Source organism: Acartia tonsa, chromosome 4, assembly GCF_053477335.1.
Source record: "Acartia tonsa isolate MP-2025a chromosome 4, ASM5347733v1, whole genome shotgun sequence".
Taxonomy (NCBI): domain Eukaryota; kingdom Metazoa; phylum Arthropoda; class Copepoda; order Calanoida; family Acartiidae; genus Acartia; species Acartia tonsa.
Window position 1 is genome coordinate 25,173,373 of NC_137263.1, and position 55,224 is coordinate 25,228,596.

The 55,224-nt window shown below is 31.1% G+C and overlaps 1 protein-coding gene across 1 annotated transcript; it reads left to right on the forward strand.

The window, feature by feature from the left end:
- Positions 1-1,823: 1,823 nt before the first annotated feature.
- LOC145316543 (uncharacterized) lies at positions 1,824-28,768 on the forward strand. The gene is made up of 5 exons (XM_080157116.1): positions 1,824-1,962; positions 19,232-20,724; positions 22,875-23,158; positions 24,321-25,496; positions 26,051-28,768. The coding sequence occupies exons 2-5, from the start codon at positions 20,154-20,156 to the stop codon at positions 28,106-28,108; spliced, it is 4,089 nt and encodes a 1,362-aa protein (XP_080013242.1). The 5' UTR covers positions 1,824-1,962; positions 19,232-20,153; the 3' UTR covers positions 28,109-28,768.
- Positions 28,769-55,224: the final 26,456 nt, after the last annotated feature.

The window sequence follows — 55,224 nt, forward strand, 5'->3', positions numbered from 1 at the left end:
CTCTACTTCAAGAGGCAACGTTTAGTCGTAGATGATAACCCTCCCATCAACATCTAGTTTTGTATGAAGAAAAACAAGGTAAGATAATCGGATGATAAGTATTGAAAGTCTAGATGATCAATTACTTAGTGGACCAATAGTAACATAGTGTAGGAACAATCCAACCATTTTTTTAGTTAGTAAGTACACAAATTATGGCTATAAACACTATAGACCGTTGAATTTTATTTTTTAGGTTATAGCTTTGCCTGAAAGAAAAACATTCGGCTGGAATGAATTTGTGTTTAAGTTGGACGGATTGTTGTATCTCATAGGCCATCTACCTTACTTCAAAACACCCATGTACCTAACTAAAAACAAAGGTTTATCTCCCAGTTGAAATTTGAATCGGTCTCCTGTCCTAGGGAAAAAATATTTTATAGAGTTTTGTCTTTTAAAGGCCATTGTATTTGAGTGTCATTAGAAAATTATGGAATCATAAAAAAGCATTGAATATGCCCAGGATTAACAAGAAGCTTTTTAAAAAATCTGCCAAGATGTAGAATAAAAATATGTACTAATGTTTAAAAACTGTTGATTAACTGCGGTCTGTCTGAAATTATTTTTATTCTTTTATTTGTTTTCAAGGTCGTATCCACAATGTCACAACTTAGGTTTACATTTTTAATCAATTTTATTCTTTTGGCATAAAACTCATACTTTACCAGTATTGCACTTTGTTCCTAGGAGTACACAGAAGCAGAAAGATTATAGATTCAAATTAAATCCAGAAATAACAGCATAAATGTTCGAAAATGTTAAATTGTAATTAGAAATATACTTTCAACTATGTATGTATTTTGAACAAATGTGTAAAGAAAATTGTTTCAATGTTTCTAAAATGCGTTGATTAACAAAAAGTAAAGTGCTGAAAACCACAACCAAAGACTACTTGGATAGTCAAGAGAAAAAATATCCCTTCTGCTTTAATTTAAAAAGAAAGTAATTCAAAATAGGCATAAAATATTAATGAAAGATTAGAAGGAGTGTAATTTTTTCTTTGCTTTATCTATCCCTGCATCCGTGAAAGTACATAAAATATTCAACTTAATTAGTTTACAATATTTGCCTTTCTTACGTTAGAAAACTTTGCCTTTAATCAGGAATTAGGGGATAGAAAAATTAATGATAAGTAAATCTTCTCTCCAATTCTTATGTGTGTACTATTCTGCCTCTGAAAGATTTAAAATATATTAGGAGATATTTGATGTACCTTAATTTATATGCCAAAGTTTTCTGCCTTCACAAAAATAAAAAAATACCTTTTATTAGAAAAGTAAAAAGGAATGAATATGGTAATTATGAGTTTATTACAACAACACCCTCCCCTCCCCCTTTCTATTATATTTACCCTTGATGGTTTGAATCCATTTCTTCCCTTTATGTATATTGTCCCCTTTCCTCTTTTTTTTTGAACAAGCTCCCTCAGTTTTCCTGTAATATATATATTTCGGTATACTGATCAATCAGCTAAAATACCTTTTTTTAAAAATAGCAAATCAATAAAAATGTATTAAACTATAACATCAATTTTACGAACGAACACAATTCACCGCCTGATAATAAAATAATACCATTCTTGTCCTCCTCTATACCACACTCGATATTTGTTTCAGGAAGGCGTTAATATTTTCCACTCCCCCCCCCCGCTAGATCCTGTGCACACCACATGAATTAGAATTATGAAAATTTTGTTTATTATCAATGTTGCTTTGCTGTTTGTGTAATCCTCCATCAGAGTAGGATGGTGGGAACACTTGTATTTCTGGTAAGCTGGCACCTCTCCATGGAAATTAGCTAATGCAGTCTCGGTGCAAAGCCGAAGCTGAGAGGTTGAAAACTTTTCACATTCACACAGGACTGAGTCTTCAAACCAAGTTACAACGGAAATTTCTTTTCGGGTCCGATGGAAAAAAATTTCAGGTAAATTTAAAGAAATTCCCTTCTTTTAAGAATAAGAGAAAGGTTAAATTTTACCGTTATGGCACATGTATATTAATTAATATCTTTATTTTTTTTTGCAATAATTCCATGATTAAAATTTGGACATGTCATCAAGATATCAAAAGTAAATAGGCTATACATTAAAATACTTTTCTTTGAACAAACGATTTCTACAACAAATGTATTTGATGGTTTTTACAGTTAGGTAAGGTTAGGCTATAGAGGCATCTTTAAAAGTTAAAAATTAGAAGAGAGGGGAAGATTTTGTGATCGGTTCAAGGCATTACATAGAGTTTTTTTAAATATTAATTTTTTAAGGGAAAGGAAATATGGTTTTCTAGCATGTGTAAATATATCTATAAATAAAAAACTAGCTATATCCACTTATAAGTCATTATTATTTTTTATAATTAATTCATGTTATTCAAGATCATATAAATAATTAATTATTTTGAGCGTTTTTGATAAATTAAGAAAAGACATGGAATGTTAATAATTAATCCACGTACTAACGAAGCATATGAATAATCAAAAGAAAGGGTAAAAATGTTCAGATTTCAGCGTCAAACTGAAAAACTTAACAATTTGATATAAGCTTTCTAATTTAAAAGGGAATTTTATAAGCTTAAATATTTACTATTACAAGTTTGACATTAATGTATGTGTGTGTATGAGTCATTCAGTAAAGTTTACTTGTAAATGTAAATCATTTACCTATGGACAAGACCGCATACGGCCATAAAATAAGTATGTAACACTTCTTAACGTTTTAAATAAATATTTAAAAGGATCATTACTTGTATTTTCATGAAATATCATTATAAATCTGTCCTATATTAATATCGATATTTTAAAAAGACCAACATATCACCAATAATATTAGAATTATTCTATAATATAACGCTACTCTAATAAGATGATTATGACTTAATGACATTACGACTATTAATATAGGAACAAAAAATCAACAAACTTTAAGAGTTTAATAAATTATATAGTTTATTGTACTTATAAGGAATATCAAAAATAGATCATTTGCGCCACACATACAAAGCTTAGTTTATTTCCCAAACTGAGAGGGTGAATAACCTAAAATTTCGCAACCCTGCAAATTATTCATAAACAATATCACAAGGTAAATAAAAACATTTTTGTTAATTATTGATAACTTAAAATGAAATAATTGCTAGAAATTTAAAGTATTAAAAAGAATTAATTATATTCGTTTATTTACTTTCACCGACCAGAGTATCGCTGATAACCATTTCCCCTAGCTTTAACCCCGCAGGACTATTTCGTCGTATTTTCATTAGTTTTTATAGGTTAGGTTAAGTTGGGCTAGACTATTGGCCCCGCAGGTTAGACCACCCCGCAGGGGCTAGAAATAGGAGAAAAGCTACTTTGAAAATACGACGAAACGCCCCTCGTTGCCACGAAAGGGACTATATCCAAAGTTTCTAAGCCAAAAAATAAGTAAACGCATTTAGAAAACTTATGGTACACTGCAATTTTCAATCCAATGTTCCTTCACTCCAAATAATGATACTACAAAAAGCAAATGTACCGTAACCTTTTACTATAATTGAAGATTTGTAGGGTGGCTTCGCAACTAAAATTATGTTCCCTTTTTCTTTAGTTTGATTTAGAAGATACAAAATTAATACTTTTACAAGAAGAGAAACTATTTCACTATCAAAGTTTTAGCTTTATAATTGATGGGATTCCGTTGTGCCAACTTTTTCATCAAAAAAACTTTTGTTTTGCAAAATGGTAGAATTTTTGTATTAAAATATTTTTCATTGTTTTTTTTTCATTAGCTTAGCTTGGGTGTGTCAGTGTATCCGACACTCCATTCTTTTTCCTCCGTCACTATCGCGTGTGTTGTGTAATACCTGTAACATTATTATCCCATCATAATTAAAAATATTTGAACTTTCAATGCTACACTACATTTGAACAAATTTATACTTGTTATTTTATTGCGATATTTTTGTGTTGTGTGTGTAGAGATGTATTATTTCATATCCTCTGTACTATTGAAAATTATTTAAAAAAACTAATCCATCAGACAAATGTCATTGAACAGTGGGGAATATGTGTAGATTACAGATCAATAAAGTGGTTGTATTTTCTTGCAATTTCTTTCTCACAGCCTGAAACAGATAGATTTCCAATTTTAAAAATTGGCTTTGTTGAGCTGAACAACAATTATCTTTGGCTTATCAAATCTATATCTAAACTTAATTTTTCAATTTCAAATGAAAAATAAATTACTAGCGGCTACGCCCCTAAAGGCATAAGACAGACACAAATCCTGTTACCATTATATAAGAATTAATCGACTTTATTTCAAGTATAAGAAACAGATTGAATCTAAAAAAAAATTATAAGAACTTTATTTTAAAAGCTTAATTTTGTTAAATGTATGTGTCCCATAATACAAAGTAGCAAGGTTTTTTTTGTCTCAAGTTGAAGGTCTCGGGAATTGCTGGTCCATGTCGATTTTACTTTTCAGGAAAGCTTTTTAAATATCTTTATCTAGAGCTAGGATGTTTTTCTACCTATCCACAGCGGCATGGATCGAAGCAACATAAATATTTTAAAACCAATATTCATTAATAAAACAGAAAAATTGTCGCTTTAATTGGTAGTGATTAACATATAAACCTCACTGTTGAATGTTTTAGTTTGCACATTTTTGCGTAATCAAATCCACTACATGCAATTTTTGCAGCACATATTCTACTTTAGTAAGGTATGTTGGTACTCCAGAACGACCCACCGACCGTTTACAACTTGAATATGAAAATTGAAAAAAAAAATGGTACTTAATTTTAACATGTAAATCCATATATTATAAAACTGTGGCAATTCTATTTTGTATGGTTATTTTTCTTTGAAAAGCTGATATAACCTCCCTGAACCTTCTTAAAAATAGCCTAAACATTGCCATGAGATTTTCTACATGATCATGATTTCTGTTTCTAGACATCTATCATGTTATTAACTTGGTAATGTTGCGCTACCTATGACCATAATTGTTTTTGCAAATTATACATTCAATTATGTAGATTATAATACATTCATTTCATCCACACAAAATTAGTAATATTTATGACAACATTAATGTTTTTTTTCTTTTCTCCAAACTGTTTCAGGGCAAACGGAGGAGGGACAAACGTTGGAGTGGACAAACGCAGGAGTGTTTAAAGTTAGGTTAAGATATGAATATATGAATAAGCCTCCCTGGAGGGGTGAGGGTTTTAAAAACCTATAAGATGGTTTAAAATAGGTTTAGTTAGGTTAGATTAAGCGTCCATATCGACGTTTTTCCACTCCGACGTTGTCACTCCTGCGTTAGTCCTAAAACCCTCCGAACAATACTCTTGGTTGGAGTTATAAGCTATTAAACGACTAGTGTATTGAGTTTCATATATCACCTTGAATAACATTTTTAAAGAACTTGTAGATTCAACTGCTCTTGATAAATTTTAAGCTTATTTGCAATTGATTAATGACCCAGCGAGTCGTTTAAGAGATCTTATTTGACACGTATACATTCAACTGCTTTGAACGTCCAAGATATCATAAATTGTGTACATAGTTACTGCTAAAAAGATGCTTGATTTTTCAAATTGTTTAATTTATCTAATTGTATTATGGCTGGTATGTAAATGAAACCTTGTAATATCCTGAATATTATAAACAATGATGAGAACTTGCATGTTTAACACATTAGACACAAAGTAATTCTAATAAAGTCGTTCAAATATTCATTTCTGGACGTCCTGGTTGTTGGGAGGAGTTATTATACCAAAATTATTTTGCCGCTTCGCGTCTTGATTCAAAACATTTGATTTTTACATAACAGTTTAACTTAAAACATTTCATAGTTTTTTTTTATCTGACCTTTAAAAAGGACTATAAAAATGATATTTATCTGTCTGTCATACAACTTTGCCGTTTAATCCAATTAAAAAAAAGTTTGTGTTCAATTAATATAGCGGCTATGGTGTGTGAAATTCGATCTACCACGTTTAATTACAGTTCTAAAAGAAAAAGTAAAAATATTTTTTTAGTTTTTTCTAAGGGGAATCTGTTTTGGAAGGGTTGAGATAATGTATTCCCCCCAAAATTATCATGAACCTTACTTGGACCTATAAGAAACTTTCTTAATAAAGGAGAACCATATAGATACGGGATTTAAAAATGCTTTAGGGTTTTTGGCTTCTTAAAATTCAAAATGCGCAAGGGTTCATGAAATTTAATCTTGTCTAGTCTTACTTTACCTTATACGCCATGAAATGACGAACAAGGTGCCTGAAAAAAATTAATTATTTTTCCTTAAAACTTTGAAAAATGATGACGCGTTGAGAATCCATTAAAACTTTCACGTTTTTTATTATTATTCCTTTTCTGTTTTTTACATTCCTCCTCTCTGTCTTTCATTCTATTCAAGTTAGTATTTGACAAATGCATTTTTTGCTACAGGGATAGGACATTGGAGGATAAATTAAATTACCCTCTCTAAATTAATATATTTCATTATAGCAAGTTGATATTATAAATAGGGAGTGGGTTGCTTCTGATTTTAATCTTTATTGTCCTCACCCCCCCTGGCTTTCTGGTGAGAGGAAATATGCATGAAAAAAGATCATATGCTTATAGGATTCTTTAACTTTTTTACACATAACTTTTAATACAAATTTAATATTAGTACTTTTCAATTCTTAATTTTTGCTTTTAAAATTCTTTATAATGCCAAATTATTAACTGTCTTTTTTATTTTACGAAGCTCTGACTATAAAGTAGCTACACTATTTTTCATCTTCATGACTATTTTCATTCTTGTCTGAATTGACATGTTCAGTTTGGACTTTTGTCTTTCCTCTTACAACATCAAACTAAAAGAACGAATGTTAAACTTTGTATTTTTATACAACGTAAATTTATAACCTTTTAAATAAAATATTATGTTTGTATATATGTATGTATGTCTATCAATATATCCTAAACTGCTAAAAATCGTCCAACCTCCTAATCTTATAATTTAGTATTCAATAACTCCGCTGCCTAGTCTTGATGTTAAACATTCAGATTAAAGAATATAGGAAAATATTAAAGTTTTATTTGGTTTTATATTTCATACAATACAATAATAATGGCTAATTATTGGCATCTAAATTAGGCTGCTGCTGTTTTGATTAGGATACCCCTTAGTACAAAATAGTACACAGTATATGCTTACTTTGTCCGTCGATCTGTCAATCATTTTACAAAAGACATATCTGTGAAATTGTAAAGTTTTCATGTCACAACATATTTTTAATATACTTTACCCTAGAACTCACTTTATTCGATTGTCCATCCATGATTTTTTTACTTCGCTAAAAAGGATTTTGTCATTCTTGTAATCTTATTTTTCTTTAAATATGATAATTTAATTATAATATTTGTTAAATACAAATACCAGGATTATTAATTTGCATCTGAAATAGTTTGTATTGTTATTAGCGCAACTGCTCTAAAAATAGTTTGGCCACCTATACGTTACTACATCACTCTGACACTACATAAGATTTAGTAAAATAACTATATTTTCTTGGTTATTATAATAAATTTTAAGATCATATACATGTTGTTCATTATGATTGTCATTTAGATTATAACACTTATTATCTAAATTCTATATTTTCAATATTAAAAATGTCCTCTTTGAAAATGAAATCAGGTTATTTTTGTTACTCTACTCTTGGACATGCTTATTAATTATCCTTGTTATCCTGTGGGATTATTATTTTGCAAAACTGCAATTTTAGTTTGATGAACCTTCTCAGCAAAATATTATAAATATAAAAGTAAAATACCATATATATACAAAGTAGAACGATGTCCTTTTGTCTCCATTAATATTTTCTTCCGGGTGAAGATTAATATTTCGCTTACCGTTAGAGCTTTACCCCACCAGTACAAATTTTACAAGTAATAAATATTAAAAATATTATAGAAAATCTAAATATTTTATTTTCCGCTCCCTTTTAAGTTTTGCAATCCAAATCATCCCTTGTTATTTTAGTATTATTTTTTTCTAACAATAAATATTTCCTTGTCTATTTTGTGTTTGCGCTTGCTTAGGATTCCAAATTACGAGATAAATGCATAACAGACCAGGAGACTGACAGAACTAACACGAAATATTAAGTAACAGGCAACAGTATGATTGCCCTTTGCTCCCTTAAACAAGATGCCATTTTTCTAATAAGATTAATCATTAAGCATTACACAGAATATGTAAGCCCAAAGATAGCATCTAACAGTTGGGAGCATAAAACAAAGTTCACAGTATATAGCCTTCTTTAGAGATCACTATTACCTATAAAATGGACGTTTACCAAAGCCAACGCTCAAGGGTGTCATTCATTAGTTTAAAACATTGTGTTTTTTTATGTCTTTTAAAACATTGGCATTCACCCCCTATAAATATTTGATATCCTCCTTGAACCAAAATCGAGGGAAATGTCAGCTTCGGAGAGGTGTACTACAGACAACAATAGGAATGTTTTTTAAAAGTCAGAGGGAAGGATACACCCCCCCTCCCTCCCCCTTGGTGTACAACCACCACCTCAAAAGTCAAACAAGTGGGGTATGACTTTTCTCCTTGGCACGCCCTTGGCTTGGGAGACCTTTTTAAGAGGGGTATAGGGGGTTAGACTGTTTTTTGTTTGAAAAGTATGGACTATGTTTCATACACCCAACTGGTTAATATTTTTACCACCACTCCTTTATAAAGTCTAACCATTGCTTTAGTGTCAGATTATATTTTAGTAAGATTTAACTTCGTCAGTTTTCGTATTCGTCTGTTGCTTCTTTTATTTGCGATAAAGATCAAAATAAGAATTTTATACATATATAGCATTTATGAATCTATTTTTAGATACAATATAAAAATAAACATATACTTGATATACTTTGAGTAGCAGGCTGAGGTCCATCACAATAAATCACAAACTTGTGCATTCCATTTATGCATAGCTTTGCTTATATAGTAAAGCACATGAAACTTGTTCTGTGTATACAGAGAGTAATATTTATTATTTACTAAGTAAATTTGCGATTACTTTTACTTAATGAAATCTTCCAATTTTTAACATTTACAAAACGGCATGCTTTATTGCATCAAGATCCATGACAGATCTATATAGGAAATAAACGTCTATAAATGAGCTCGAGTCTTCCAATGGTAAAGTGATTAAAACTCATAGTGCTCCAATAATCCTCATTAAACTCTCATTGACCAAAGTGATAAGACCTTTATTCTATTTGTTTATGGAATGAATTAAGTTTTTCACTTCATGTTGATATTTGAATTACATTGAAGTATTTAATCCTTTTTTCATAAATAAAAAAATTACGTTCATAATAGAGTAAATCTAAGAAAACTGTATTTAAAAAGAATTCGATTGTGGCGACACTTTCTTCGTGTTAGAATATTAAAACTAAAATTTTAATCATATTAACCCTTTGTTGATGGTAATATGAAAAAAAATATAATTGAAAAATTTTTTTTAAAATCATTAAAATTAATAAATATTTACTTCTTTCTTTAAGATAGTAATGGCGGGGGAGGAAAATTGATTTATTGAGAAATAGATAAATAGATATGTACTTATAGAAAACTAGCCAATAGCGATATAGTTATATTGAGCCAACTCTAGTTATACATAGCACTTGAATAGCTTATATAGTAGGGCATATGAAACTTGTAATGTTTAAGAAGAGAAATAAAGATTTAAATATATCTAATTATATATAGGTTTACTAAGCTTATACAAATAGTATGGCAAATAAAACTTGTTTTTAATTTATAGAGAGAGGCATTTTTTTATAAAACATAGTTATGCTTTATTGTATTGGCTTTTGTTGAAACTGAGAAAAATAATAGTTTACCTCTATTAAAATTTTATGTGCCACACTATTATATATGTATGTAGATTTTAAATGTATATTATATTTATATCTCCAATACACCATGTTTAAAGGGACCAACAGTTTCAACAATGCAAATATAATTACTTTTTGTTTTGTATTGTTTGACTCCAAGGTGCTAGGGGAGAAGCCATACTACATCTCAAAATACATTTGATTTTTTTCAGCTTGTTATTCCTTCTTTCTTATACACATCATAGTCTTTTATTATGAACTAGCGGCTTCGCCCCTAGCCTCTAGGGGCTTTGCCCCAAGAGGTGATAAAAAAAATTATTGCGAAAATCGTAAAGGACCATGGAAATATCTCCTTCAAAAAAAAAAAAAAAAAAAAAAAAAAAAAAAAGGGGGAGGGGATTTTTTGGTTTTTGGGGGGGTTGGGGGTGTCCCACCCCCCGAGAAAATAGCTTAAAACCACCACAGGACCAATAGGTAGATACCCTGAAGAGTAGAATCCAATCGGTTCAGTGGTTACCGAGATCTTAAGGGACAGACAGACAGACGGACAGACGGTCAGACGGACAGACGGACAGACGGACAGACAGACATCGTTCTACTTTGTATTATAGATTGTAGAAAATTCCTGATTTGAGTATAGATACTTTATCGCTATAAAACCTGAACCAATGCATATTTTGTCATGGATATTAAGGGATAATCAATAGACGATATTTTCATGTGCGACAATTACGATAAACAAAACTACCTCTTCTGTAGATTTAAATCACTATTGGGAAAGTTTGCACACCGCTAGCTTATACAACCCAATCCAGATTTAATAAAAGACCATAAATTCATTCAGCCAAAAAGTAAAATAGTGTGACTATATAATTTTAGGGATGAGTATAATAATGATCCCTCCGCCCTGATATTTTGTGCAATTTTAAGGTTTTCCAGCTACTCAATAATTCCAATAAAGCAATTAATTAAATTATTATTTTACAATATTTATTTATATTTAATAAATTGTTATCGAGTTATTGAAACTAAAATATTGAATGCTTACTGAAAGGAAATAAAAATCACACGGACGACAGTATCTGTTATAGCGAAATTGTACAAATAAAGAATGTTCTTACTAAGTATGAGATAATTATTATAATTTTACAGCCTTAATTTACATGCCAAAGTAAATAAGATTGAAAAAAAATAATGTTTCAGTGGTGAGTCTTGAACCACCCACCTTGAAACTTGACATCTCAAACCTGACGTCTTAACCAAAACAGCTAAATCAGCATGAGACAATTACTATAGTTTTACAGCCTTAGAAAACATTCCAAATGAGATTATTACTATTGTTTTACAGCCTTAGTTTACATGCCAAAGTAAATAAGATTGAAAAAAATAATGTTTCAGTGGTGAGTCTTGAACCATCCACCTTGAAACTTGACATCTCAAACCTGACGCCTTAACCAAAAGAGCTAAATCAGTATGAGATAATTATTATAATTTTACAGCCTTAATTTACATGCCAAAGTAAATAAGATTGAAAAAAAATAATGTTTCAGTGGTGAGTCTTGAACCACCCACCTTGAAACTTGACATCTCAAACCTGACGTCTTAACCAAAAGAGCTAAATCAGCATGAGACAATTACTATAGTTTTACAGCCTTAGAAAACATTCCAAAGTATATAAGATTGAAAGAAAAATATTGTTTCAGTGGTGAGTCTTGAACCACCCACCTTGAAACTTTACATCTCAAACCTGGCGCCAAAAGAGCTAATTCAGCATGAGACTATTACTTTTATTTTACAGCCTTAGTTTACATGCCAAAGTAAAAAAGATTGAAAAAAATAATGTTTCAGTGGTGAGTCTTGAACCACCCACCTTGAAACTTGACATCTCAAACCTGACGTCTTAACCAAAAGAGCTAAATCAGCATGAGACAATTACTATAGTTTTACAGCCTTAATAAACATTCCAAAGTAAGATTGAAAGAAAAATAATGTTTCAGTGGTGAGTCTGGAACCATCCACCTTGAAACTTGACATCTCAAACTTGACGCCTTTACCAAAAGAGCTAAATTATCATGAGATAATTACTATTGTTTTACAGCCTTAGTTTACATGCCAAAGTATATAAAATTGAAAGAAAAATAATGTTTCAGTGGTGAGTCTTGAACCATCCACCTTGAAACTTGACATCTCAAACCTGACGCCTTAACCAAAAGAGCCATATAAGCATTGGATAAAGATTATAGTTTTACAGCCTTAATTTACATGCCAAAGTATATAAGATTGAGAAAAAAAATTTCAGTGGTGAGTCTTGAACCACTCATCTTGAAACTTAACATCTCAAACCTGACGCCTTAACCAAATGAGCCACATCAGCATTGGATAAAGATTACAATTTTACAGCCTTAGTTTACATGCTAAAGTATATAAAATTGAAAAATATTGTTTCAGAAAATATTGTTGACAGAGAGAGAGAGAGAGAGAGAGAAAGAGACAGAGAGGGGGAGTGAAAGAGAGACAGAGAAAAGTACATAGATTTCATGACAAAGGAAAGATAAAAAAAAATAACGCATCATTCTTTTTATAAAACCCACCCCTGTGTATGTTACAACATGTTGTGATGAACACAACATGTTTTCAAAAACATATTTAATGTCGTCTTTTTCAAAAAAAATCTAAAGAGAGTGAATTTGTGAAATAAAATGTATGAATTAAAATGTCAGTTTGTAAAGGTTATTAAATTAATTTTGAATTGGTTATTAAACTATGCCAATACAAGGTGGGTTTTTAGTAAAAGAATGCCACAAAAGGATTTTATAGAAATATAGAGCGTATTAGATATTGTAAATCCATAAAAAGTAAATAAATCATTGAATAAACCTAGCCAATAGCGAGATAGTTATATCGAGCCAACTCTAGTTTTAATAATTCACCAGATTAACTGTTCTTTCTTTATTTATTTGACTAGCGGATACGCCCCCTACAGGCCTCTAGGGGCACTTAAGGTAGGAGGGGGGAAAGTCGATCTCATCCAATTTTAAATTTGAGTTTCAAAAGAGTAAAAAAAATATTATTTTTTTGGGGGGGAAGGGGGTGAAGACACACTCCCCAAAAATAGTTTAAAACCTTCCCAGGACCTATAAGAAGCATCACTGTTAAGGAGAACAATATCGGTTCAGCAGTTAGCGAGATTCTTTGTGACAGACAAAAAACGCTTACTACTTTATATAATAGGATGACTTAATTTTTTTCTTCAAATTGTGACTTATTAATTCTAAGATATATCAATTCTAATAATACATTCTTCATGCCAAAGTGCACGTTTAAACTAAGATTTTTTTTGTGGCAGTCGGCAGCTGCCAACCGGCCGACAACAAGCTGCCAATGTACCAACACACAAATGCTTTAAAAATGCTATTCTCAAAATTATACTAGATTTACAACGAAAGATTTAAGCATTTGTGTAGCAGTTTATTGGCGGCTTAATAATGGCTTATCATAAAAATGTAATTTTACCAAATCAGAGGCTTCAACTAATAATTTATATTTTTATATTATTAAGACTTAAAAGAACATAATGCTATGTCGGGCACATGACTAAGAGGGGTAACGGGCTTCACCTGTTTGTAAGCCAATGCAAAAATATTAAGATTTTAGACGAAAAGGTATGGATATATGAGTTGCTTTGCTCCTATTTTATTGTTATTATAACTGTTTATATCTGAACAGGGCAAATGAGTTGAAGTTTGTAAATGTTTATAAAGTGTCATCTTGAAAGCACATTCAGAGTTTATCAGTCTCATCTACAAAAATACACTTTTTGAGGTGAAGGTATTATACATTTCAGGTGTATGCTTTCGTCCATCTGTACGGGTAATTCATGTTGTACAATTTTGCTTTTTATTTGTCTATCGAGTTAAACTTTTTGATAAATTCTTGAAAATATAATACCTTGGGAGCGTAGCAAGTCTTTTTCATCGGTATAAGGATGTCTATTCGTAACTAGCTTATTTAATCTATTTTGTCGTAAAAATTTCTTAAGACTGAATCATTCCATTCCAGTCAATGAATATTCTAACAGTAATTCCTTTAACGATTAGTAAGGATAGTGTAAAATAGGGCGGGTCGATTTACAAGATTTTTGGGATTTTCACATTAGTTGACATTGGCAAGGGTTACTGGGCCAATACTGTGAAACTTGAAAGGGGTTTTGTAATCCAAAAACAACGGGCGCGCGGGGGGTATAAAATGTGCCCGCCCCGCGCGCCTGTTGTTTTTGGATTACAAAACCCCTTTTAAGTTTCACAGGGTTTTATATTGGCCCAGTAACCCTTGCCAATTTCCACTATAGTGAAATTCCAAAATCGAGCCATCCTAGTGTAAAAGTATCATATCCATAACTACGACAAAAATGTGAGTATGCCATTTCTGTTATAGAACAAATTTGAAATTATGGCTCAACCCAAAAAATATTGATATTTTTTAATGGTTGAAGCTATACTGTCTGCTATTTTTCACTGTTTGTTTACCCCTATGTCTCATTCGTTAATCTATGCCCAGCTCATGACTGTTTTGTTATCAATTGTTTATTGAAACCTTTTGTAAGTTATTTACTTTTTAACCTATTAATTCAAATGATATGAAAAAAGACTAAATTGGGATTCTTTTCAGAATGTATTATATAGTTATTAGTACCTATTTACAGCATTATGTTACTTAAAGTGTACGTTTTTTTGCCATAAAAGGGCCATATTGACAGCAGTAACTTTTGAAGGTTGGTTTGTCATTTAAAAAAAAAAAATTATGTCTAACTTCCTAAGATTGGGGGTTGAGAAGATTTTTTTCAGGCAATATCTTAAAAAGAGGTTTTTTCTCCATTAAAATACATAAAAATATGGAACTATTAAAAATAATACAAGCAAAAATGATTTGAAAATTCCCTTTCCTCATTATAATACTTTCATTATATTTTTTGATAAGCAAATCCTTGATTAATAAAGGGAAGCCTAGGGAATATTTGGTAATACAATTATTAATTATTCTGAACAATGTTTTATAGATAGGTAGGTAGTAGTATCATTAACTAAGTATAATTCCAAGAACCAACAAGTAGACTATTGAAATAAACCCATCTTATTGAAAAGCTTTTTTTTTTTTAAATTGTATTTCTACATAGCCCCCTTTTGGTAGCCTAACTTGATCTTAACTGTCTTAAAAAATTAGTTTGTTGTCCACTGTTCTAGGTCTTTAGGGGGTACTATTCCCTTTTTTACAAATGGGTCCTTTTTTCGAATTTACGTAAAAATGCATTGCTATATTAACATGTTAAATATGTGAATAACAATTTATATCTGGAATTTTTAAAGTAATTAATTATGAGCTAAGGCGGATCATAAGCAAACATTGCGTAATTTGGTATTTAAGATTTAGTTTCTTACAGTTTTAAAAACCATTTGATAACATTTCTCTTCAATGAATTTCAAATTTCAAATATTGTTTACTTCGTGTAAAATAACTTGCAATACTGAAATGCTTGAAATTCATTTTTTCCTTTAAAATAAAATGCAGAAAATATCTGTTGCTAAAATTCAAGTTTTCTTTGAGATGAAACTAGCCCTTGGCTTGGCTTGTATATTTGTTAGTCTTTAAAATAACAAAAAAAGTCTTTTAAAAATAGCAAAAATATTTTTTTTTGTTTATAGCCGTTTCAAAATAATAATATGGTCGTAATAGCTTAAAGAGTTCACTTTCAATTATATCAATGCTTGTTGAAATCGCCATCCATTGTTTTTTTTTCTAAATAAAATATGCATAGCAATTCAGAAGTAGAGTAGTTTTGCTATAATCAAGATTATTTGTGCTAATGCATTCCAACCATCTAAATTTTATTAAAGGAGTGGTACAATGATGACCCGGTTACCTACATAATTTCAATTTCAATTTCGTGGCTCTTAAACTTGAAAAAAGGACTATTCCGTCCATTGGTAGCGAAGACGTTTTAAATTATAGGCTAAACTTGACGTTAAAAATTTTACACTAACTACAAAGAGAGATAAAAGGAGAGATAGATAGATTCAGGAGAGAGAACCCTATAGAGAACAGTACTAAGGACAGAATGAAGGAAATACAGACACGATTACTTATTATTATTATGGAATAGCTTCGCTTGTAAAAATATGTATCTTTGTCATCTTATGATTATAGGATTTATCTTCTGTTTGTTTGTTTTCATTTTGGTTTTGGCATATTGATATATTTTATTTTTAAAAGCGAAGCTTATCTATAAGTTTGGTCGGCCCGTTTGTCCGTAACGGTTATGGATTTCAAACTTTGCATGATGATTCCTATAACAGTTAGATGCGCCTTAGAAAGCGAAATAACTCTATATTCGTTTCCAGAAAGTCCTTAAGTCCTTTTAAAACATGTTAAATTTTAACTTTTTTTGACATAAATTTTTTGTATTTTATAATTATCCTAATCATCTGATTTTTGAAGCACTGATTCCTAATACAAAAAGGTACAATGTTATAATAAGAATCTCTATAATCAAGTCCTAAAAATGTGTGTATATCCTTATCCAATATTCTATACTTACGCAATTTTGCAACAAATTTACTCACCATTTTGTTTAGACTTTAAATTTATTTTCTGCTTTCAGTTCTGACACTCTACAAGTGTTAATGTTTTTTATCATACCGTTTCAGTGCTTCGCTTTTATGGATTTGTCATCCTTTTTTAGTATTGTATCTTCTGTATAACTAGGGCGTGTCCTGTCCATAGGTTCTTTCGTCCGATGGTTTATCAGATCCTAAACGATTGTTGGAAATTCAAATATATACAATAATATTTTAATAATATATAAACAAATACCTGCAAAATGGAATTTTTTAAATTTTATTTCAAAAAAATTGTTGTTAGATAGTTTTGCTTCCAAGTTTTTAATGAGATAGCGTAATAATTTAGTAAGAATTTAAACAGTTTAATTTCATTAACAATTCGCACATAATAAGTACAAAATACAAATATTAATTATAAAATTGTTTGCAAAAATAATTATTTTATTTGTTTTTTACATAACGCACCAAGGTCAATTTTGAAATTTTATTAAATTTTTCCCATAGACACATTCCTAACCAGAGCTAAGCAGTTTCTTGGGAATATTGATATCTAACGCAAAGCTTCTCATAATTAGAGTATGTCTGTTCGACCGTTCTGCGTAACAAATACCTATGAGTTTAAATTAAGACAGGATAAACTTCAATAAAATGTGATGTTAGCGTAACGATTCCATTAACGATAAGATGTAATCATTACAGTGTATTATTACCTTACCTCTATAGCAATAACAAGCAGCGGGGATTTTGTACCAAAAAGCTACGAAGTGGAGGCAGAAAAATAATCTAAAACCACCCCGGGACCTATGTGAAGCTCTCCTAAATAGTAGAACTCAATCAATCAGTTTAGTAGAAATTGAAATCTAAAGCTTCATAAAAAAAAACATTACCACTTTATATAAAAGAAGTAATTCGTGTTTTTAGCAGTATATAGCACAGTATCTCTATAATTGGCTTTAACAAGCGACGAACTTACTAACCAAGATTAATACCTTGTGGGAAAAATATACAGTATTTCTTTGACCTTTGTTTTTTTTATCATATTCAGGTCATACTATTTAAAGAAAAACTTTCTTTATAAATATATTTTGTCCTTTGTAGATATTGTTATTCTCGTTTAAATGACATTTAGCTAACTCCCACTTTATGTTAAAATTTATAAAGATACAAAAAGACTGTCAATGTATCAAAATTACTCTATAAGTTTGTTTGTTCGTTTGATTCTTACATTTGTCGCGTGAAGTAACAAAAAAACTATTGGAATTAAGGGGGGGGGGGGGGGGTGAATACACTTGGGTACTCAAAAATGAACGAGCTGGAAACGTAGCTTCCCAGGCTCGCATCAGAAATGGTTTAAAATATATATGTTCTTTTTAACATTACATCTATGCGTTGAATAGTTGGTTATCTTGAGCAATAAGCAATTTTGTGTGGCCATCTACTTATAAATTCAGCCATTAAACAACTAAAAGTATCTTGCGGTGATAAGCAGTTTTTTTTATCTCCTATATACCTACGTATTTTTTTGCAATTTAACTGTACATATGTCTTCCAACTTATGACAAGATATGAATAAAAAACAAGGATGGCAACATCCGTATAAGTGAAGCTGAATTTATTAAGAGGTAAGACTGACGAACATTAACAAATATAGTGTATTGACGCATTTATTAAGAAATCTGACAAAATCAATATACCAAAATCATGGTAATATCATATAAATTGAAATGAACATACTAACTTACCGGTAAAGATACGCTTTTTTATATCGTACCTTACTGTAAAAGGAATCAACATGCAAAGATTGAAATCGATAGGACAATTTTAACATGACTACATTAACGAAAAGAGCTAATCGTTACAGTCGGATTTTTGGGCTTAAAGCAAAGCTTCATTTTTTAAAAACGAGACTTTTTGTTGTATGTGTGGGTTTACTGTGTACAGGGTGGTTAAATATCCTTCTATATAAAGTAAAAAGCTTATTTTGTCTGTAGCGAAGGATCTCGCTAACAGCTGAACGATTATGGTTTTCCTTTACACTTAAGCTTCTCATGTTATCCAGGAAAGGTTTTTTTTTAACTATTTTAAGATAGGGTATCTCATTCCCCGCCCTCAAAATAAGAAATGACCGCCCCTTAAAAAAATATTTATTTACTTTATTTTGAAAACTTAGATGGAAAATGGAGGGGAGGGGATTTTTCTCCCTCCCAACTTAAGTGTCCCTAGAGGCTTCTAGGGAGTAGCCAATAGTTTGAATATTAAACAATCAAAGCAAATAAAGTATAAAATTTTTTTTCATATTAACATTAAATAAAATTTCTTTTCAAAACCTTACATCATGCAATCTTTTGTAAGCTTGTTAGACTTGTTATTGCCTCGCTAATTATGTTCATTGTCATTCTTGTTTTACTTTACCATTATTTTACTTTTTAACGAAAATTTGCTGTCAATGGCATAATCGTCAATGTTTCTTAATAAATTTTACTGATTCACCCCTTGAATAAATTGTTAATATTTCTCCATCTACATAAAGCTGTGTCTGTCCACTCAACTGAAAAATTGTCTCTATGACACCACTTTTTTTTCTACACCATTCAATTTTTCCATTCATTAAAAATACAAAAAAATATATATACATTGTTATACCATATCAATTATAAACATGAATTTATAATGACATCAATCTTTTTTTTCAGTTCTTGGAATCCTACAAAAAAAAGAAGATGAATTGATGGTTTGATCTGACCAGATAAAAAGAATATTCTGAATCATCCTCTGTAGCTCCATGCGGTGGTTGTAAAGTCCAAATTATCCGGAAAAGCATTATTAGTCCACACACACACAGGCAGTTAGAGAGGAAGATACAACAGAGGGTAAAAGCTCATTCAAATTAAAACAACTCACAATATCTTCCCCCCAAAAATCATGAAGACTCAGCATAGTAAAGAGGGAATGCTCTAAAGTGATCAATTACCTCATTGCCTCTTTTTAAGAGTAAAGATGCATAGTCGTGTTCCCAAGTCTCCAATCACCATGGCTAATAACAGATATAAATTCAATATTCAACATTAAAAGGAAAGAGAGAAAGAGAGAGAATATCGTGTTGAGCAAGTGTAAGGCTGAAATCTTGCGGCAGATATAACTCAAAAGAGTGAGAGAGAGAAGAGGGAGAAACCCCTCGTGGTAAAGAGACGCTTCAACAGTTGTGGAATTGTACTAAAAGCTGCACTTATACATTATCCCTCCTCCTCCTTCTCCTTATCAGCCTTGCTTCAAATAAATTAATCTCCTAGTGCGACGACGGGGGATTGGAGATGTGAACGCTTGTTCCCCTCCCCCCACTCCCTCCCTGGTCTACAGCAAAGGTACGACCACCACCACCACAATAACCCGGTGTCGTTAAGAAATAAACTTACTTCACTCATTATTCCTCATTGGCTCAGTTGCTGCCGTTGGGTCAAGACACCTCGGAGAGCAGTTGAAGTAGTGCTATAAATAATATTTTATATATATAAAAAGCATTTAGTATTATATTATATATATTAGTTACTAAAAAGCCGCCACACTTTCTTGAATTTCTAATTATTTATTTGAAAGACAGTTAGAAAGCAAGTAAGAATGCCGTGGGGCAATATTGTGTTTTCAGACAGGCTGTGGCTCTTGTCTGTCCTATCAGCCTCTATCCTTAGTTCACAAACATTAGTTTTTGCAAAAGACATTTCTGGCTGTTGCACCAGAATTTTAATCTCAAGTGAGGGAGACGCTATCGAGCACCAGAGCAACAGGGTGGGCGAGTACACACTCAGCGGCGTGGTCGCCGACAGGCCCATGTACAAGCATGTGGACCGCGAGGAATATCTTTTCTATCTGATGTCCCGCAACAAGGGACTGTGGATGGTTGGGCCTAAGGTGAACCAGTTCAACGGAGGTCTGGCGCACAGGGGCGACACAATTTGTGTGGAGGACGTGCAGCCCGGGGAATGGAAGTTTACCGATGGCAAGGCCTGGCATGTTGACCCCAGCTTGAATTTGACCTGTGTTGACCGCAAGGTTGGCAGTGTGGAGTGCACGTACAGAGATGGAGTCCAGTTTGTTGGAGGTGACCTGCCTGATGAGTTTGGTGGAGGTGGAATTGTAACCTCCTCTCAATCTTCTGCTGAGTGTATTCAGGAGTGTGAAAATAGAGATGGTGAGTTTTTTTTGTTTTTAATCATTAACAAAGTTACGAATAAAACCAAAGGTTTTAAAAATGTTCTAAATTTATTCATCACAAAACCTTTAATTTCTAACCATCATTTAAAGCTGAAAGAATCATAAATATGTTTTTAAAAGATCTAGTTTAAATTATTTTAAATTTCATAATACTTTCAATAAAACTTTTTATCTCTCTTAAATCTTAAAGAAAACTTAAAGATGATTTAAGAAACGTTTTACACGACCTTTGGAAATTTTACATAGGCCTTTAAGAGTTTACTATAAATCTAAAACTGGTAGACAACCAGTCCTATGTTAATGGAAGACATCCATTGCTTTTCAACCAAATTTTTAGCTTTATATTTTATGGTATAATTTTATTTTTTTGTTGTGTAGGGTCAATCTTTTTACCTTTGCCCTACGCTTGTATCCATACACGAGTTGAGGACTAATTATTTTGGTGGTGTAAATACGTGATAAAGTTAGGCAAAATATAAGGTACATACATTTACCAGGTGAAGGGATATTTCTTATGAAGGAAAAATAGTTTGCCTTTCGTTTTATAGAGACAATTAACTGTTTATTTTTATGTGTTTTTACAATATTATGCTGTATTTTGTTATCTTTATTAAACAAAATTTAGTTTGAGACAAGTAATTTTTTATTTAAATGTTATATCCCTTCCTGAGAATGTACATTGTACAACAACATATAAATTTGCATACTAGAATTTACTGGGTCCCTTCATGGGTTTTGCTTGAGGCTTTCATTTTAATTACACCAAATTCAAATTATAAAATTTACTATAAATTTATCAGGGAGGGAAAAAATTTCGCTCCAAACTTTTCTACGAGTCAAAAATGACGTTGTCTTTTAAATATGGTATAATGTACATAATAACATACAGATAAATGCTGCATATTTTCAATAATAATCTTGACTGGCGCAAAAATATCAATTGCTTTTTCCTAATATAAGATTATAGGCAATGTTATAAATATTTTTTTTATTTTTCCTCAAAAAATTAATGTATTTGCTATTGAATATTTTGTTGAAGTACCCGGTGCTAGAAGTACTAAAGTTTATTCCAGCAGAGTGAATCATTAACAAACATGAATACAAACATTTATGCATATCTATCTCACTGGGTTTACCTTTATGGTTATTTTCACAAAGCCATACATTTAGCTAGTATGCATATATGTGTTTTTGTGTATGCCTATAATTTTAATAACAATCTTGCCTTTTATAACAAGGATAATTCGGCATCTAGCAGCACAAAGGTTAAATTTATTAATATTTTAAACTGCCAAGAAAAACATTTTTTTTTCATCATTAAAACGATTAATATTACATTTTAGATAAAGGTCTAATTTAGTTTCAACCAATTTATATTTTTGAATTGTAAAAATTCATAAATCAACAATGAAAATATAATCGTTTTAAGATATGAGGAGGATATTCCCTTTGGTCAATGAGTAGATGCGATACTAAAATGCAGATAAAATATTGGGAAACCGCCAATAAATTAGTTTATAGATGGTTCTTTTAAAGACTTTTTAAAATGTCACTTTCTACATAAATCTTGAAAGAAAAAAATTACTAGCTTGCACTTTTTGATAATAGGTTAAATCTAAAATAGGGTGCTCCGGTCTTTTCGCATTAAATGAGATCAAATAGGCTCAATTTTGAAAGGTTTGGGCCATTTTTTGCATTGCCAAATTTGGAAGGTGCAATTTATTTTCCTATCAACATATGAAATGAATGAAAATTAGTTTTTTTTTGTATGGATTCACAGTATTTTAATTTTTTAGTAGCAAAGCTTTCCTATACTTCGAAAATAAATGAAATAGAAATTACATCAGATGATCCATCTGATTTATTAGCATCCACTCTAAATATAATATTACTTTGCTATTCTGTTTGTTTTCTATGCATCTTTTAATGTTTTTGTGCTTCGCTACTCAGGGATGTTGTCATCCCTGTTTTCTAATATTATGGATGTCTGTACAAATTATAAAACAACAATAACAAATTGACTGAGGCGTTCGTTGAAGCTTCCATTTTTTTAGACCTTTTATATTTTTTTTGAATTTCAAAATCAATTAATTGATATCATTATAGCTATACTAATATTTTTACTAGGTTGTCAATACTGGAGCTGGGTGGAAAGCGATGGTCCAAATTGTTTCCTCAAATTCGACAAGGTGCGGTCTGTTCGAGTGCCCAAGTACGTCTCCGGCTCTATTCCCAGCGCCTGTATTTCCGGTCCTCCGGCTGATGACAGTGACCTGGAGAACTCGTGTGCCTACCCGGACATTCAATTTATTGGCGGAGACCTGAACAGCCTGGCCGCTGACAGTTTGGAAAGCTGCAGGACACTTTGTGCAGAGGATGCTGACTGTAAAGTGTTCACATACTACCCTGAGGTAGGATTATTAACAGTGTTGCTACTCTGTACATAAGATATGTCAGTGTGTCCGTCAAACATTATTTCACATTATTTCAAAGAGTAGCTTACAAATTTACCCTTGTTTTTATTTCTTACAATATTAAGTCGGTTTACCCCAACAATTTCTTTTTAATTTAAATTTTAATTTTTTGTATATCTATTAATCATAATTAAATAACACAAGATTTTCCCCTTGTTCTCCGTCGTTGGAAACGAAAGGCGAAGCCACTGGTGATATATAAACAAGAAGGACCAGTCTTAAGGCATCAAATTTCAAATGCATCTTTTGATTGCTTTTTTTTATACTAAATCCTTGTTTAGCCTTTTGTTTTTTATTAAATGGAATGCAATTTTGAAATGCCTGAACCTGAAGCAAACATGATTGAAAGAGATGGGGAAAAGTTGTAGATTGAATATACATACATGTCACAGGGCTTTTAAATTGAATAAAGACATTTTGTTATAAGAATTTTAAAGTTAAATATATTTTTAATTACCGGTGGTTTTTAAATCAGTATGTAGCAACTATATAATCACTACAATAATTTTGGAATAAAGATAATTGAAACCGTTAGGAATAATATTGGTTAACTGTTGGGTTGGGGTCCCTTAAAGTTGTCTTGATCCAATTAAAGAATTCTGTGAAATATATCCAATGTTTGTGTGTATTTTATGTACATATGAATTCATCCATAAACATAATGGGCCTGAAATGCACATTATCTTATTCAGATCATTTTCCTCTTCTGTTAACATTATAATATATGTTTTTCATTACTAGTGGCTTTCCGTCCATATTTATTTTTAAGTAAAATAATATTTGTTTGGGTGGGGGAAACCTTCAGAAGATTCGTTTAAGAGATCTGAGCGTACATATAGACAGACAGACAGACCAGGCGTTGTCTGTCAGTCTGTATTGTTGTACATCAAAGTATCTTTGAATTAAATTTAGTAAAACTAATTCTTTAATTACACTGTCAAATTATTTATCGTGAATTTTTTTTGGCTACTTTAAAGCCAAAATATATATCATGCCCTAGTTTACTGTACCATTGTACATTCACTTATTGTTCTTATTTTAACTTGTTGTTGCTGTTTTAATAATTTACACATGAACTTTAATACAATTTTTTATTTAGGAGGAGAGAAATTGTTTCCTGAAATCTGGAACAGCCCAAGCCAAGGTTTCCCCAGGTGCCGTTTCTGGTAGCGTCGCTGATGATTGCAAGAATGTTATTCTTCCTCAAATCGATTTCACCTTCGACAAGAACGAAATCAACGGCAAGTTTAAGATGGATATGACCTTCCGTGAGGAGTATCGCGACCCCAACAGTGTTGAATATCAGAAGTTGTCTGGAGATGTTGAGAAGTATCTCCGCGACATGCTTGATACTGAACCCGGGTTTGCCGAGCAGGCCGTCTTTGATGTGAGAGTGGTCAGCTTCACCCCAGGCAGTGTTGTATGTAACTTCAAAGTGAACTACGTTCTTAGAGAGGCCTACTTGGCAATTCCATTTGCAATCAAGCCAACCAACATTACCACTGCTATGAACAAAAACTTCAAGTTCCGCAAGGGAATAATCTTCCAGAAATTTATCATTGTGGCCGGTTCCTTCAAAGCTTCAGCCCCTGTTGACCATTGTGCTGCTAAGGGATGCTCTCACAAGTGTGACTATGATTACTCAGTGGAGGAGTATTTGTGTACCTGTCCCCCAGGGCTTGAACTTGATGTTGATGATAAAACTTGTGTTGATCCTAATAGAGAGACAACAACTTATATCCCTGAAATTACAGTAACTCTTCTTCCCAGTGACTGCTTATGGGCATCTTGGTCTGATTGGAGCTCATGCAACTGTGAGTCTGGTCAATCTGAAAGAAAGAGGACTATACAGACAGAGGCTAAGAATGGAGGAATTTGTTCAGGAAGATACAAGGAGGTAAAGGATTGCTCCTGTGGTGAGCCCATTGATACTCCAACCACCAGGAACCCGACCGAATTTGGAGACAAAATACCCGACGATTCAACTGAACCTTCAGTCTCAACAACTGTATCAGATATAATAAATGGAGAAGAGGAACCTGTAACTGAAAACAATATGCCAGTAGGAACTGAAATCCCAATTGAATCAGAAAAGACTGATGATGAAAACGAGTTAGAAGAAAGCTCAGGTGATGATGAAGAATATTCAGACCCATCTTTTGCAACAGAAAAGACAGATATACCTGATATGGATGAGGCAACAACAGATTCATCAATTATTACTACTGATGAGGCACTTGCGTCTGATGCAGTAACAGAGGATAGTGGATCAATGGTAATCATTTTTATGCCAGTTTTTACTTCTTCCACCAATTAAAAATTTCTTTATGCTTTCTTGCCAAAAAAGAGGTCTCATAAATTTACTTGTTCGTGAGCAACACTTTTTAAGTTTGGCATAACTTTGTAAATTTTCATCGTTTTTAAAAATTTCTTTTGGACTAAGAGCTTTAGAAAATTTGGTCGTGCTTAGCAGTAGTTAATGTCTTTCTGACAAAGTAATATGATGTATGTTTTCTTTTTAACTACGCAATCTTACGTAACTTGCCCATTCTTTATCTCTTTTAATTTCTTTTTTCTTCAACTATTTAAATGTATTTCCTGTCGTTCTATTGGAATGCATGAGTGTCTGTCTATTCATTTAATTCGTGTCTATGCCCTTTTTCTTTTGATTTTCAATTTTTAGCTTAAAAGTTTATAATTCTAGACATTCTATGTGATTTGTAAAGGCATCAGTTTTCATCAAATAAAAAAAGATATGATATAAACATATTCATAAATCTAAATGAAATTTTGTTATGCTAGGAAAACAATAAATTTTTCTGATTTTAGGAACAAGCTACAGATATCGCAGACGATGACATTGATTCAGAATCAAATGAAACTGGTGATGAAAGTTCAAGTGACATCCCAGAAACAACAATTGATCCTTTGGAACAAGACGAAGAAGCCCTTTCAAAACAAATGGATGTAGAAACTAATGGCACTTCAGACGAAACGACAACTTCATCATCTGAAACAGAAAATGATACTGAGGCACCCACTACATCCTTTAGCGAAGTAATTTCTGAAAATAATGACACTGATAGTGATGAAGACTCAACAGATGTCCCTTCTGATTCTTCTGATAAGGTTGAAGACACAACTGTTACTGAGAATCCTATCTATGATGATGATACAGATGATTATTTCATCAGCACTACAATTGATACCCTAGTTAACAACGATGATATGGAAAAAGATATGCTAAATGAAGATGTTGCTATGTCAGGTGAGTCTACTGAGGAAACAACAACATCAGCTGAAACTAATGAAATAGAGGTTGTTACTGAACCAGTTGATATGGCAAACATCCCAGATGAAACAACCGTTCCATCAACATCAGATAGAATTAAAACTTTGCCAGAGGACGGTACTGACATTATTGACCCTACAATGATAACTGATACCCCGAGGTCTTTCCCTGATCCACCAAATGTTGATACTGGTTCTACTACTGTTGGATATGAAGATCCATCAGGTAATACTGATACTGAAGAACAGTCAACCGAATCATCCACAAATCTTCCATCCGAAACCTCGAATGATTCAACAGAGATATCAACAGGATCGCCAACTGAGCAACCAACAGACCAGCCAACACAACAATCAACAGAACAACCATATGATTTATTAACTGACCCATCAACTGTGTTGCCAGAAGATTCGTCAACAGAAGCATCACCAGAGTTATCAACTGTTATGCCAAATGACCTGTCAACAGATTTGTCAGCCGACCCATCCGCAGAATCAGTCTCAGACTCGCAAACAGATTTAACAACTGAATTACCCGAACAAGTATCAACGGATTCAACAGATGAATTACCTGAAGGACCATCAACGGATTCAACAAATGATTTACTCGAAAAGCCATCAACTGATTCAACAAATGATAACGAAACCCTACCAAGGACATCATCTGATGAACAAGGATCTAATGACACAACTCAAAAGCCAGGTGAGGGTATGACTGAGGAACCTTTTGTTACAGAACTTCCTAAACTGGATGAAAATAGCAGTTCTAGCGATACAGACATTGACACACAAGACGACGTTGAAACTGGTACTACTGATTTCCCAGTAACAGATGAAACTATGTTAGATGAAAATTCAACTACTGAGTTAACCAATAATGATGATAATTCTACCAATGATTCAGAAATTCCTAAAGAAGAACCAGTCACCACAAATACTCCCTCAGGTATAGCGACTGAAGAGACTACTGTCCAAGCAATGGTCGATATTGATGCTACAGAATTCAGCTTAGGTACAACAGAAGATGCTAAAATATATGATGATGATATTGGCAATGATAAAATATTTGATGATAATATTGACACACAATCAACCACAACATCTCCAGTTTCTACTACTCTACCAACAACTATTGATTCCAATGAAGAAATGACCACCCAGGGTGAAGTTGAAGATAATGGTAACTCAGATGATACCACAACAAATGCTTCAGCTGAAGAGACATCAAATGAATTTCCCGATTTAACAACAACTGCACCTGGAGCTATGGTCAAAATAATGACAGGTGTTGAAGATGTAACAACTACAATGATGACAACAACAGATGATACAGACATTAGTGATGCCACTACAGAAATCCCGATGGAAGTTGGAGAGCACGAGTTTGATTGTGAGGAGCTGGCTGATGGTGAACTCAACACCACTTCAGACCAGATTCCAATGAAGTGTACCAAGATGGATGGAAGTAAGAGAAGAGTGTTCTTAGTCATCAGCAAGTCTCAAGTAGATCCGGAGGCTCTTTTCTCCAAAAATGTGAAAGTAGTTGTTAAAGACTTAATGGTGATGAGCATTACCCCAGAATCAAATTCAAGATGAGAGAAATCTCCTCATTAATATTAATATATTGATTCTCATAACCATTGCACCCAGAACATTCAGTATTCATTTATTGTAATTCATGCAAATTAAAAAAAAATATTGGGGTAATTTAATTCTTCTTTAACTTGGCCATAATCAAAAACCTGGAATTAAAGATGATTATACATTTAGTGAAGGCATGTTATTGTAACCATTCTTTTCCAAGCAAATAAAATTATTCTGTACAGTTACAGTTACTAGGGGATGTATTCTAATCCAAACTTAGGCTCATTAAATTTATTTTAAAAGATTTAAGATGTTTACTTGGCATTATGATGCTCGTCATAAATAAAATTATAATTGTAAAAGACATATTTAATGATATTATCTATCTATGTATTATAGCTTTAAATCCTTCAAAATTAAAGATAATCCAAACATATCAAGAAATATAATTTTTATATTAATTTTTGAAAGGGACATAATATTGATGAAAAAAAATATTTTGGACAAGCCTGTTATATATTTGTATTAGTATGTCCCTTACTTGAGATTACTGTTGGTAAGATCTATGATTCTATATACTTATGCATGCATGTGTTGTATGAGTCAGAGTGTATATAGGGCATTTTAATTCAGAAATCAGATTGTGAATGAATAAATTATCATTATAAACTAGTTTTTGTTTCTTTTTATTGGTAGCGAAGATACTCTATAATTATTTTCGTCCGACTGTGTGTGTCAGAAACATTATGGGGAAAATGTGATTTTCTCGGCTGCAATTCAAAATAGACGGCTGAAGTTTTTGTTTTAAGATTTTTTATAATGTGGGGCATCCAGTATGTTATGTACTTAGTCAGTCTATTGGTCATGCTACAAAAGCATTTTTTATGGCAATTAATATCTGCTCTATAACTAACTTTGTCCGTTGGTCCATCCAAAATTTTCCCTATTTATGGATGTTGCACATGAAGGTTGTTTATGATGCGTTATTGTTACCTATTAAGTGTCATGTTCGTCCATTCGTCATCAAAATCGAGATGGCTAGTTATTTTTTATTTCAAAGTATTTAGGTGCGTAGGATCTCAATGACTATCCGCTTCCCTCTGATATATTGTATACCGCCATAAGAATAATGCTATTAGAGTGCCCTAAAAAGTCAAAACAATTCGAGTGCTCTTTATTAGATTGATTTTTATAAATTAGCAGGAGGACAATGAGAATTAAATATTTCTCTATGAATATACAGTAACTTTGACCCTAACCTCTAGGAAAGGGCGGTGAAATTCGGGAAAATAGCTTAAATCGATTAAATTACACTTATAAAGCTTCGCTGAACAGTACAACCTATTCGTACCAGCAATTGCCGTGATCTTCAGCTTCAGATAAAAAAAAACCGTATTTCTTTGTATTTTAGGATAATAAATACATCATATTTTGACAGAGAGCTGCTGAAAGGTCTAATGAATTCTCAATCGTGGCTTTATTGTTTGCAAACAATATCTAGAAAGTACCATGATCATTAAATTATGTTTCTTTTGTGTTCATTAAGATAAAACTAATTAAAACAAAACATAATCAAGCTCTGATTTTTAAAATAGATATGCTATCTTTCTTTTTGAATAGGTTACATAAATATAAAAGCACGAACTATAATGCCCATACCATAATTAGTGCAGCCTACAGACAATATATAACACACACATTGTAATGTCTCCGTCCTAGTAAGAAAAGGAAATAAACTAAATCCTTTTTGCAATTAAGCAGATAAGTGAAATTAAATGGGCATCCTAAAATTAAATTTGTTAGTGTTTATTTATTGTCAATGCAATTATCAAACTTTAATCGACTAAACAAATTTTCTACCCTCACTATTGAATTGTATTCTAATGTTCTTTTTAAAGGCGATTCTTTTTATAATTAGTGTCGGTCTCTAAGTCCGGTATGGCTAGCACAATGTTATAAGCGAAACATCTCTATAATAAAACAGAAATAATTTGAGTATGTCCTTAAACATCGATAGTATTTACATACAATTAGACTTTTAAATTTATATTCGGCTTATTAAGTCCTGACACTCTACAAATATTAATACTCGATCGATCTACCATCTGGTTTTTAGAGCTTTGCTTTTATGGATGTTGCCTTTTATGTTTTCGTAATTTTTATGTTGCAACGCCTCTTATTAATATGGTTGCCCTAATAATAAAAACAGAATGGCGAAGTTTTAGATGTGAATATTATCTGATCATATTATGGCATTTTTGTTGAGCTACTTATTCTTTCTATTTTTTCCACTTGTATAAGGTTTTTCTATAATTATGTATTCATGAAAGATTAAAGATTTAGTTAATAAGATTAGAGTAAATCCAGTTTAATAAACTAAGTTTAAAAACCTTATTGTTCATTGAGATGTTTAGGTTGAATAGTCTAATCTTTAAATAACTGTTATCTAGTATTGTAGGTCATTATTTAATACCTAAATACTTATTCTTATTGCTTTGCATACAGTCAACTGAACATAGAATTGCACCCATCGGAATGTGCAATGGTGCATATTTAACACAAAATTTCATTTTAAAATTTGTTAGTAACGAAGCTACTCTATAATTTACTTTGTCTGTCAGTCAGTCCGTAACGCTATGGGGGAAACGTGATTTTCTCGGCTCCTATTCAAGATAGACAGCTGAAATTTTTAGTGAAGATTCCCATTAAATATGCCCATCTAATATATTCATTGTTTTGTCCGTCTGTCTGTTATTTGGGGTGCTTGATCGATTCCTAGATTTTTACGTTTACGTGATTTTCTCAACCATTTTTCAAGATAGAGGGCTGAGGGATTAATCAATTTTACATTCTACATATTTTCACCAAGTTTTATTAAGATTTATCTATAAATTGGGGTGCTAGATCGATTCCTAGATTTTTAGGGTTTCTTGAATTTATCTATTCCTATTCAGGATTGACAGCTGAAATTATCAGGGGGATTGAATATGCTCATATTCTTAATTTTTTCATCAAGTTTCATTAAGATTTGTCTATTAATTGCGGTGCTAGATCGATTACTAGATTTTTAAGCTTTCATGATTTTTAAGGTTGCGTGGTTTTAAAGGTTTCCTGATTTTTCTACTTTATAAAGTTTAATGTTTATTGTATGACACTGCTCTATACTAAACTTTTTCCCGATATCCCTTCATCATTTTTGAGCTTCGCTACTTATGGATGTTGTCATCCTTGTAAATGTGTTAATCATCTTTAAAACTTATATTTTATACAGTATATGAATGCCCAATCTGCATCAACATCTTTTGTAACAGAAATACAAATTTTAAAATAATATAGATAGATAGATAGAAATTAAAGAAAGATAGCAAATTAAATACATACATTTATTGGGAAATAATTGTTGAACTTGATGTCTTAAGTTTTTTACCATAGTTTGCTTGATATAGCTGATGTTTTATGTTACAAAACTATAACAAAAGGTCTCTAGAACCAACATCAAATAATATAATAACACAGACTTGAAAAGACTTGTTGTCTGAAAAAATGAATAAAGCTTCAATGATATTTATGTGCATTTATATTGTATTTATCTTGCATAATTTATCTTGCATAAATAAATATGTAAATACCTAGCTAACTCAATTCATCTTTTCATAATTTAAATAAACAAGAACATTTATGTCCATTAGTACCGCAGTAAAATCAAGATAACAACAATAAAAAGATAAGCAATTGTGTCTTAGTAATAATCGATAAACAAGAAAAATCTTTTAGCATAAACTTACTTTTTAGGAGCAAAAGTAGAATACTAAGGTTGAATCAACTACCCCCATCCAAGGGAGAGGGATATGATTTATGGGAAAAGGTTTGTAATACAATTTATGGGAAAGGGTTTGTAATACTTGATACTTGAACACATCCTTTTCATATACAGTAGATGCGCTAATAATTACTCCTAAAAAGATTTTGAAAAAATACTGATCAATAATGAATAATATATCCATGAATTAAATTTGAATAAAGGAATATATAAAATATATAAAGAAAAAATATAAATCTGGGAAAACGCAGGATGAAGTTTGAGGGGCCTTTTTCGGAACAAAGAGTATCATTTTACTTACTTTAGATATTAATTGCTTCCTTAATTCATGAAACATTGATTAGCAAGTTGTTATAATTTATCAGCATTTCGGATGACATAATCTAGGTATTGAATAGGTAGTGCTGTGTAAGCCTCATGACTAATTGCTGCTGGCTAAGCCCAAGCTTCTTTTAACAAGTTGTATTTTTTTTAAATTTCCTGCTAAGGCATACAAAAATAAAAAAGTTTTTGTTTTTATGATAGTAAGGCATGTGTTTTTTAGCTAACTTTTAACTTTGGGGACGCAGCAGCTCGTAGCCCGTCCAGCTTTCAACCCAAACAGCTGATGGCAGCTTGTAGAAAGAAGTTGCCATGACTGCTTAGTGCTAAAATAGCAGCTGGCAATCAGTTTTGTACAGATTCTCTGATTGTAAAACATCTATATAACTAGAATATGTCTGCATTTGCTCCGACATATTTTTAAAAGCGAAGCTTTTCTATAATTAGGGTCGGTCCGTCCGTCCGTCCGTACGTCCGTACGTCCGTCCGTCCGTCCGTAACGGATAGCTTTTTCCGTTAATTTAGGCATGTTAGAATTGTCCTATCGATTTCAAATTTTGCATGGTGATTCCTTTAGTAATTAGGTACGATTTAGAAAGCGTAGCAACTCTATAATCATTATCAAAATGTCCGTACGTCCATTTTAAACATGTTGATTATTTTACTTTTTTAACAACACATTTTAATGTGATCTAATCATCGGATTGATCTGATTTTTGGTATATTGATTCCTGGGACAACAAAGTATAATGTATTAAGCGAAGCAACTCTATAATCAAGTCCTAAAAATGTAAGTATGTCCATAAAAATTTTCCTGTATCAAGCAGTTTTTCAACAAATTTACTTACAATTTTGCTTTGACTCTTATAAATTTATATTATGATAATTAAGTTCTAACACTATACAAGTGTTAATGTCCGTTTGTCCTACCGTTTAAGTGCTTCGCTTTTATGGATGTTGTCATCCTTGTTCTTCTGTGCTTCATACACACTACTAAAATACAAACACATTTTTTGCACGAGATGAGTCATGGAGTTTTACACTTATTTTTTTTTATTGAACATCTAAACGGTATCACGTTACATTATTCTTTTTCTTTAAATTTTGTCCGCCTTCAAATAATTGTCCTTGTTTAAAGATTTGTACCAAACATAGACAAACAATAAGACAGTTCCTTACTAAAGTGGTCCATTTAGATTTAAAACAATACAAAAATTCGCCTTAAATCAATAACAGTAAAATTTTAGGAAAAGAGATATGACACCATAAAAACAACTAATATGCCTCCATGTTATCTTATTTATTGGAAGTCTTCAAAATAGTTGAACATTTTTTTGTCCATTTTATATTACAAAGTTATCCAGTATAGATAAAATATAAGAATAAAATTGTTCGTGTATCCAAAAAGATCACAGGAACAGCTGCCCTTAAAAATTTTACAGATATATAGCAGACAATAGAGGTATAGTATAGATGTATTAACAGATTACTAAATGCTTCCCATTTGCAAGGACCTAAAATTCTGCAGACGAGAAATAATTTTATTAAACTTTGCTTTCTAATTTCAGCGATTTAATGCTTTCATTTGCTGTTTGCAAAAATAAAGGGACAAATTTTGTAAGAAATTGTCATTTCTGTCTAAACAATTGTGAAGTTTTTCAAACTGCCATTATCAATTTCTCACAAGTAGTCTCCTGACTATAAAATTATATTCATAATCATCTTTTCCGATTTACACTATTGCATTATTAAACCTAGTTATTTGTGATTAACATGACATTATTCTATTGATGTGAATACTTTCTTGCAAATCATAAATATCAAGTTTTTAGTGACATCTAGCGACAAATATAGAACTAATATATTGCAGATGTTTCCAAATTTAATTTTGCCTGAATTTTCGTTGTTTTCAATTATTTTTTTTGTAAATAGTTGAGCTCTCCCTTACAGGTGGTGGCAAATTAACTAAGTCCTTAATTTAAGTAATTGGGTTATTGTCAGTTTTATTAGATCAATAGATAATTATCAAAATATTTTTCAACAAATAAACAGTATTTAGACAAGGCAAAACGAATTTAACTAGAAAAAAATGCAGATATTATTTTAGCTCATACATAGACGTCCAAGTAAAGGGGTGTTTAGACTTTGAATCCTCTTATTTTACACCCCTAAAATTTTAAAAAATACTTTAGACTACTCCTCTTGAACCTATAGAACCCCTCAATTTACCCCCATGCAAAGTAAAAAGCTTGGGCGTTCTTGTGTTAACATTAGTTTACAATTTGCTTTTTGTTCTTTTGCTAGCACCCGGCTGTATTTACATTTTTGAAAAATTTAGCTGATCTCAAAGACCCAAACCAAAATCGGTAGAAGGCCTTCGAAAAGGGGGTGATTGTTACATATACTATTTATTGCTCTATATATATTACTTTCATTGGCAGACTTACTTTTTTTTTGGCAATTATCAACATATTTTTAAGGAGGTTTTAGAAAGATGAATATTTTACTCAAAAAAGGAATAAGTCTAGTAAAAAACCTTGATTTTAATCGATCTAATTCTTTTTCTTTCATTAAATATCCCTTTCCTTTACAAATTCATGAAAATAAACACATTACATGAAAAAGTAATTGTTTTTTTTTTGTGGTCTAAAAGTATTTACCCTTAAGGGAAAAATATTTGAAATTTTAGAAAAAAAAGTATCAAATAATTATGTTTTATAAATAAATGTTTAATTGAATAGAAGATTAATGTCTGATTTCTTTATCCCTGCATTAAAAATTGATAAATCAAATAAGGTTTTTGAACATAAATTGTTCATACAGCCAAAAATATTATTAACACTTCGCGCATTTGATTAGGTACGTAAATATCCACTATTCTCTCCCCCCCCCCTGAAAATGTTATAATTCTCCACTTTGATATGGCCCTAGGGGCGCAGCAGATAGTTAATAATAGTAGATAAGAATAAAAAATTAACATGTATTAAATTATATCACTCATTGGAACATGACACATGCAATAATTAATAAGACATTTTTTTACGTATTCTTTAGTTTGCTGTAAAAAGCTAATCTACATTTAGGATCAGTATGCAAGTTGTATGCTTGTCTTATAAATAAATCAATTTATGTACTAAAAATATCCGAATAGTACACTCATACACACACCCAACATGAAGAGAAAAAGAGAGTAAAATTTAGTGATTGCAGCTGAGTGTTGGTGTTAGTACATCACTATACGTCGCGGCTAATTCAGACTTCTGTAAGCTAGCTGCTGAATGAGACTGAGGCTGCAAAGCCATAAATATAGAGGTAACACTATGCTCTACATAAAGAGGAAAACCAATTTATTTGGATAATTATACTTTTATATCATTCAAACCAAAAATAAAGAAAAAAACACATAACATCTATACAAACTAAAATCATTAAAATTATCAATGAAATAAATAAAATCTCCAAGTTATATTGCACAAATCATTTGATGAAAACTAAAGTCGTGGTAATCTTCCAAATTTTTAACCAACAGTGTTTTTCTTGAGCGTAGATTCTCACCAAAAATGCCTTTTCGCCTTGTGATATTTTCTAATTATCATAAAGGGCAAACTCCTGTATTTTAAACTGAAGAAATTCCCCCAACCAAACAAATTTCTTAAAGTACATTAGATTAACCGACCTCCCCTCCAGCATAAAAAAAAAATTAAAACCCCTTACAGAAAAACTTTTTTACAGAACAATTTCTGAAATATTTTATTTTCCGTATTTAATTATAAAAGAAATATAAATAAATTAATTTTATTTAAAGATCTATGGATATTTTTCTTCTAGTTTTATATTTTGTGGGAGCAAATTTGTGGCTGAGCTAACTTAATAGTAGAGGTTAAACATTGTAAACAAAATTTTTAAAACAATTTTTGGTGAATTTTTTTACCAAAGGTGTTGCAAAATTTTTAACACTTTTTTAAATAGATTTTAAAAATGGATTTTTAAAGCAATATTTCGGATGTGGCTTATTTTTTATAGAATCTATATTTAAAAACATTTTTTTGAATAACTCAAACAAAGAAATAGGCGCAACATGGAATTTTTCTCCACTTGCAAATACAGTTGTTGATGTTAACCCTTCAGCTTTGCAAATACTTATCTCTATGAATAGTTCATTTTTGCTAATTCATGGCAAATTCTTGTAAAAAACTTTAGTTTATCTATGTTGGGATGTCAACATCACCTAGGAGAACATTTTCTAGAATTAGGGTCAATATGTACTTAACTGATAGCTTTTATCGTTAATTTAAGCATATCATAATTGTCCTTTCGATTTCAAACTTTGAATTATGAATCATAATACATGGGTCGGTAGCAACGCAAGTTTTCATAATTGTTTAACATATTTCATTATTCATGGTGACAATGCATAATATAAAATACAAACTGTGTATTATTCTGCAAACTATGAAAGGTCACTTGTCATCTTAATAAACACATATATTTGTATTTAAACAGTATAAGGTTTTGCCTTAAGTATGTCTGAACATTCAATTAATTTAAATCTGCTTAACATCTTGCCTGCTTTTAATTAGTAGCAATGCTGCTATTTAAATTTAGTTTATACTAGAACCAACTCTTTAGTTTAGGGGTTGTTTTGGCTTCAAAATATACTTTGAAACCAATTAGAGTACCTAAGTATAACTTAATTAAAATATTCGCACTTTTCATGAAAAATGTGAGTTAAAATTCAAATTAGCCTTGGGGGGAAGTTTTGTATTACGTTTTAAACAATATGAATTATCACTTCCTCGTCAATATTGCCGAAAAACGGCCAGACCGGAAAATCTTATGTTTTGCAAGGCCACAGAAAATTAAAAGAAATTTTGTATTAAAGTTTTTGTGGTTTTTCTCAATTGTGTATAATTGAATATTTATCTATTATGACTAGGCCGTGTGACCTATTATATAATCAAACTATGCAATACAAAATTCTATGGCAAAATTCTAAATTTCGCATGTGATTCATTACCTCCCCCCCCCCCACCTGAAAAAAAAGTTAGTTTACGGTGTTCTTAGAGATACAGGAAATTAACATTTATCGATGAATTAATCTTCCCCTAATTATAGTAAACAAAGTTCCTCTTTTTAAAGAATACAATTTTTGGGGAATGAGGTAATAGGCGAAAGCTATTATACAATAGAAAACAGGCAGTACTGCTTGCTTAAAAATTAATTTTTCTGTGAGTTTAATTAAATAAGATTTAAGTTAATGTTAATATCAGATTCATTTTTTAAAAATCTTGAATCAAACGAAAATTTTAAAAAAATTATTTAGAATCTTAATCTTCTATTAGTATGAAGATTGTAAATGTTGCACGCAAAAAGACTTGTTTTATTTAACATGACGAAAACATAGATTTGCAGAAAAATGTTTATGAACTTTAACTATTTCAAAACACCAAAATAGAGATAGTAAAAGAAAACAAATATTTCTCTAAGTTATTTTTCACTATCACCAATAAACTATATTTACTTATAATTAAATTGAAAAATTCTGCGCTATGGCGGATTTGCAACCAATGTGATATTTGTCGAAACTTTCGCTGACAAGAAGGAACACCATGGAAAGCTGCGTAGCCATTCCAACCCCCATCCCCCTCCCCACGATAACGACAAAAAATGTCTGGAATGTAATTAGCATTTATGTAACAAGTTGTCGGTATGATGTCGGTATGTCATACTTCACTGGTTTCATTTGAATATTCATCAAAATTACTTCCATTGGCATTTATTTACTAAGCTTTCTCCTGAGCAAATTCAAGTAGCGAATACTAAACAAAAATTAACAGATTTAAATTTGGTTAAGACGGTTTAATTACAGTTCTGCACATTACTATATTGACACACAATAATTCCTTCCATTACAACTCATTTCATTCACAAAATTAATATTTAGATATTTCAAAAAGCGAAGATTTTCTTCGTATTGTTAATTATATAATCGAAAAATAATAAGTTAAAATAATAAATGTATGTATATAGATTAATGCATTAGCGTTCACAGTCTTTTGCTAGGGAGGTGTATTTCTTGAGAGGATGCCTGAACAATTAAAATTTTATGGGGGGGGGGGGGAGAGTGACACTTCTACTCGCTTATGGAATCATATAACCTGCTATAATCCTAGAATAGTTAGGTATCGCATCTTATAATAGACAGGTTTTCGCGTACAGTAAAAATAAAAATTATTAAATTAATTCAAGTTTTGTTACCCATGAGGGACTGAAGAAAATTGTCTATGATACGATACATAATTTTTCTGTATTGCTAGGGACAGGTTCTATTCTAGCGGATAATTTTTATACTTTAGCAGAAGAAGACAAATATGGATAGTGCTGTCGTTCTTGGTTTGATAAACTTTGTACAGTGTACAGTTAAAAACCAAGATAATCCCTTATCGTGCAAGGTCCACACCAACACCATATGAAACTAGAAAAAAATAATAAAAAAAATGAAATTGAAAACAATAATAGAAAATCGAATAATTTTCTGTAAAAGTATGAAATGTTCAGATTCTTATGTTGACAGACAATTCAGTCAAATGTGTATTTTAATCAAAACCCTTTTTTCGAAGATCGGCCCATTTGTCAGTAAATTGGTAACTACATATTTAATATACGTACATACATACAGATATAACCTAGTTATATAGCAGCTAGGATACTAAAAAGTCATATTGTTGATATGCTATGCAATGCATGTCCACAAACAAACAACAACTGTGAATCATAAAGGACTGATTGTGCGTATAATAGTTGACAATATGTTGGAATAAGGAGTTGAAAGCCGCAAATTTAAGCTAAAAAATATGCGGCTTGGCTGTAGCCAAGAAATTGTCCCAAAATTAGATCTTTGGTTTTAAAATTGGTTCTTTTAGTTATCAATTCTGGCAGCAACGGAAATAGTGGTGCTCTGCTCGGCTGCTAATTATTGAATCATAGGATTCTGCGACTAATTCAAATAGCATGTCTTCATGCAGCCGCCGATCCCTGTTTTGAGTATTTGTCAAACTACATTGTTACTTGCTAGATAAATTACATGCTAAAATATCATTCACAAAAAAACGAACAGAAAACTAGGATGACAACGTTTATACAAGCGGAGCTGAATAATTCACTCAAAATACGAGTATTAGCAAAGCTTTTGATATGTTGGATTATGTCAAAATAAAATAGTTAAATTAAAATCAATATTTTAAAAATGTACATACTCTTGTGAAATTAAAATAATCCATTACTATCTGCCGGCCTATGGACAGACGAAAACATTAAAAAATTATGAAAAGATTTGCTTTTACAAACAGTTAGCTAAAGAGGCTCTTTTTAAAAATTTTTTTCTAATTATAAATTAACTAGAAATAATTGAGTCATATTTAAAAAGAAAGTTTAGTATAAGTATTATTAATTCTAGGTAAAATTGTTGTATCTAAGCCGATGAAATATTGTATGGACAGTAAATTTTAATGGAACTAAATTCGTATGAACGCGTTCTCTTATTCATTGCCTAAATTTTTTTTTGAATTTTATAAATTTTATAATGTCACAATCTTGGTTAGGTAGTAAGAACCATAAGTGTGTAATCTTTTCTACCAATAATTTAAATTACTTATTATAATTGGTGGTGTTCCTAAAAGTATCGCTCATTATCATTCCTACAAAAACCGTTTTTTAAAAAGAGTTCATGGCTAATTTTCATCAGATAATATTAGTTATCAACTTGTTTATAGAAATATAGCAGCCAAATGGGCTATTGGACTAAGGCTATATGTTTTTTTTTTTTGGTGACAAAAGTATTCAAAATACATCTTGACACAAAATTGTTTTTGTGTGTTGTTGGATTTCAAACATACATCAATAACACCGTTAAACAATTGAGAAGCTGAAAATAATCTGAGAAGCTGAAAATAATCACCCTCCTGAATAAAAGTGATTTGCTATTATATTTTCCTTTTAAATAGTAATTATTGTTCTACCTTGGTTTGTAAATTATCTATCACTCTTAAAATTATGATAATAAACTAAAGTATTAATTTAATTAACATTTTATTTTTAAAAGCGAAGCTTTTCTATAATTAGGGTCGGTCCGTCCGTCCGTCCGTCCGTACGTCCGTCCGTCCGTCCGTACGTCCGTCCGAGATAGATAGCTTTTATTCGTTAATTTAGGCATGTTAGAATTGTCCTATCGATTTCAAACTTTGCATGATGATTCCTGTAGAAGTTGGGTACGATTTAGAAAGCGTAGCAAGCAACTCTATAATCATTACCAGAATGTCCGTACGTCCATTTTAAACATGTTGATTTTTCTACTTTTTTAACAACAAATTTTCAAGTGTTTTAATTATCCGTTTGATCTGATTTTTGGTAAATTGATTCCTGGGACAACAAAGAACAATATTATAAGCGAAGCAACTCTATAATCAAGTCCAAAAATGTAAGTATGTCCATAAACATTATCCTGTTTTTAAGCAGTTTTTCAACAAATTTACCTACAATTTTGATTCGACATTTATACATTTATGTTCCGATTTTTCAGTTCAGATACTATACAAGTGTTAATGTCCGTTTGTCCTACCCTTTCAGTGCTTCGCTTTTATGGATGTTGTCATCCTTGTTTATGTACTATTTGTACTGTCAATGGTCCATTTCCAATTTATTCCAATCAAGATAAAACCTTATAGTCTTTTTAATTGAATATCTTATCAACCTACAATTTAACTGTAAAATAATCTACATCTTTAAGAGGTCTTATCTTCTTAAGGAAGGAAAAATATATATATTACCCAACTGTTTATTTTGTAGTTAAAGGGTGTGTTGTGTATCTATGATTACTTGCCCATTGGACAGAATTTAGTACTTAAATCATATTTTTGATAGTACAAATACAATTCAATAAACACATAATTCCTTTTTCCATTATGATTTTGAAACCCATGTATTTAGCCTGTTCTGAGCCCCATGTAAAAATTGGGAATTGTATCGTATTACAATAAATTTTTCACGAATAATAGAGTAGAAGTCATAAAATCAATACCAGTTTAGCTGACCCATGCCTTAGGCCACTATTATGCAATAAATCTTAAAAGATTTTCATTTTACTTTCCGCGGAAAGCTGTCTATTTTACGATGCGATAAATTACTATTCTTGTTTTTCTTTTTAGCTTATGTAAAATTTAAACACCAACATGCTGTTTTACCTATATTGAAAATAGAACTCGGTATTGCAGTTATCCTATCATAAACAATAGTTAGCGGCTACGCCCCTAGAGGCCTTTTCGGCTCTTTTGTACGAAGGGAAGACCCGTAAGTCATACAGTGCAGTGGCGGTCTCTAGGAGCACTCTTAGTATTTGTAGTATTCTTTTTCTAGGGGCAATTTATTTATCTAAGTGGTACCCTCCCTCAAAATAACCATACCCAGGTCCTTCGCATCACATTGGGCAAGTGGTTAAGTGCTAGTATATACTTAGAATAACGTCCTGAACTTCTGAACATATTTATTTTATGAAAACACAGAGAGATTACCATGAAAAATAGAGAGGCATCGTCGTATAATAGTTTTTAAAAGCGAAGCTTTTCTATAATTAGGGTCGGTCCGTCCGTACGTCCGTCCGTCCGAGATAGATAGCTTTTATTCGTTAATTTAGGCATGTTAGAATTGACCTATCGATTTCAAACTTTGCATGATGATTCCTGTAGTAGTTGGGTACGATTTAGAAAGCGTAGAAACTCTATAATCATTACCAGAATGTCCGTACGTCCATTTTAAACATGTTGATTTTTCTACTTTTTTAACAACAAAATTTTCAAGTGTTTTAATTATCCGTTTGATCTGATTTTTGGTATATTGATTCCTGGGACAACAAAGAACAATATTATAAGCGAAGCAACTCTATAATCAAGTCCAAAAATGTAAGTATGTCCATAAACATTATCCTGTTTTTAAGCAGTTTTTCAACAAATTTACCTACAATTTTGATTCGACATTTATACATTTATGTTCCGATTTTTCAGTTCAGATACTATACAAGTGTTAATGTCCGTTTGTCCTACCGTTTCAGTGCTTCGCTTTTATGGATGTTGTCATCCTTGTTTTTGTGTACTTACCTAACATCACCCATAGACCTTTCACCCACAACCTTATTAACAAGGGAACAATTAAATTGACTTACACGAAACCTTTATTATATGATAGCCGCGCTATTACTAATTCGTCAGTAGTTGTTCTAATACGTATATTAGGTTAAATGGACCGCAAACCAGCAAAAAATAATCCAAATTTAATGAAAATTAAATCTGTTTCCCACGAATGTCTGTCTATCTCGATCCACTTATCGAAGTAAACAAGGACGAATAGATTACATAAGAATTAGTGTAGCTTTTTAAAGAAATGACAAGTATAACATGTTGATTTAATTTAATGATATGCATTATATTTGTTTCTCAGTAGTGTGTGTATGTGTGTTCGTATTACACAATCCTATTAGTCAAAGTAATAAGTATTTAAAGTCTTTAATATATCGATAACTACTGAACAGATCGCGTTCTCTATTCTATAAAAGATTCACGTAAGTCCAGATATTAGGCTATCTATAATACAAAGTAGAACGATGTCTGTCTGTGTGTTTGTGTGTTTGTGTGTTTGTGTGTTTGTCTGTTTGTCTGTTTGTCTGTTTGTAGCGAAGGATCTCGCTAACCGCTGAACCGATCGGGTTCTCCTTTACAGGGTAGCTTCTCATAGTTCCCGGGAAGGTTTATAACTATTTTGGGGGAGGGTACCACCACCCTCCTTAGAGAAATTAAATTTTTTTTAAATTTCTCAATTTTAGAAAGAGAGTTCAACGATAAACAAACATCAAACGTAAATTTTTTTTACTTTTTCTTTTAAAATCTAAAATAAGAAATTGAATTACTAAATTCGACTCTCTCCTCCTCAAGTGCCCCTAGAGGCCTCTAGGGGCGTAGCCGCTAGTTTTATATATAGATTAAAGTCCTAGGGTGGTTTTAGCTTATTTCTGTGCTTTCCTACCCCTTTGAATAAATATAGAGCATAAAAGACAGACAAAAAGTTATTTATTTAGCTGCGTAGAGATTAACCCTAAAGGACAAAAGGACATTCTGACATTTGGAATTAAAGAGTGGCTTTGCTAGTAAAAAACTAGACATTAGGATTTACCGACCGAGCAAATAAATTGTTGGTCCCAAAAGTAATACCGACATACAGACAGGCAAAAATATAAGAAATCTACGTACATTCAAAGAATTTTAAGTTCTGGAAAAAGTTAAACTTTAAATCTAAACAAATTTTTCGAATTAATATCCTGAGAGAAAAACAAATTTAAATTCTGAACAACCAGTAAACTGCGTGTATAACGTGGCCAAATAATTTACATAATTACGTGCGAGAAAATAAAGAAAATAAAGGCCTGCTGAATATTTTTCTTAATCATCCTAAAATTGTCCACTTCACACCTTAGATAGCCATCTTTTTTTCTTACTGTTTGGTGTCCAAACGTGACTAAAAAGCCGTTGGTTTTTGTAAAATGGTAATTTAATTTTATGGCGTGGCCGTCTAATTATCTTGCGAGGTATTGAAATTTTTGTGGCTTTTAGAATGAAATGTTTAAAAATAAAACTAAAAACATAAAAGTTTCAATATAAATTTTTTGGATGTGGTTGATGAATTTTGCCACCTATAAATTAGTCTTTGACAAAATAATGTAACCCAATCTAACCTAACCTAAAGTAATAAAATAAACAAACAAATGAAAGCTAACCCTGCCCCCCAACCCCCACCCCCCTTATTTTAAATTTATTAAAATTAGATGTTGAAAAGGCACTTTCAAGGTTTAAGCTTATGTCTACAATTCCTAAAAGCATCTAAAGAAAATTTTTCTATACATTAAGTTGTAAAAAAGCCTCGCCATTACTATACTTGAAGAAAGGGTTTTGGTAGTCAAATTCAAAACACATTAAACAGAAGGTTAAACAAGGGATAAAATTTCCAAGCATGGCAGGAAAAAATTGAGAGATTTAAGCGTAATATTAAAAGCGAATCTTTAAAAAAAAAAATAATAACTATAGCTTCCACTTAGGATTCCGATCTTCTTAAATTTAATTATAGCTGAATAAATAACAAGACCAATTGAAAGCTCTCCTGCGTTTGATCCTGCCTCTACATAGGAAAGATAATCTTGTGTTAATTATATTTTAACAATGTTTCAATCCAAATTTCATTTTTGTGTAAATAATTATAATTTGTCATTATCATTGTAATTGTAGTATGTTGACTGAAATAAATAATTGATGTTTGATTTTTTACCACATTTCTCTAGCCGTAACTATTATATTTGCTGAGACAAGCGTACTCTATACAGAAGTTAATAGTTTGTGTTTTTATATTTACAAAAATGACAAAACTATAGAGAAGAATCGCAATGAAAAAAATGAAGGTAGGTAAAGAATGTATTATTAGTTTCTAGGATAGCATGAATGGGAGTGGTTGGTAGGTTTTTTTTTAAACGAAACTTCTCTACACCCATCCGTACGTAAGTATAAAACGGATTATTCTTAATGCTTATTTGGGAATGTTTGAATTGTTCTATCGATTTCAAAAAGGTAGCAACTTCATTATTATCACCAGAAATAGTCCATTTTATTCTCTATGATTTTAACCTTTATAATTTTATATCTTATCGTCTGTACGTCTGTTGGACTGCACGCACGCATTTTTTCCTCAAGCAGAATAGTCCTATCAATTTTAAACTTTGCATTTTTATCCATTTTAGCTTTTTTTACACGCTATTAACATGAACACATTATGAAAAAGAAGGAATAATTGTAGCAATTCGAAAGAGGTTAAAATTGCGTTAGAAATATTCGCGGAGACGCTTTTTTCTTCATTCCTGTCTAATTGACGCCAGGGTGTTTAACCTTTGAACAACCAAGTCCACAGAATAAAAATACATTTAATAAAATTACAATTAAAATACTTGATGCGGTCTAGAACAATCTGGAGGCTAGAAATATTTCCATTTTGTTTCTTTCTACTTCGTTTCTTGGTTAGTAAAGCGATTTTTAGTAAGAAAAGGTTTGTTGGGGCGAAGAACGTTAAACATATTTATTGTGATATACGTTATATTTAAAATATAGATGGAATAAAATGTATGCTAGATATTGAAAGTGTATTGTTTATAAATCCCTTCCATCACCAAAACCCGAGACATTAGAATAATTGGTAACTGTCGGCTTCCTACCGGGAGGTATCGGGTTCGTCTCTAGAATACACCGAGTCATACTAGAGACGTTAAAAAGGGTTTCTACTGATTACGCCTATTAGGTTCAAAGCTTTATCGAGAGAAGTGAGGGGGGGGGGAGGTTGTATGATATGAAAGTTTTACTATAGCAGAATCAGGGAATCTGTTGGTTAAGTAGAAATACAATTGGCGATGAATTTGGTATGCACACTCCAGGGGGTCGGGGAGTAATTTTTGGGTTTTGTGTGGAGGAGAAGTTAGGGGGTTGCAAGGGGTGTCAGTGTAGGTGTTCATCTTTATCTGTGATTACACGTCAAGTTTCTTTTTTATGGGCTACATTCAGGGTGCAGTGGATTATCTACTCTGTTTTTAAGATCAAAGCTTTTCTATAATAAGGGTCGGTCCGTCCATACGTCCGTCAGTCCGTCCACAAATTAAGCTGATACTGGCACAAAAGGGATGGAAGTAGAAATATTTATTTATCTTTATTGTCTTATCCCTATTTCCCGGATTTTACAGCATTTTTGGGCTATATACTAGTCATCAGTAAAATGTACTTTTATTCAAGGACAGTTATATCCGAAGTAGAGCTGTAAACGTAAGCCAAAAAAAGAAACGCCGACGTAAAATTAATTTAAGTAATCTTATATCATGATGTAATTATACAAAAATATAGGTTCACATATCAAAATCAAAGAGTTAAGAATTAGATAAATCATATTATTTGTAGCGAAGCTATATAACAACACAAGCCCGTCACTACGCCATAAAAAAAGTTACTCAATAAATGACATCCTTTTTTATTGATAAAATCAAAATTGTCCTACTATTTGAGATACCTTAAAATGTATTTCTGGGATGAGAAGATTTTGAATTGTAGAATATAAGAATATGCAGAATGAAATCCACTGAACTCTTTAATAAGCAACAACGAAAAAAAAATGTCTTAATTGAACCTAAAACAGATGACCAATTTTTGCGTTCTAAATAAAAATTTAAATACATCATTTGATGCATTTGAAAATGCAAATACTAATGGAACTAACTATTGAAATTACAAATACAATAATAAATACCATTAAAAACAAGAATAATAAGTTGACAAAAATGTAAGAAAGTAATAATTTGAATAACCTTATGACATATTTAGTTTAAAAAGTTTTAAACAAGTGCGACTTTGTTTGTGTGTGTAAACCAGTCTTTGTATGTAGAATTATATGGCTATAATTATAAGATATTTGCCTGATTTGCTGTGATTAAGTTATTATAGGACAAACCCTAATTATGAAGTAGCAGCGATACTAAAATTAAATTAATGATATTTTGATTTGTTTTTAAGTTTGGAAAAATCAACCCGCTTCTGATTTATTTTTTGCATGGTTGAAAGAAAAATTGAAACTCAGAGAGACAACGCACCTTGAAAAAATGACGTTGTTGCTTTTAACATTTTTATGTTGACCTCCTGCCCTTTGTATTCTTAGAAGATGAGCATCCTTAATCAGCAGGTTTGAGTAGCAATGCTACTGGATAATTAGGGTCTTTCTGTCCGTCGTACGTTCCATAATTCTATAGAGACACTCATGAAGAGCTGAGCATATCTCAGATTTGAAGCACTAATCCAAGCATGTCAGGAATGTGTTTCTATAATGAAATCTGTGAGGATTTGATGTACCGCACATGTATATATCTTATAAACTTGCCCTGGACTATTACTCAACATTCCTGAAAATTGTCAAATGTTTATTTCAGCCGTTTACGAGATATCAGTGGAAATACATACAGACATTTTATTATTTGATTATATTGGGTTAGTAACGCTTCTCTGGAATTCCCCCCGTTACGTTAGTTGGTCTATCTGTTAAAGAAAACTGAAACATTCATATATAACATTATACATAGTATGCCTTCATAGTTTCCCGACAAATTAAATGCACTTCGATATTCTTGTTTTTCTTTGGAAGAGTAGAAATTTTCTGTAGAATCCTTGTTGTAAAAACTGGATTTTGATGTGTGACGTCACTAAAAAGCCAAGGCTTGTCAGTTACATTTTATCACTAACCAAAATAGTATTACAGTTTTTATTAAAGATGCGAAAATATTCTACAATTATCCAAAGAAAATAACAACAAACAATTATTTATATACATACATATTATTAAGATATTTATAAACATTAGATATCTTAAACTTCTCCAATGGTAATATGATGGTCTTGTAATTAATTAATTACAAGACCACCTTAACCTAACCTAGCATATGCGGATGCTTTTCTATGTTTAACACATATATTATGTATGTGAAATTTCTGGGGAGAAAATAAATAGAATTTCCTTGATTCTAAGAACTAATTGAAAAAGCCATGACTTTTTATTTGACAGCCCACAACCTAGCCAACCAACCATGTAACATCTTAAATTTCTTTCTAAATCAAGGGATAAGTTAATATTCAGGGTAACACATTGCTCTAATTTAAATGCGTTTATTATTGTAAATGAATAATGACCAACAACTCATTTGTGTCAAATTGAAATGGCCTTTTTTATTAAAAATGTAAAATTAATAAATCAAAATGATGAAATGGCCTTTATCAACACTGTCATTAACACTGATAACTTAAAAGTGATTGATAATTATTTTTTTCAATTGGAAAAAACATCAATTAGTGTTTTCTGGGAGGGTTTTTGACATAAGTGTTAAAACAAAGAATTGACCCTTCAGCTCGTCCATGCGTCTAGAATTTACTAAATCAAAAAAAATTTGCATATATGTTCTAATGTTTGGTGGGATTTTATATGTTACCAGACATTTTAAAACCACATTTACATATCTGTGCATTTACGAATATTCCCAAAGTCAGAGAGAGAGGGGACAATGGGCTGTTTATTACACCAGTCCCCAAAGTCGTATATTAACGTTTTCTTATTCGTTGGCTTAACAACATTGGGGAACTTAGTGAATTCTGATTGGTTGGTTGATTAAGTTGAGTGTTTACACGTTTCAACCACTAAACCTATTCTACAGAAGGGTTATTTTTTGTGTATCATCATTGGAATGTACATAAATTCAACAACGACCATTGTTTTATCCCTTTAGATCCCAGACCCAAAGTAGAAATTCTAAATACAACATGCAAATAAATATTCTGTGAGTGACAAGAGAAATTATTTTCTTAGAACTCTGATCTCATTCTATTTTAAACAGTTGGGAGCGAGAGACTAAATCTTACTACGAAGAACAAAAGCCTAATTATATTTTTTTCTTTAAACTTGCGAAGAAAGAGGTTACTAATCATATCGAAAAGACACAATGATTTAAGAAAAATGATAAAGAAAATTGATGTTTGACTCGAATTAAAGCTATCTGTGTTTTTGGGTGGTTTTAATAATATTAACGAACCATTTACATCTTTATTGCTCTTAAAGTGCTTATAACTCTTATAAAGTTTAAAAAGGTTTCGCGTTTCCAACCGCCCAAAGTTTAAATGCCAACAATGCTTTCTTAAGAATTATTTTTTTAAAGAAAAATAATTTACAATACAAGTACTAAATGGGCTGCAGTGTTTTTATGATTTCTATTGCGCAAGCTAATTTTTATGTTTTAAAACACTTAGAAGATCAAGACATTTAGCTAGCATTGTAATCACTAATTAACAGGGCTTGGCAGCCGCAGTTTTATTCCCTTATAAGATACTACAGTTTTAAAGAAAAGTTGAGTGTAGCTGAAAATAAATATAAATAAACATTTGCAGCTAAACAAAATTAAAAGCGACTGCGATTTTACTTTTTATATCCAAATGGTAAGGTTTGGCAATTAGTTGCTGCTGATTTTAGCATCTTTGGATGTTCAAATGCAGTTGCCAATTACAAAAAATTGGCTGTTACGGTCTAACCCTACCAACTAACTCAAAAATTAATTTTATTTGGTATATTAGAACAGTATGATAAAATCTTAACTTGATTCAGTAATTTTTTATGTAAATGTTTTAAAAACTTGAAAGTCAAATTAAGGAAAACGAGTTAAAATACTAATTTATATTTATATTAACTTTATCATCTAACTTATTTTTAAAAATAAATTTCCTAATATATTCTATGTTAGAAATAATAATATTTTCCTCTTTGAATCAAATACGAACGTCATAATAAGCCATAAATTAAGCCAAGAAGAAAGTTCCCTTTATGAATTGTATGAAATCATTTCTTTTTAGTCTTCAAATGAAAAGTATCAAGGACTAAAAGTAAATTGTTTTCTTTTGTTGATCTATAGTATTTTTTGGTGCGATCTTTTAAAACAGAACTGTGGGTGGTTTGAAGCACCCCAAAATTTGAAAATTAAAACTTCATGGATAAATACAGAAACATTACTGGATGTAATATCTATAAATGAATATTTTTAAAATCTTCTGCATTGTTCAGCTAGTTAAGAGCCAAAGTTTTGTATATTTCTAGGCACTTAAATAGATTTTTCTTATAAATAAGGAAAGAATAAATTAAAAAAAAAATAAGATTGGACGAAAATGTCTTGCAGTGATTAATCATCATTTGAAAAAAACAATAGCTGAAAATCAACATGTTTAATAGGTGTAAAATCAATGTTAATGATATTTCTCATTGTTACAGGAATCTGTATGCGCTTGACATGGATTGGACAGGACACACCCTAAATGAAGAAAAAGCTTACTTTTGAAAACTGACAAAAACTCCAAAAGCATTAGATAATAATTCTTAACAAACAGGCATTACAACTTAGTGAATAGTAATCTATGGTTGCCTAAGCACGGCATATCATTGCATAATGCTTTATTTGTATTAGTTCTAAATACTTTTCTGTAATGTAGCCACTATATGACTGGGTAAATGGTTTGTTAGTGTAACAGTTCATCCATTGTCCAACATGTACATAAGTCTGAAGAAAGTATGTCTGATTTTGTATGCACTACAATAGTCCCTTTAGGCTCATTATTTACGAAAAAACATTTTTCTGCATGAGGTCTCAGATTTTGATAAAAACTTCCAGTCCCCTTCATTTGGTCATAAAACTAAGGGCTGGGTGATTTTTAACCTTTTTAATCCATTTAAAGTCCGATTTTTCGCGCATTTTCTCACTGTGGTGATAAAAACTTCCAGTCCCCTTCATTTGGTCATAAAACTAAGGGCTGGGTGATTTTTAACCTTTTTAATCCATTTAAAGTCCGATTTTTCGCGCATTTTCTCACTGTGGTGTTTTCACAATAAAAAAGGCATTTTTTCGTGATTTTCAAGTTTAAAATTTTTACATTAATTTTCAACTTACAGACTTGTTTTGTATATCAAATTAATCACCCAGATGGGTACAGCATAGAAATTGTCTTTAAAATTACAAAAATCATGAATTACAGGGTTTTTTAAACTTTAAACACTGTAAGGAAACGAATTTTGCCCATTCATTTCTCGCCTTGAGAGAGAATATCTTCCATTTTAAAACATATATGAAGTAAATTTGGCGTGGTCATTCCATATTTGGACACCTGAGAAATTTTTGAAACACCCTGTAAAAGTGATTTTTGCGTCTGTAGAGCTAAAAATTGGTCTAAATTGATTATTTTTTTTTCAAAATATTTTACAAGTATCTAATTATGTTAGGCCATAGTGTTTTCTAACCAGATTAAATTTTTTTTATTTTTTGGACACTCAGTATTTTCAAAGAAATGGGAAATTTTTTTGTTTGTTTTTTTTTTGAATTTTTTTTTCTATTTTAAGTTACCTAAAACTGTCATATAGATACAGATTTTGACTAAGAACAAATATATTTGCCTATTTTACAAATTTTCACACTTTTGGGACACCCTGTGCATGTTTTTTTAAAAATGGTGGTTTTTGCCCCTTTTTTGGGGGGAAGGAGTCGTTTTAGGGCCATAGACTATTTCTTCATTTTTGTTTAACTTTAAGGTTTTAATGAGCATTTTTTTAAAATCACTCTGAATTACTTTTATTTAGGCAATTTAATTTACTAAATTTCATGTGAAGTAATTTTTTTTGTGCATCTAACCGATTTTTGTCAAAAGGAATTTCAAATGGACGTGATTTATGTTTCTTTTATTAATAACGTTATATCAATTATTAATATTATATTCACTTCATTTTCTTGTATTAACAATTGAAATCCTTCTTGACGAAAAACGGTTAGATGCACAAAAAATTTTACTTCTAATCATATTTTATTTTTGTCGTATTTTCATGCCTACTTGTTTGTCCCTTCTTTCATTTGCGTGTTTGTGTGTGGGTTACTTCTGAACAGTATTTTCCTTGTTTAATTGTGTGGCGTAAGACTATCTGGTAACAGGATGTCCCTCAATGAACTAGATCTATATTATTTCAAACAAGGGTAGTTTTTTGTCACGGAAACGAAGCTCAACAAATGATACAAATTGAGTTTTAGCCGCTTTTAAAATAACTAATTTAATTACGAAACAGTGAATTTATGAAAAATGAAATTAAAAACTTACCATAGAGCTTAGGTATAGAGTTGCTATTCTTTTAACAAAGTAAACAATGGGTTTTAAATAATTCTGATGACTCTAATACCTCTACATTTGTTGATATTACAGTTTAAATTAAGGTTGTTTGTAAGGGAGTATATCATGACTATAGTGTTGATACATCATTTATTCGACATCAAAGATGAATGAAGGAAGATCTTGATCATAACTATTTTCGGATAGATTCACCCCCTCTCTTTCTCTATTCCCTTTGAACTGGATGGTTCTGGATTATCTATTCCAAAACTTGTAAGCGATAAGGTGTTTATACAAGTGCGCCAATGTTTTTTTTTATATAAAATTGTTAAACAATGATATCTGTTTGGTTTTCCTTTGCAATTAAGCTTTTTTTTAGGTACAGGGAAGGTTTTTAACTATTTTGGGAGAGCGTATCTCCACCCTCCCAATTTAAAATCACACCCCCAAATTTTTTTTCTGAATATTTCTTATTAAAACTCAAATTAAAAAGTAGAAGGGCGGTTGACTTATCCCCCTCCCACCTTAAGAACACCTAGAGGCTTCTTGGGGGCGTCCGTTGCCCCTAGTCTTTCTTAAAATAAAAGCTATGTCTTGCATTTTTTTTCAATTAGGTGTTTGATCACGAATTTCATATGGTAAAAATATTTTTCTTATTTAATTGTTATCCTAATAAGATAAAAGTTATGCTTGAAAATTGTTTTAATAGCTATTATTATATGTTGCATTTTTAGATAAACGTCAGAATTTGCGTCATTTGCGTCATTTCTATTTCAGATTTTTATTACCCGTCATCCAAAGATGACCGACTGAACTAATGCCTCAGATTTAGAAAATCATCGCTTTTGGTTTTTAATGAATAGAACAACAAGTTAAACAAGAATAATTTTCTTTAAATTGAAATTAAACAACATTATTAGGAAATTTTTTTCTCAAAGAAATGAAACTAACTTATTTGATTATGAAAAATATTACACCTGCGGGGCTCAACCGCACTTCTTTAAAGTAGGCAACTTATTCTACCTAAATTACAGAGTGATAAAATACAATGATAGAATAGTCGTGCAACGTAAAACTGGTGTTTTTAAACTAATGTCCACAATGATGGGGAGATACAATCTTAGGATAGATAGACAAATAAACAAGGGCTCGCCAGCCGTGAGTCAGCCGCATATAAGCCTCAAAGAAATCAACCTTTTACAATTCTAAAAATCAGCTAGAAGTCTAAACCTGACACAAATATAGCAATCCACCTTTTAAAAAAAATTTCAAGCATCCAAATGGTTTTTAATTTGAGGCTCAGTAGCGGATGACTCAAATAAACACAGTTTAAGAAAATGCATTTGGTAAAGAATTCGTTAAACCAAACACGTGGTTTTATGAGCAAGTGGCTATAATTTAATAATTATCTCTCTTATTTTTTATTATCGAAGATAATCAATAATTTACATTGTCAGTCTATCAGTCCTTGGGTAATAGTATATAAATCAGATTTTCCGTCGTTCCAAGGAATTTTTGTGACAAGTAGCTTTGTTTTTTACATATTTTTTATTCACTCTTCTGCTATCAAAGATATATAAAAGCAATGAAAACATGTTTAGACAATTGTAGAGGAATACTTTGACTTTTAAATATCACATGAGGAAAATATTAAGTACATGTAATGTAACATCTTAAATACCATGTGTAATGGAGGAGGCAAATATAAAAAAAATATGACAATTAAAAAATGGTGACTTTTTAGCAGCTACTCTATAATTTAAGATGTAAATGTTTGTCTTAGACGGCAATAAGTGTTAATATTTCCAATACTAATATGCACCTTTCTTATTTAGTAGTCTATCTATTAAATACAAATTACAAAGATGTCTGTCTGTCTAGATGTCTCATTCTAAACTAAATTGTTTATGTTGCGCTTTTTATGAATATAACCTACTGGTATTGTGATAGATTTACATTGAGGTGGATGATACCCAGTCCCTATACCCCACTCACCTCACCCCATCTCAAAAAGATATGATGAAAAATTGGCAATTTTAATTTTTTTGTGAGCCAATTGAGTATCTACACTTTTTTGTCTATCATATTTCTGTTCTTGTAATGTTTCATTAATATTAAATTTTATTTCTGTACTTCGCTAAGTCTAAAAATTGTTGCCCTTGTTTTTTTTTAAAGAGTTTAATGTATAAAATTTTGATTTTTAGATTATATGTTATACTGTATAAAATTTACAAAACTTGGAAATAAAGCCCAACATTTATTCTTGTTACGTATATACATAAATACATATGAACCTGTTATGCATTTTATTGTTTATCTGCAATATGTACTATCGTGTTAGAAAATTCTAGAAAAATGTCATTACATCTAGTTTCAACTAGTCCAAATTTTATCTTTTTCTCCATCTTCACACTTTAATTATAATAATAGAGTTACTCAAGATACCTACTGTATGATTCCACCTGTAGGAGAATACTAAAGGAACTTACAAGGGATCTTATTGGTTGAAATTCTGTACACATTTTGTTACTTAAGGGCATAATTTTTTTTATTTTGTTCGTATTATGATTCAGCTATAAATTGTCGCATATTTTAGGATTAAGCTATTCCTGGGTAAATTGATTTGTGTAAAAAATTATACCGTTGTTTAATATGAAGCACATGACAAAATATATATTAAGTTAGTTATGGAATTCTTTTAATAAAAATTATTTTTAAATTATATCGTCGAATAAATTCGTCTCAAATTTCGTCGCCAGTATCTAGTATATAACAAAATGTAAAACAACAGATCTGTCTGCAAAAATTTCCTTTTTAATTTTGACGAAAAATGGGGTTAGTTGGACTATCTAGATATACTATGTCTATTATTATTATTGAGTGGGATGCCTAATTTTTGTCAAGTAAAGATAAAGTAATTTTCAAACTTACTAAAATGTTACATTGGCTAAAAGTAATACAATTGCCATAGTAAAGATGGTATGCTTCTAAATGTTTAAACAAACAAGGATGTCAAATTGAAAGATTGTGGTAGACTTAAAAGCAGGCATTCAATTAATGATTTGCTGTAATTTACATATGTATATATAAAAAACAAGGATAATATTTAGATAGAGGTTTACTTTTTATTTTTTCTATAGTAGCTTTATTTTTTTTTCTCATTTAAATTTGGGAGTATGCATAGTTTTGGATTAAAT

What these genes read in the sequence shown, in the direction of transcription:
- LOC145316543 (XM_080157116.1), top strand. Translation starts at nt 20,154, where the DNA reads ATGCCGTGGGGCAATATTGTGTTTTCAGACAGGCTGTGGCTCTTGTCT. An exon ending in GGAGTGTGAAAATAGAGATG is followed by an intron (nt 20,725 to 22,874) that starts GTGAGTTTTTTT and finishes TATTTTTACTAG; the next exon opens with GTTGTCAATACTGGAGCTGG. An exon ending in TGTTCACATACTACCCTGAG is followed by an intron (nt 23,159 to 24,320) that starts GTAGGATTATTA and finishes TTTTTTATTTAG; the next exon opens with GAGGAGAGAAATTGTTTCCT.